At 43.0% G+C, this 72,089-nt stretch overlaps 1 protein-coding gene across 1 annotated transcript; it reads left to right on the top strand.

Annotated features, from left to right (window-relative positions):
• The first annotated feature begins 16,488 nt into the window (after positions 1 to 16,488).
• Positions 16,489 to 51,823, top strand: PANX2 (pannexin 2). Its single transcript, XM_030549211.1, has 4 exons — positions 16,489 to 16,833; positions 17,335 to 17,656; positions 46,585 to 48,036; positions 50,004 to 51,823. The coding sequence occupies exons 2-4, from the start codon at positions 17,431 to 17,433 to the stop codon at positions 50,366 to 50,368; spliced, it is 2,043 nt and encodes a 680-aa protein (XP_030405071.1). The 5' UTR covers positions 16,489 to 16,833; positions 17,335 to 17,430; the 3' UTR covers positions 50,369 to 51,823.
• Positions 51,824 to 72,089: the final 20,266 nt, after the last annotated feature.

Below are 72,089 nucleotides of genomic sequence, written 5' to 3'. Positions count from 1 at the left end.
ACAGTCAACCTGTGGAACTCATTGGCTGGGGATGTTGTGAAGACCATAACCGTAACTGAGTTCAAAAAAGAATTAGATAAGATCATGGAAGATAGGTCCATCAACAGCTATTAGCCAAGATAGTGAGGGTTGCAACCCCATGCTCTGGGTATCCATCAAATTCTGACTGCCAGAAGCTGGGACTAGATCAGTGGTTCTCAAACTCGGGCCACTGCTTGTTCAGGGAAAGCCCCTGGCAGGCCGGGCCAGTTTGTTTACCTGCTGCGTCGGCAGGTTCAGCCGATCGTAGCTCCCACTGGCCGCGGTTCACCGCTCCAGGCCAATGGGGGCTGCAGGAAGGGCAGCCAGCATGTCCCTCAGCCAGTGTCACTTCTTGTAGCCCCCATTGGCCTTGAGCAGCAAACCACGGACAGTGGGAGCCGCGATGAGCCGAACCTGCAGATGTAACAGGTAAACAAACTGGCCTGGCCCGTCAGGGGCTTTCCCTGAACAAGCAGCGGCCCTAGTTTGAGAACCACTGGACTGTATGACAAGGGATGGATCACTCGAAATTGCCCATTTCTTCCCATTCCCTCTGAAGCATCTTGCACCAACCACTGTCAGAAGACAGGATATTGGGTTAGATGGACCACTGATCTGACCCCGTATGGCCGTTCTTATGTTCTTGTGTTATATTCCAAACTTAGAATTAAAGTTACTAAAATGTATGAAGCCTGTTGGCAACCGAAGAATATCAGCTGGTGCTAAGGCCTGAGTTTTGCCATTAACTTAGACAGAAACAAGAACAAGAGAGTCTGATCCTGTAGTAGGGGGAATAAACCTCAATCTTGGTGCAAAAATGGTTATTAATAAATTATAATTTTAACTTGCCTTTGTCTTTACTGAATTTTAGGAGATATTTACAATTGCTTTCATGCATGTGATGCTTAGAGAATAATAGTTCACTTGCTTATGCTTTAGTTGCTTATTTTCTTAAATATTATATTCAGGTTAATTAAAGAAACTGCTAGGAAAGCTCTGCTTTGTCCCAATAAGTGACTGGCACAAATGCTTCAAGAACACTTCCTCCTTGGCCGTAGATCTGTCTTTATCCCCTCCTAGTCTGATTGTGCAAACTCTGGAATGCAACTTTATTACTTCTGTTTTAATATTCTTTATTGTTTTGTTTTATATTATGGTTGAAAGATATAGCTAAATGTTAGTTCAGGGGTCAGCAGCCTTTCAGAAGTGGTGTGCCGAGACTTTGTTTATTTACTTTAATTTAAGGTTTTGCGTGCCAGTAAAACATTTCAACATTTTTAGAAGGTCTCCTTCTATAAGTCTATAATATATAACTAAACCATTGTTGTATGTAAAGTAAATAAGATTTTAAAAATGTCTAAGAAGCTTAATTTAAAATTAAATTAAAATGTAGAGCCCCCCAGACCGGTGGCCAGGATCTGGGCAGCGTGAGTGCCACTGAAAATCAGCTCATGTGCCGCCTTCGGCACATGTGCCATAAGTTGCCTACCCCGTCTTAGTTATTGTAATTGTTTTTCTCTCTGCTTAGAGAATTTGGTAGGAATCTTTAATTGTGTATTGTGGGTGAAGCTACTACACACTGTAATCTTGGGAACTGCTTGGTTGACAGGATTGTCTTCTCAAAGAGCAGGACATCTCCTCCTGGTTAAGGGTTATGAAAATATTCTTCTAGGATCTCAAAGAGGAGTGATGTGTAGCACTTGTCAAGGCCACAAAAGGTAAGCCCAGAGCATCTTGTCACTCCTTCTCCCCTTCCTCTCTTCATGAAGAAAAACCTCAGTTTTAAACTCTCACAATGAACTCTAGAAACATTCTCAGAAAATCATTCTGAAAATGATTTATTTTATAAATGTTCAAGTCTTAATTAATTTAACTCTAAGGAAAATATGTGTAGTTGGTTCCTTAAATGCTTTGCTAGAAGCATCTTTCGTGATGTTCATTTGTAAATGTCTTGTATCTAAATGGAGAATCTAAGGTAACAAACTTACTGATACCACTGCTTGGTGAATAGTAAGATGTTTTATTTATGAACATGGAATCAAGTTACCTTGCTATAACTAGTTCCTAATATAAAGAAACCATGAGTATAAAATACTAATTAGCAAATTAGTTATCTTGCAATACCAGAAAGTAGCTTCCTCACCAAACTCAGGAAGACAAGATCCTCTCTCAAGATTTTTAAGAAGGAAAGACAATAATTTATTTGATGACCTGACAGAGTTTAAAGTCTCTCTCTGAGAACCATTTAATTTTAACATGACTATTTTAAAAGATGAAAGAGAAAGAGGTGAGATGATTTTTGCAAAAGTATTGCCAAGCAATTTGACTTAAACTGTATTAATTTTAATGGGATAATGAAATGCTGTTGTAATTTAAGATATTAACAACTTCTCTTGTCCAGCACTGGATTGTTTGGACAGTGTACTCCAGAAGGGAGACATAAGATAAGTTTGATGAACAGAGACAAAGTGGGATTTAATTTGTGTTTAAGATTCTTAGTACTCACTAATTTCCAGTCTAAAGATCACTTCTTAAAGTGAGTTGATGGGTTTATAAGAAACGTTCTATTTGATCATTTATCTCTGCCTATTTACAAACTATTTATGTTAGACATGATGAACCAAACAGGAGTCATCAATCCTTAAATGAAATTCCCTTGCCCATCTACAAACTTTTTGTTATCCATGCTATGTTAGAAAAGGACTCACTACTGAGTTGCTTATTTGGGTTTTCATTTATGTAAAGGATGAAAGCACTCCGCAAAGAGTTATACAGAAGTGATTGCAACAGAGGTAGCCATTGGTTACTACATACTTGGGGGTTTTCCTCTTTTTTTCTTTATTATTAAAATAGTCATAATTAATAACTGTGAATATGTTACTTCTCTTTAACCCTGGTGTCCCATAAGGCACTTAAAAACATCATGTGACTGAAACAGTGGGGTGAGGGTGGAGAAGCTATTATATCCTTGGATTGGCACAAAGAGAGACAATTCTTAAGATGTGGCCTCTACTGTTTCTTGTTTCTTTAGACTATAAATTTTTGGATAAAATTACTTGCTACTGACACTTTAAAACACCCCTTTTTACACCACTCTGTGAAATTATGAATGCTGTCTGGGAGGTGCTGAATGCGTTGATACTACAGGTGGTCAGAACCTGGCAGGATGGGGCCTTTATTTTGTAAACTGCAGTCTGGAGCTTGGAAGCATATCACTGGCTGAAGCCCTATTCAGCAAAGCAGTTCAGTACATACTTTAATTCCCTTAGTCAGAATTTGGAATCTTCTAACAGGAGAATGGAATAAGTAGACATTATCTCTCTGGCAACAATTAGAGACACTGTCAACTCAAACATGAAATTACTTTCTCAAATTTATTTACTGTTGTTTTCAAGTAACATTATATATTGCCAAAACTGAAAGAAATACAAAAAAAATTTCTTTATTTGTTCGGTGTTACTTTCTGCACTTGACAGTGCTCTGTATAAAGTTTGATTCAATTCTGCGTTGATAGTTTCACTTCCGAATCTTGTGTTAGCATGCACAATCTTTCCTACACACTCTAATTCTGTAAACATTTACTACCATGAGTAATCTATCTGGCTAAGTAGACCAGGTTGGTGAAGTAATATCTTTTATTGGACCAACTTCTGCTGGTGAGAGAGACAATGCTTTCAAGTTACTCAGGATATGTCTACACTGCAATTTAAAATCTGCAGGTGGCCCGTACCAGGGGACTCAGGTTTATGGGACTCAGGCTAATGGGCTGTTTAATTGTGATCAGGGATTTCCCCACATTCCCCCTGAATTTCCCTATCACCACCAGTGGTCCACTAGGCAGTGTTGCCAATTAAGTCATTGGTTGGAAATTTGAATTGAAATTGAAACATTAATAGACACTGTGATAAATGAAGAGGGGGGTAGGTCCCTTTTATGGACCCAGTTAGCTATAAAATCCCTGTTAGTAGCTGTTCTCTACTTGCTTTACCTATAAAGAGTTAAAAAGTCTCACTGCAGGTATAGGTAAAAGGAAGTGAGTGGGTACTTGGCCAAAAGAACCAATGGGAAGGATTGAACTTTTAAAAATTGAAATAAGACTCCCTTCTCATCTGTCTGTGTTGCTCTCCCGGAGAGAAGGGTCAGAGCAACTATGTTGTAAGAAGCTTTGGGCTAGGTATGAAAAATCATCTGAATCATATCTAGCAACTACTCATTTGAAACCCCCAGATACATAAGTAGATCAGGAAATGTCTAGGAAGATGTGATTAGGTTTATCTCTTATTTCTTTTTGGCTTGTCGATTCCTCTGTGCTAACCCCCAAATGCTTTTGTTTTGCTTGTAACCTTTAAGCTGGACCTCAAGAATGTATTCTTTATGCTTTAATCCTCGTAAGTGGTTGGTTGCTTTGTTTGTTTTTTTTTAATCTAGCAATAGCCTGAGTTTACATATGTATTTTTTCTTTTTGTTTTTAATAAAATTTACCCTTTTTAAGAACAGGATTGGATTTTTGTGTTCTAAGAAGTTTGTGCAAATGTTGTTTTAATTAGCTGGTGGCAACAGCTGGTTTTCTTTCTCTGCTCTTCCTCGGAGGGGGGTGAAAGGGCTTGGGGGTACCCCACAGGAAGGAATTCCCAAGTGCGCCTTCCTGGGTTCTAAAAGGGGTTTTGTACTTGGGTGGTGGCAGCATCTACTCATCCAAGGTTACAGCTTTTCTCTGACCTTGGGAATTTAATATCAGCCTGGAGTGGCCAGTATTAATTTTTAGAATCCTTGCGGGTCTCCACCTTCTGCACTCAGAGTGCCAGAGTAGGGAATCAGCCTTGACACACACTTTAAAAGCATATACAGTATACAATAAAATACTTGTACCAAGCATAATAGGCTTGAAAAGGATGAACAAAGACAAACTTCCTCACACAGCTGTTGCTTTTATGACAATATTGGCACATTTGTTTCAGTGATGTTGGCCAACCTAATAATTTCAAATTATGATTTGTAAGCAAGGTCTGAAAGAGCTCTCTGCTGACAGCTAGTGATGAGAGGGAAGGTGGTCGGGAAAAAGCTTCAGGACCAGATTGTATTTACATGAACACATCTACTCTGCCTAGGTATCCAGCAGATAGAGCTATGTTGCCCAAGTGATCAATTTTGGCTGGTGTTTTGTTACAAATCACATTCATATTGAATATGGGGGTAATGAAATGTTATCCTTATTTTATAAATAAAGGGAAGCAGAACTGTACTTAGCCTGCCCTGATTGAGGGGTTCATCCTCAGTGCTTAAATTTGTGCCAGGCCTTGCCAGGACTGAACCCCGGCACCTCTAGGCTTGGCAGTTCATAGCCCCGGGACCTCTGGGCTTGCCACATCAGTTATGAAAGTAAAAACTTGCTTAAGCCCTAGTACTTAATTGCTTGAGCCCTGGAACTTCTTTCATTACAAATTAAGCACTGGTCACCCTCAACTGAACTGCATTCACTAAGCAGGAGGTTTGGATGCCAGATCCCAGTGAAGAGAGAGAGAAAGTGGGGGACAGGTGTTTTGCTTGGTGGTGTGGGCTCTGCTTCAGAGGCACTATTTGACCTGCCCCAGTCCTCTGTATAAAGACAGAACTCATTGGGCTCCATAGAGAGTCTCTTGGGTTTTTTAAGTGACCCCTAGAGCTGAAATCACTGATAATCAGGTCTAAGTGCTTAGAGCTGCTGTGGGACAGTGTTTCTGTGGAAAAGACTGCCCAGCCTGCACTAGCAGTGAAGTTCCCTGACTGAGAGTTGAAATCACAGAGCTGGGTAGAACCTCAAGAGACCAACGTGCAGAGGTGGCAGCAGAAGGTAATGGCACAGCAATGGAGCAGTGGAGTGAATGGTGGCACAACGAACAGCAGCAGCCAGAGCAAGCAATAAGCAGCTGGAGGAATGAGCAAGTTGCCTTCTCCCTCCCATCCCCCAGGGTGGGAGGTGAACTCAAGTGAAAGCACCTATAAACTCTGGGTCTCCATTGACCAAGGACAACAGCTATGAGTGGGCTGCGGTGGAGGGAGAAGGGAGGGGAACGGTAAACGAACATTTGTTTGTTGGACTACGTTTCAGTGACTTTGCTCCAGAATGCTAGATTTGTGACTGGGAAACTTATATAAATATGCATTTCCTAGTACACCAGGATTTTTAAAATGCATTATTTGTCAAGGTTGTTATTTCACATTGTCGCTATCTCAAGAGGTCGTTATCTTGGAGAGTTTCTGTACTAAACATTTTTATTATAATTAAATTTTTACAGAACATAAGAATGGCCATACTGGGTCAGACCAATGGTCCACCTACCCCCGTATTCTGTCTTCTGAAAGTGGCAATGCTAGGTGCTTCAATGGGAAGTAACAGCACAGGCCCTCGTTGGGTGATCCATCCCCTTTCATCCACTCCCAGCTTCTGGCAAACAGAGGCTAGGGCCACTCAGGGCATGGTGTAGCATCCCTGCCACTCCAGCTAATAGCCATTGATGGACCTATCCTCCATGAACTTATCTAGTTTTTGTTTTTTTTTAACTCTTAGTCTTGGTCTTCACAACACCCCTTGGCAAAGAGTTCCACAGGTTGACTGTGTGTTGTGGGAAGAAGTATTTCCTTTTGTTTGATTTTAAACGTGTTGCCTATTAATTTCATTGGGTGACCCCTAGTTCTTGGGTTATGAGAAGGAGTAAATAACATTTCCTTATTCACTTTCTCCATGCCAGTCGACATTGTATAGACCTCTGTCATATCACCTAAGTCGTCTCTTTTCCAAGCTGAAAAGTCCCAGTCTTTTAAATCTCTCCTCCTATGGAGCATATTCTGTGGTATTTGAGTGCCAGGCTTACAGATTTCTTGGTGTGTGTTGGGAGGTTACTGGATCTATGAAGATAGATGTGGTGGTCTGTGGGTTTCTTGTAATAGTTGTCTGTGGAGTTCCATTCTTGAAGCTGATCGTACAGGAAGTTGATGCTAGTGTAGGAGTGTTTAGAGAGAATTTAATGAATGCGTGGTGGAAAGTTGTTGAAGTTGTGGTGGAAATCTATCTATCTGGAGAAAAGATGAGAACGTCATTGGTTTCATGGTGCATTTGTCCAGAATTTTTTCTTCAAGGTGGCCCATAAAGAGGTTGACACATCTGTCTAGGTAGTTGTGACTCCCATCATTGAAGCATGTGGGTGCTCAGTCCCACTGACTCCAATTTACAGAATTGGGACCTAACAATCCATCCATACTTGAGCTTTATTTTAGCTAGCTCCAAGCAGTAGTGACAGGATGTGATATTCACTAACCCTGTAGTGACACAGCATTAAAAATGCCACATGCTAGCAGTTGCAAATTCTGTCCCCACCATGCGGAAGGCAGAACAGAGTGTACAGAAATGGCTGGAAGGGTGTCGCTCCATTCCACGACTTCTGTAGGGAGCCAAGATTGTGGTCAAGGAAGGTCTCCCTTTTACCTCAATGCCTTTCACAGAACAAAGAGGAAGGCAAATGGAAAGACTGCTGGTAGATAGAGTAGAAGGAACTTGAAGTTGATCCTTTAACCCCTCTGCAATGCTGAAAGGCCAACATAGGCTGGGGGTGGGCGGCGAGACTGGGTGCAGCAGGGGAGGAACTAAGGCCACATAACTTCTTCACATGGAGAAGCAGAGAATGAGAGGCTGGGGTCAGGTGCTTCCACATGGGGACTCCTCTGTAGGGTGAAGCAGAAAAGTACCAGGAGGGGGAGACTGTCCCCAGCTACATGCATACATGGCCCTCATTTGTTTTTGTGGTTTGCAAAAAACCCTTTAAAACCAGGAAATCAAACAGTGAAGAAAAAACATTAATAGGGGACTCAGGCAGGTGCACTCTCTCTAAATGCTCACCAACAGCTGCATTATCTATTTTAAATCTACTCCATCAAAAGATTTCAGAGTAGCAGCCGTGTTAGTCTGTATCCACAAAAAGAACATGCATAGTTGTGGCACCCTAGAGGGTAACAAATGTATTTGAGCAGAAAAGTTTTTGCTCAAATTTGTTAGTCTAAGGTGCCACAAGTTCTCCTGTTGTTGTTTTTCCCTCAAAAGATTATATCTTGCAGAATTTGTTTTTAAATCTTTCATCTCCGCTTGGCAACTAACTAACATAGCTTAGTGAAGAGTCACAAAGAAAGAATAAGTGAATGAGGGTCTTAAGAGGGTGAGGGAAGGAAACACCTAGGTACCTACTAGATTCCAGAGGTCTGAGCTATAAAACTTCAAAGAGAAGAGTGTGCTGCTGCAAACTAGTCACCTGCATTCATAGACTCATAGACTGTAGGACTGGAAGGGACCTCAAGAGGTCATCGAGTCCAGTCCCCTGACCTCATGGCAGGACCAAATACTGTCTAGACCATCCCTAATAGACATTTATCTAACCTACTCTTAAATATCTCCAGAGATGGAGATTCCACAACTTCCCTAGGCAATCTATTCCAGTGTTTAACTACCCTGACAGTTAGGAACTTTTTCCTAATGTCCAACCTAAATCTCCCTTGCTGCAGTTTAAGCCCACTGCTTCTTGTTCTATCATTGGAGGCTAAGGTGAACAAGTTTTCTCCCTCCTCCTGATGACATCCTTTTAATACCTGAAAACTGCTATCATGTCCCCTCTCAGTCTTCTCTTTTCCAAACTAAATAAACCCAATTGTTTCAGCCTTCCTTCATAGGTCATGTTCTCTAGACCTTTAATCATTCTTGTTGCTCTTCTCTGGACCCTCTCCAATTTCTCCACATCTTTCTTGAAATGCGGTGCCCAGAACTGGACACAATACTCCAGTTGAGGCCTAACCAGCGCAGAGTAAAGCGGAAGAATGACTTCTCATGTCTTGTTTACAGTTTGTAGATGCCATGTAGCCACATCTCATCAGTAGTCACATCTCATTTTCAATAGCCATTTCTTGCTGCCACTAGGCTCAGAGCCTTAGCTTACTGCCAAACACCTTGTCTCAGCCACAGCCATAGTAACAGCTCATGGCCAGTGGGCACTTCTCATTGCCGATAGCTACAAAGTCTCATCTCACTGTCAATAGCCTCATTTCACCTTCCCCTCCGGCCAACCACAGCCCTTTGTGTCAAACACTTACCTGTGGGACAGGATGAGGTGCTCAGTAGAGCAACCTTAAAGCAAGCAGACAGGAAGGCAGGGATGATCTTGATGTTGGAAAGTGTGTGTATCAGCAACAGCAGCAGGCAGATGCCACTGTGAAGACAGCTGACCTAGGTCAGCAGGCAGGGCCTTCCTTAGGCATAGGCAACATAGGCAGCTGCGTAGGGCACCTGAAAATTTGGGGCACCATTGGGTCTTAGTGTTCACCCTCTTGTTTTCCTATCCCTGTTCTGACCGTTCCTGCAGGCTCCCACAGATGGCTGCTCTAGCCTGGTGAGTCTTCCTTGGGAGGGAATCTAGTAGTTAAAAGTGAAAAAACCTCCAGCCTGCCAGACCTATTAGCACAACATTGAAACTGTTAAAGAGACATTCAAGGGGTAATGAAGCCATTTAACAGGCATTTGCCAACCCCAAGGTATATACTGACAGGTTTCAGAGTGGTAGTCCTGTTAGTCTGTATCAGCAAAAACAAGGACGAGTCCTTGTGTCACTTCAAAGACTAACAAATTATTTGGGCATAAGCTTTTGTGGACTTGAACCCATTTCATCAGATGTCCACAAAAGCTTATGCCCAAATAAATTTGTATACTGTCAGTTTCTGACTTTACTGACAAAAACAGTTGTGCATTAATGTAATATTTACACAGAACATGTCAATCTACAGGACCTTAGTTTAAAATTTGCTTTAAAAATATTTCATTAGTGAGCTGGTGAAGATTATAAAATCACATTTCTAAAAAATGCTTGCATAGAGTTTTAGATGCACAATCATCTTTAGCCTTAAATGTGTGGATCTTCAGACATACAGTTTTTTAAATAAATCCTTCAAAAGACCTCCCTTATCTAAAATACACATTTTAATTACTATAGTTAAAAAAAAAAAGTGTTTCCAAATCTTCCTGTGTCCTTTCTGTCCATCCCTTCACCACCTCTCCCCCCGCTCCCCACTGAAGAGAGCCCTTAAAGGGACAACAGTCCTTCCCTTCCAGATAGCTGGACAAAGAGTTTCCCTTTCTTTACTTCTGACTATCCGATGAACTAGTTTTAAAAGAACCCTCCAGCAAAATCAGTACCTTAGTAAGACAAAATCCTTGTTATACCTAAAATCTTTGGAAACATATTTTTTTAAAGTTGGTGAAATTTCATAACCATGTCTCTTGTTATGGAGATCACACAAAGTAAATTACTGTTCCCTTTTTCTAAAAGCAATGAACATTGTTATGAACACACTAAACCTCTCTGATTAATTTAAAAGAATGTCTTTGTTTCAGTGAGTTAAATATGTAGTAATCTGGAAAGCTGGCTTAAGATTTGAGTACATTTAAAATATAAATTCAGCTTAGAAATACTGATGAAGAAAATGTAAAACAGAGAAGAGCTGCATCATGTATTCCATTATATGTAATGTTGTATTCAGCAGGACAGCTGACTCACCCTTACTATGAAGTTTTTGCAAATAAATCTCTGACAAACTTCAGGGCATATCAAAAAACCTGTGACTGACATTTTTTATTCCCAAATTTTAGTGCTTTTAATTAGGTACTTTCTTCATATCCATTCTGCATGAGGGAGAGGACATGGAAGTCTCTGCAGGGAATTGTGACTCTCCGCCACCATGAGGCCGGCCGGGCATCTCATTATCCTTTGCTGTCAAGTCCCTCTTCCCCCTCCCCCACCAGGCTGTGAGCTTGGGCTGCCATCCGGCATAGAGGCACCAGTTTAATAATACTGTGTAGGGCCTCATAAATCCTAAGGACGGCCCTGTCAGCAGGTAGTGTTCAAAATTGCTTCTCAGAAAGTGAAGCCCCTTCTTCATAGGCACAGGGGTAGCAAAGTCTGGAGAGCTCCCAGTCTGAATTTGCTACCTTGACCTTCCCCTGATCCCACCCCACCCCCACCCTACCACTTGCTTTTTAATTTCAGAAATTTAAATTTAGATTTTACAATATGCAAACAATGACTAATTTTAATAGTTCTTATCAAAACATAAGGTGTAAATACAAAAATGTCAATATCCAAAACATACATATAAACATCTATTTTAAACACAAATTTTAAAGGGTGCTTTTTCTTTATTCCCATGTACATTACTTCAATTGTATAATTTAAAAATGACAATTTCTTAGCAAATAATGATTAGACAATTATTCATTCATATGTGCATTACAATATAAATATCACAATTCCATGAACTTTATGCAGATGTACTTTCTCCTTATTGTTTAAGATCTCCTGTTTCCCTCCAGAAAGCAGGACACAGCCATCCACCTCCCACAGGAGTCACACATTACTATTGAGAAGTTATACATTTTAAATTGATGACACAGAATGGATTATTCAAAATGTTTGAATTAGCTTGTACATGATTATAAAATATTCCCTTTTTTGAAGTTTTGCTGGAGTTAGTTCATATGATCTTCACTTTCTACATATAGGAGATCTATAATCAAACTATGATTCTATCAGCACCATGTGAAATTTTTATTAGTGTGGCATTATTACCACAAGCATGATCATTATCTAGGTTATTCCACAGTGTCTGTGTCTATATGCTAGTGTCTGGGTACTAGATGATGACATCTGTTCTTGTGCTAGGGACAGCCATTTTGTGTTTCCTTATTTACCCTACCATATGCTGTACATATACCCCAATTTTTTTGTTTCTCATCAACATCCCATCTTCATTGTCCTTTTGGCAATCAATGTAGTTGCAATATATGCAGTATTTCTCCAAGCTAATTGCAGAATCAATATGATTTAATCAAATAATGGTTCTGGAGTGTGGAAGACTATGAAAAGAGAAATCTGACATCTTCTTCAAGTAATGTCCCATAGGTGTTCCACTTCAGGTCTGGATGTGCCCTATGCACCTTTGATCAGAGATTTTAGTGAATGTCTATTTGCCCCATGCATGCTCCCTACACACCCTCACACCCTGTGCTGAAGCTATATAGAGCTGAATAGATGAACTGCTCTCAGTTCTTTCTCAACCGCCTTGGCCTGAGATGCAGCTATAGTGTACCCACTTCCAGTATGCCTTGTCTTATTATCTTTTCTTTTTATCTTAATAGTAGCTTAGAGTTTAATTATTAATTGTAGTAAGAGGAGTGCCTGTTTTCCTCTCTTCTCCCATCAGGGAGACTTGCCTTCTCGGAAGGGTGTGCTCGGCTACCCAGGCTTCAAATGTCCCAGTTAACGACAACCATTCCAAGTGCATCCACTGCCTTGGAGAATCACACATCTCACAGAAGAGCAACTTCTGTTTAACCCTGAAATCTAGGGCTAGGAAGAACCAGGAGATCAAACTGAGACTTCTGATAATGGAATGCTCCCTTCACCCCATGTCAGAGCCACATCAGGAGAACCCCCTGTATATTGGTCTCTGAGCAGATCTAGTGTCCCTGAGATCTCTATCCATCACTTCCCCAAGAAGGGAAGGACCTCAGAGACCTCCAAAGACCCCAGGAAAACAGGCTGTGACTTGCCACAGAATGTCTGCTCCAAAGAGATCTCTGTCTTCTACTAAGTCAGTAGTCTCAGAATTGTTGATTTCTAGATCCAGTACCATGGAGGCTGCAGGTTCTTCTGATACTGCCAGGGCCCAAAACCCAAGCACCAAGAGCAAACACCACTCCAAGCGAGCCTCAGTACCAACTGGGCATAACAGGGATGACAAGGAGAAATATTCCTCAGACAAAATACATCTCTTCCACTGGTACCACCATTGATGGGCCCATTGGTACCATACAAATCTAAGCATCTAACTCTGGCACCTCCATCTGAGCTCTCTAAACCCTCGGTACTTGAGTTTCCATAGAGACCATCGGTGGCGGCTATCCCTTGATAGGAAGATAATATCTGCCAGGAGAAAGTCACTGATGAGACTTTAGATGACTGAGGAGTCCAATTCGTGCTTTACAGGTAGAGCAACCTTGGAGGGGTGCAGTGAATGAGGGATCAATAGAAAAGGGGGGTTCACAAGTGCTGGGGGACATGGGAACACAAGGTGGGAGGGGAGGGAAGCCAATTTAGAATGGGCCTAGGTGGGGGGGGAAGGGGAAGAGAGACAGGAAAGGTAAACAAGCCAAAAAAAATAAACACTAAAGGGCTAGGATGGGGCAGGAGAGACAAATAAATGAGCAGCAATGGGGAAGATGGGGTGGGCAGTAAGGAGGGGCAGGTTGCTTCAGGGTACGTTGGGCAAATGGGGGGGGGCACCAGTTAAGCACAGCTGAGGGGGAAAGGACAAGTCCAGGGAAGGGGGCATGGGCACCTATGTGTTCTTATGGACGAGAAGTCTCTACTTGCTGCTGCAGATGAAGTCCCAGTTAGAAACAAGAGACAAAGCAAGCACCTAGGCTGGGGAGTAGAAGCAGCCCCAGATAATATATGAGAACAGTGAAAGGGGCAGTGCTGGTGGGGTGGATAGACATGGGGGAGGGCTCTGCACTGCTCATCTCTAACCCACCACCACCACCGCAGGCCCAGAAGATAACAAAAATGCTACAGTCACTCACTCCAATAGCAGTATCCACTCCATAAAGTCCTGCTGCAACAACTCTTTTTCCTCCAGAAGAGTGGCAGCAACAGCAGCAGCACCTGAGATGGGGTGGCTGCAAGAGATGAGTCAGCATTCTGATCACCTGGAGGCTAATTAGTACATCAGGAGAAGCTGATTGAGGGTAATGAACTCAGTTGGCCCATCAGTCCAGGGCTGATAAAAGGCACAGGAAGGAAGTGTAAAGGGAAGAAAGCTTTTTTTTTTTTTTTTTGTGGTATGACACTGCTGGTCTTGCTGAGAAGGCTTAAACCTTGGCAAACACTGTAAATAGATGGGAGCATAGGGGACTGTGGTTATATTGGTAAAGGGGACTGGAAATAAAGCTTTCCTGAGAGCATACTTGGAGGATTCTGGGTAGTTTCTGCTAGTAAGAAGATGGGGTAGAGCAGGGCCCTTGCGACAATTCTCTATTATCAAATTCTACTGTGAGTTCCTTTATTTAAAACACATATATGCTTTTCAAGCTTATAGCTGAAGAAGCCTGCACATAAATTTATGTGGAGTTGGGGAATTAGTTAAAGATAAGATTTGTTTTTAATAAAACAAAATTACATATTTCTGGAAGACCAAACCACTACTGCATGTAATAGGTATGACCTAATATTTCAGATATGTAGAGGTAACTGTGACTCAGTGGTTGCAGTACCACTATGCAAACTAAAGCCTCTATCCAGAAAAAAATTAAAGCACTGATTAATTTTGTGATACAGATATTCCCATTGATACCAATGTCATGTGAGTCTAGGTAGCCAAAACACATATCTCTGTTTAGTAAAAACTTTAGGAGAAATTTTGGTTTGCAGAGATATTTCAGATAAGGTAGTATTGGGCCCTTCATGAATTTCAGCAGTAAGTTCAACACACAAGTGGTGACCTGGTGATGGAGAGAGGTGAAATAAGTGTGAGAAAGGTGGTAGTTCTTGTATGTAGATCAAAGAGAATGAGGAAAAAAAAGTCTTATGACAACCCAGAAAATCAGATAGCATTGTAGTAATACAGTAGAACCACAGAGTTATGAACACCAGAATTATGAATTGACTAGTCACCTACACACCTCATTTGGAACTGGAAGTATACAATCAGGCAGCAGCAGAGACAAAAAGAAAGCAGGTACAGTACTGTGTTAAACAAACTACTAAAAAATAAATGGAATGCAGCATTTTTCTTCTGCATAGTAAAGTTTCAAAGCTATATGAAACCAATGTTCAGTTGTAAACTTTTGAAAGAACAGACATAATGTTTTGTTGAGAGTTACAAACATTTCAGTTATGAACAACCTCCATTCTCGAGGTGATTGTAACTGTGAGGTTCTGCTGTTTAATAAACTTGTGCTATACAAAGAATAGACTTGTGCTATACAAAAGAAAATAAATATAAAATTATAAATTAAAATCACAATAAGAACATGGGAAATTTTATAACAAAATACTTTGAGAGGTGACTACTTAACTACTAGCATTATTATTTTCTGTGATTATTTGCTATTAAATCTATAAATTTAAGTAACACACCATCCATCTGTACAATGTTAACCAAGATATATGATAGTGTGCTAAGGAAGAAGTACAAATACTGTTTTTTAAATAAATGCATTTTAGGAGTGAAACTGTTTTGAGCAGAGTGAGAAGGAGCAATCAGATCAGCAAACATGACACTTGTGAACAGATATGAGGCTACCTGCAGACATAACTTAGATAATATTTTTACTTCAAGGTCCAACCTATGTAAACTAACAGAATTCTTTTAAACACCAAAAATATGTATGATATATATATAAATACGTGTGTATTGTGTGTAAAATGTTCAGTATTGCTAACTCCACAACTCTTTTAAAAAATAGTCTGGCTTCCAAAACTCATGAGATTTGTTTTTAAATGATTTTTTAAAAATGTTTGGGGTCTTTTAAATCCACCTTCTGGCTGTTGGCTTTCAAGGTGCACTTGCTTCACCATTCAAGCTTTTCTCTAAAAGCAGGAGGGCTAGAAACTTAATATTTTTAAATGAAAGCTTTGCTCTCCTGTAATATCATAATTCCTCTAGCTGGGGTTGTAAAAAATTGCAAGCGCTGGAGAGCCTGAATACTGTATTAAGCCAAGTCTCTCTCGGCAGGTCATTGGATCATTTCAAATAACGAGCTGCTTTATGTAGGCCCTGATCTACCCTCTGCCTTTTAACAGCACAGCCTGGAAAGGGGATGCTGAGATCAGCCAACCAGGAACTCAACCTCTGTGCTGCCCTTGCCCTATTCTGGCCATCAGTGTGAACTGCTCAGCCCACTGTTGTTAACTTTTCTCCCCTCGATCCCTCCTTATCTCCCAGCTTCTGCCACCACTCCTGCAGTCAGTCCATCGCCTCTTTTCTCAGCCTCATCTCCTGCATCGTCCCTGAGTCTGCCCATCTGGCTCCCTCCTCTGGGCATGTTGTGTCCCCCAGCACAAACGCTGCCTATGCCTCCCCTTGATTCCCCCCTCCCCTTCCACCACCAGCTGAGGAAGGCGGTTCTGAGGGCAAAGATGCCCAGGTAGCGCAGCCCCCCTTCAGGCGAGGCTACTGAGGATGCTTGGCAATAGCCCGGTACCAAATCCGGCTGCTTGCAACCCAGAGCCGTGCTGCGGCGCTGCAGCCCCAGCGCGTGGCAGCGCTACCTCTGCAGCCCGTTCGTGTTTCTGTGCCTGCTTGGTAACAGCCACGCCGCTCCCAGCTACCCCTCCCCCTGCTAGTCCCCCCTCCCCCCAGCTGCTGCTTCCAGCTAGGCAGGCTCCAGATGTTTGGTTTAACAACTGAAAGAACCTCTTGCGTTCAGCCGATTCGTTCCCGGGCTGCAGCCTCCTTCCCACCGCTGCAAACCCCTTCTTGAATTCCTCTGCACGTTGCTGCTGCTGGGGCAGATGGAAATTTCTGTGCAAGCGCCTTTCAGCAGAGGCAATAACAAGCACCGATAAATTATCCCCCCCCCCATCCACTCCAGTTTGGGGGTGACTGTATTACTGGAGGAGGTGCGGTTACTCCGCCTGGCAGGGGGAGAGGGGGGAAGTTGTTTTCGCCTCTGCAGTTATTTACAACGTCACCGTTTGGCGCACACCGTCCGCTTGGAGCTGAAGAGACCAAAGTTACAAGGTAAATGCCCTCCCTCCTCCCTGTGTCTGCAACACTTTAGCTGGGGCAGCCTGGCTTTGGCCGGCTATTATTATATGGCTGGTTATTGCAGAGCTCCTTGCATTGTTCTTATCACTGAATGCCCACCTCTCACGGCCTTTTCTTGCAGGGCTCTTCCCTGAATGTTATTGCACAGCTCGCCATGCCTTGCCCGTGTTGCTTTTTGATTTCTCACCGTGTGGTTCTGGTTGCATCATTGCCCCGATCATATTATAGCTCTGTTGCCTCGCCCTCTTTGCCTGGGTTTCCCTGGGTGCCGGTGCGTGCTCTCCAGCGCAGAGCTGCGGAGCATGCCCGGGATAACTTCCGGGCGGCAGACCCGCAGTCTCCATAGGAGCAGCATCTCCTGCCAGCTAAAGATGGTGCCACTGCTGCAAGCCCGCCCGCCGCCCCACCTTCCCTGGTCCCTGGCTGCGGCTCCCATCTGCATGGGCTGTTCTCATTGTCGGTGTCACCCGGTAGGCTGGGAGCGCCCGCGCCTCCGGAGAGTCACGCACAGGCGAAGCTCGGCCACCCCCCGGGGAGCCTGGTGTGGCGTGAACCCGCCTGCAGCTGCTTATGCAACACATCATCGATAACCACCCGGACATGGCTACCGCTCTGCTGGCGGGCGAGAAGCTGAAGGAGCTGATCCTGCCCGGGCAGCAGGACGACAAGGCCGGTTCGCTGGCGGCGCTGCTGTTGCAGCTCAAGCTAGAGCTGCCCTTCGACCGCGTGGTCACCATCGGCACCGTCCTCATCCCCATTCTGCTCGTCACCCTGGTCTTCACCAAGAACTTCGCGGGTAAGGGCAGTAGGGCGCCCCCACCCCCAGCACGCCGCCGCTCGGCACTTCACCCCTCCCGGGAGGAGGGTAGCTAGAGCGCAGGTGGGCGAACCCGGGAGGGAAGGGGAAGCAGGTGGAGCGATCATTGTGCGGCTTTCTCTGTGGGTAGCGGGCCTGCAGATTGGTAGTTCTCTGCGGACAGCTAAAGCTCTACAGGGGGGGAGCAAGCAGCGTTGGTAACCCTGCAGGATTATCCTGAAGGCTCCAGGAATTAAAGCTTAATCTGTAATTAAAGATTATGTGAGATGGTGAAACCTCCAGGAATACTTCCAACCAAATTTGGCATCCCCAAAGGAGAAAGATGGAGGGCCCAGTTCCACTCTCCTTATTCCTGCAGCCTCCTTTAAACCAATAGGACTGCAAGCCAACCCTGTGTTTGCAAGGCAGTGATTTTCTCTGATCAATTACTCCTCTGATCCCTGGGGAATTTGCTGGGGCTGAAGGGTGTTTTCCTGGCCATTGCTATGATGCTGCAGGCGGACATACTTGTGAAGGTGAGCTGAGGCAGCCACTTTAGTATTTGAGTTTATTTGTTAAACAGAAGCTATGATGATCTACCAAAAATGATTTTTAAACATATCTCTGTTATATAAATTTACTAGTGGATTGTGTGCATGTTTAACTGCACTGTTAGATGAACAATAGTAATTTTATACCTATATACTACATCCATATTGTGGTAGGCCCAATTGCGATTATGAAAATAACTATTTGCCTACTAGGTTGCTACCTGTCTATTGTGAAAATCTGTATTCAGACACTTGTAAACATTTTATTTGCAACTAGATTGACCACAGCATCCCTTTCAGAGCCTTTATGGTCTATGAAATCAGTCCTTCATATTGAACTTGGAAAACTAGGGACCCATACATTGTTTTGGGTCTTTTGAAGTAAGTAGTCTCTCAAGTAAACAAATCTTAGGCTGTGAAATATGGACTTGATGAACGGAGTTCTTAAGCCTTTATTGTATTAATCTGACCACTGCACAGGTGATCTAAGGCTGCATACTAAAAATCAATATGAAATTTGTGTTTAAAAATGTGGTCTGCAGCTAATAGCATTAGTAGGTAATGTTGACTTCAGTAGTTTTGTCAAGTAAGCATGACAGAATCAAGCCCGTATTGTGTATGCATTGGGGCTGACTTTTACAACTCTGTATCCTGTTTGGTTCCATTATTAAATATTCATAAACCATATGAAGGATTAACTGTTTGACAAATTATTTTGTTTAAATGGAAGACATTTTAATGTTACAAATTAAAGCAATTTTAAACCAGTTACTTTTTAAAAAAAATTATAGCTCAAGGTTTTTATACACCTCTACCCCGATGTAACGCAACCAGATATAACACGGATTCGCATATAGAGCACTAACCCTGGGGCTCTGGCAGCAGGGCTCAGGCGGCACTTTAAAGGGCTCAGGGCTCCGCCTGCTGCTTTGCACCCTGCTGGAGCCCTGCCGCCGCTACCCCAGAGCTGCTGCAGCGGGGCTCAGCCGGTGATTTAAAGGGCCCGGAGTTCTGGCTGTTGTGGGGAGCTCCAGGCCCTTTAAATTACTGTCAGAGCCCTGCCGCTGCTACCCCGGGGCTCCGGCAGCGGGGCTCAGGTGGCAATTTAAAGGGCCTGGGGCTCCCCGTGGCCGGAGCCCCAGGCTCTTTAAATCACCACTGGAGCCCTGCCACCGCTACCCTGATATAATGGGGTTTCACCCATAACGCGGTAGGGATTTTTGGCTCCCGAGGACTGCGTTATATCGGGGTAGAGGTGTACATGAATAGTGATATTTAATACCTCAGTTTTTTGATGCCCAACCTGAGACACCTTGAAGGGGCCTCATTTTCAGAAAGTGTTGAGTGCTAATGTGGTGAAAGTATCAGAGGGGTAGCCATGTTAGTCTGGATCTGTAAAAGCAGCAAGGAATCCTGTGGCACCTTATAGACTAACAGACGTTTTGGAGCATGAGCTTTCGTGGATGAATACCCACTTCATCAGATGCATGCAGTGGAAATTTCCAGGGGCAGGTATATATATGCAAGCAAGAAGCAAGCTAGAGATAACAAGGTTAGTTCAATCAGGGAGGATGAGGCCCTGTTCTCACAGTTGAGGTGTGAAAACCAAGGGAGGAGAAACTGGTTTTGTAGTTGGCAAGCCATTCACAGTCTTTGTTTAATCCTGAGCTGATGGTGTCAAATTTGTAGATGAACTGAAGCTCAGCAGTTTCTCTTTGAAGTCTGGTCCTGAAGTGTTGTTGCTGCAGGATGGCCACCTTAAGATCTGCTATAGTGTGGCCAGGGAGGTTGAAGTGTTCTCCTGCAGGTTTTTGTATATTGCCATTCCTAATATCTGATTTGTGTCCATTTATCCTTTTCCGTAGAGACTGTCCAGTTTGGCCGATGTTCATAGCAGAGGGGCATTGCTGGCATATGATGGCGTATATTACATTGGTGGACGTGCAGGTGAATGAACCGGTGATGATGTGGCTGATCTGGTTAGGGCCTGTGATGGTGTCGCTGGTGTAGATATGTGGGCAGAGTTGGAATCAAGGTTTGTTGCATGGATTGGTTCCTGAGTTAGAGATACTATGGTGTGGTGTGCAGGTATTGTAGTTTTGAGAATGCTTGGTGGAGATTTTGTAGGTGTTGGTCTCTATCTGAGGAGTTAGAGCAGATGCGTTTGTTCCTCAGTGCTTGGCTGTAGACAATGGATCGTGTGGTGTGCCCGAGATGGAAGCTGGAGGCATGAAGGTAGGCATAGCGGTCGGTAGGTTTTCGGTATAGGGTGGTGTTAATGTGACCATGAATTATTTGCACCGTGATGTCTAGGAAGTGGACCTCCCGTGTAAATTGGTCTAGGCCGAGGTTGATGGTGTGGTGGAAGCTGTTGAAATCGTGGTGGAATTTTTCCAGAGTCTTCTTCCCATGGGTCCAGATGATGAAGATGTCATCAATGTAGCGTAGGCAGAGAAGAAGTGTGAGTGGACGAGAGCTGAGAAAGCGTTGTTCCAGGTCGGCGATAAAAAAATATTGGCATATTGTGGGGCCATGCGGGTGCCCATAGCGGTGCCACCGATCTGGAGATATATATTGTCATCAAATTTGAAATAGTTGTGCGTGAGGATAAAGGCACAGAGCTCAGCAACCAATTATGCTGTGGCATCATCAGGGATACTGTTCCTGACAGCTTGTATTCCATCTGTGTGTGGGATGTTTGTGTAGAAAGCCTTCACATCCATGGTGGCTAGAATGGTGTTTTCTGGAAGGTCACCAATGCATTGTAGTTTCCTCAGGAAATCAGTGGTGTCACGGAGATAGCTTGGAGTGCTGGTGGCATAGGGTCTGAGTAGAGAGTCCACATATCCAGACAGTCCTTCAGTGAGAGTGCCAATGCCCGAGATGATGAGATGTCCAGGATTTCCGGGTTTGTGGATCTTGGATAGTAGATAGAATAACCCTGATCGGGGCTCTAAGGGTATGTTGATTTGTTCCAGTGTAGGGAGTGTCCTGAGTAGATGGTGCAGTTTCATAGTGTATTCCTCAGTGGGGTCTGAGGGAAGTGGCCTGTAGAATTTGGTATTGGAGAGTTGTCTGGCAGCCTCCTTTTGGTAGTCAGACCTGTTCATGACGACAACAGCACCTCCTTTATCAGCCTCTTTGATTATAATGTCAGGGTGGTTTCTGAGGCTGTGGATGGCATTGTGTTCTGCACGACTTAGGTTATGAGGCAAGCGATGTTGTTTTTCCCCAATTTCTGCCTGTGCACGTCGACAGAAGCATTCAATGTATAGGTCCAGACTGTCATTTCGACCCTCAGGAGGAGTCCATGTGGAGTTCTTCTTCTTGTGCTGTTGATGGGAGGGGACCTGTGTATCAGTGCGCTGTTCAGTGTTGTCCTGAAAGTATTCTTCGAGTCGGAGACGGCGAAAGTAGGCTTCCAGATCGCTGCAAAAATGTATCATGTTGGTGGGGGTGGCAGGGCAGAAAGAGAGTCCCCGAGATAGGATAGACTTTTCTTCTGGGCTGAGTGGGTGGTTGGAAAGATTGACGATATTGCTGGCTGGGTTAGGGGTACCACGGTTGTGGCCCCATGTGGCAGGTAGGAGTTTAGACAGCATACAGTCCTTTTTCCTTTGTAGAGAGGTGAAGTGAGTAATGTAGATCTCCTGTCTTATTTTAGTGAAGTCTGTTTGTATGGAAGATTGGTTATTAATGAGAGTCTCCAGGTTGGAGAGCTCTCTTTTGATGTTTTCCTGTTTGCTGTATAGGATGCTGATCAGGTGGTTCCTCAGTTTCTTTGACAGAGTATGGCATAATCTCTCACTGTGGTCTGTGTAGTATGTAGATAGCAGTGGATTTTTTACCTTTAGTCCATTTGGTATGATGTCCATCCATTTGCATTTGGAAAGGAAGATATCATCTGTCTGTATTTGTGCAAGTTTTTTCATGACATTGATGGATTTCCACTCCATATGGCTAAATGTGGTGAAAATTAGCCCCCTTTAAGGTCACTCATATTGAGAATGCAAAATCACTAGTGATTTTTGAAAATCATCACCACAGAATTTAAGGGCTTTAGACTCTCTCTTCCTCTGCTTGGTGTGGAGGGACGCAAAATAGGGCAGAACCTCAACCAGCCCTGTAGAAGGGGGAACCCTACCTGTAGCATGTTCCTCCTGTACTGCAAGTGCCCTTCTGTGTGACATCTGCAGGCTTTGTGGGTCTTAGAGGTAACCTTCTGAGGAAGAGGGAGGAGTTTGATAACTTCCCTCTGGATAATGTGGATTTCCCGGTAGAAATCTATCCACGACTTAACTGGTGAAAAGAGCAGTAACTTACCTCCATGTTTACAGTCCTTTCAGAGAAAGAGTTACAAAGGGAACCATGTGATTAATGGAGGGGAGGCGGAGATATTCTCAGACTGGATGTCACTCTGCAAGGATAAGCAAACAAGTGCATGTGAATCTAGTGGAGCAGCTGATTTTACTGACATAAATCCTTCATCTTCCCTTTTGGCTTAAACTGCACTCCCTGCAGGGGGAAAATCTGCCTTTATCTCTGCAGCTTGTGAAACATATTTTACCCTTGGGAAGACTTATATGTGGAAGGGGCAGTCTGTATCCTTAAAAGAATCAAACAACTTTTTCAGATAGACCAGAACCAAAATCATTTGAGTCTAGTGACAGACTGTATATGCTAAGTTCACCTTGGGATCACGAAACTGTAGCTTATGCTAAAAGCAGTTTTTGCAGTGTTGTTGTAGCTGTGTTCAGGATATGAGTGAGGTAATCTTTTATTGCACGGACTTCTGTTGGTGGGTGGTATGGCTTTCAAGCTGTGCAGGGCTCTATGTAGCTTGAAAGCCTGTACCTTCCACTAGCAGAAGTTGGTCCAAAGAAAGATAAAAGAATAGACAGGACAAACCTTGCCTCTCAGCACAAAGGATACCATTATATTATACTGGGAAAATGGGCCACATTCTGCTCTCCATTGATGTCACTGGATTGCTCAGATGCTCCAAAACACAGCAAAACAAAACAGAAAAGCTGGGGGGTGGGGCGGAGAATAAAAGACACTCTGGATGGAAAAAAGATAATTGAGTGGGTAATAAGAACATAACATAAGAACGGCCGTACCGGGTCAGACCAAAGGTCCGTCTAGCCCAGTATCTGTTTACCGACAGTGGCCAATGCCAGGTGCCCCAGAGGGAGTGAACCTAACAGGCAATGATCAAGTAATCTCTCTCCTGCCATCCATCTCCATCCTCTGACAAACAGAGGCTAGGGACACCATTCCTTACCCATCCTAGCTAATAGCCATTTATGGACTTAACCACCATGAATTTATCCAGTTCTCTTTTAAATGCTGTTATAGTCATAGCCTTCACAACTTCCTCAGGTAAGGAGTTCCACAAGTTGACAGTGCGCTGCGTGAAGAAGAACTTCCTTTTATTTGTTTTAAACCTGCTGCCTATTAATTTCATTTGATGACCCCTAGTTCTTGTATTGTGGGAATAAGTAAATAACTTTTCCTTATCCACTTTCTCCACATCACTCATGATTTTATATACCTTTATTGTATCCCCCCTTAGTCTCCTCTTATCCAAGCTGAAGAGTCCTAGCCTCTTTAATCTTTCCTCATATGAGACCCTCTCCAAACCCCTAATCATTTTAGTTGCCCTTTTCTGAACCTTTTCTAGTGCCAGTATATCTTTTTTGAGGTGAGGAGACCACATCTGAACACAGTATTTGAGATGTGGGCGTACCATGCATTTATATAAGGGCAATAATATATTCTCAGTTTTATTCTCTATCCCCTTTTTAATAATTCCTAACATCCTGTTTGCTTTTTTGACCGCCTCTGCACACTGTGTGGACATCTTCAGAGAACACGATGACTCCAAGATCTTTTTCCTGACTCGTTGTAGCTAAATTAGCCCCCATCACATTGTATGTATCGTTGGGGTTATTTTTTCCAATGTGCGTTTGTCATAAACAGATAGCTAAGGGTTAATGTCTCTTTCACCTGAAACACCTGACCAGAGAACCAATCAGGAAACTGGATTTTTTCAACTTTGGGTGGAGGGAAGTGTGTCTCTGAGTCTTTTGTCTGCCTGCCTGCTTCTCTGAGCTTTGGAGAAGTACTTTCTATTTTCTAGTCTTCTGTTTCTAAGTGTAAGGACAAAGAGATCAGATAGTAAGTTCTATGGTTTCTTTTCTTTGGTATTTGCATGAATATAAGTGCTGAAGTGCTTTGATTTGTATTCTTTTTGAATAAGGCTGTTTATTCAATATTCTTTTAAGCAATTGACCCTGTGTTGTATCATCTTAATACAGAGAGAACATTTGTATTTTTTCTTTCTTTTTATATAAAGCTTTCTTTTAAGACCTGTTGGAGTTTTTCTTTACTTCAGGGAAATTGAGTCTGTACTCACCAGGGAATTGGTGGGAGGAAGAAAGCAGGGGAGAGCTGTGTGTTGGATTGCTAGCCTGATTTGGCATTTCCTCTGGGTGAAGAGGAAAGTGCTTTTGTTCCAGGATTGGGAACGGAGAGGGGGAATCACTCTGTGTAGTTTCACAGAGCTTGTGTCTGTGTATCTCTCCAGGAGCACCTGGAGGGGGGAAGGGAAACAGGATTATTTCCCTTTGTTGTGAGACTCAAGGGATTTGAGTCTTGGGGTCCCCAGGGAAGGTTTTTCAGGGGGACCAGAGTGCCCCAAAACACTCTAATTTTTTGGGTGGTGGCAGCAAGTACCAGGTCCAAGCCGGTAACTAAGCTTGGAGGCTTCCATGCTAACCCCCATATTTTGGACGCTAAGGTCCAAATCTGGGAATAAGGTCATGTCATGAGTGGCAGCGGCGGGATATAGACAGAATCCAGAAGCCAGTAGGAATATTATATTTTTCTTTTCTCTGCTAAGGGCTTTTTAGCAGAGAGAAACAGTTTGGTTTTAAAAGGGAACCAGAGAGAATTTTTTTTTCTGCTCTCTCTAGCAGTTTGTGGTTTGCATGTTAAGCGAGAAGACTGTTGAGGGTCTTTTGTCATGCAATAGCCCTCCCATTAGCAGGCAAGTACCAGCACTTATATGCATGCAAATAAAGTGGTTTTTTCTGGTTTCCCTTCATTGAACATTAGCTAGAGAGAGAAAGGGAAAAAAGCACTGTTGCTAGGCAGACTTCAGGAGGCAACAGAGCCTGCAGTTCAAAAGAGAAACACCGGAGGGCACCCCAACACAAGAAAACAGGAACCATGTCTACCAGGACAAAAATGGAGGCCGAAGACCAATTAAAAGAAGCTGAACACAGGCGAGAGATGGAAAAACACAAACAGGAACTAGAAATAAAACAAAAAGAGATGGAGATAAAAGAAAAGGAAGAAAGCCTCAAACTGGCAGCCTTCCAAAGAGAACAGGCAGCCCAAGAGGCAGCACACAAAAGAAAACTAGAAGAAGAAGAGGTGGCCCACCGCCGAGAAATGGAAAAACAACAAAAAGAGAATGAAGAGAAGGAAAAACAGAGAAAACATGAACTGGACTTGGCAAAAGCTGGGCTGCATGTGCCAGCCAACCCTAACAACCCGGCGCCAATTATTGCTCCACAGCACAGGAAATTTCCCACCTACAAGGCAGGTGATGACACCGAGGCCTTCTTGGAAAATTTTGAAAGAGCCTGTCTTGGGTACAGCATCCCCGAAGACCAGTACATGGTAGAATTAAGGCCACACCTCAGTGGACCTTTAGCAGAGGTGGCAGCTGAAATGCCCAAGCCGCAAATGAATGACTATAAACTTTTTCAAACCAAGGCCAGATACCGGATGGGGATAACCCCAGATCATGCCCGTCGGCGCTTCAGAACCCAAAAGTGGAAACCAGAGGTGTCATTTCCCAAACACGCCTACTACATTGCAAAAAACTATGAGGCCTGGTTAACAGGAAACAACATTCAAACCTTGGAAGAAGTGAACCTCCTCATACAAATGGAGCAGTTCTTGGATGGTGTTCCTGAAGACATCACACGGTACATACAAGACAGAAATCCCAAAACTATCGCTGAGGCGGGGGAGATTGGAGCCAAATGGATGGAACTGGCAGAAAGCAAAAAAGCTACTGTCAAGGGGAACGATTACCCCAGGGGGCACACAGACCATAAACCCTACAACCGAGGACAGCCAAAGACCCTCCATACCACCCAAGTAAAGCCACAAATACCCTACTCTTCAACCTCACCAGTCTCCAGTAACTCACCTCGGCCCAGTGACCCATCAGATGGAAGATGCTTTAAGTGTAATGAACCGGGACATATCAAGGCCAACTGTCCCAAGAACACCATGCGAGTGCAATTCATTACACCACCATCACCCCAAAGATCCCCAGGCCCAGATGCCTCTCAAATACCCTTGGAGCGAAGGGAAAATTTGAGAGTGGGCGGAAGGAAGGTTACTGCGTGGAGAGACACGGGGGCACAAGTGTCAGCTATCCACCAATCCTTCGTTGACCCCAAATTCATCAACCCAAAGGCCAAAGTTACAATTTACCCCTTCATGTCACAAGCTGTAGACTTGCCTACAGCTCAACTGCCTGTCCAGTACAAAGGCTGGTCAGGAATGTGGACTTTTGCAGTCTATGACAATTATCCTATCCCCATGCTACTGGGGGAAGACTTGGCCAACCAGGTGAGGCGGGCCAAGAGAGTGGGAATGGTTACCCGTAGCCAAACCAGGCAAGCTTCCAGACCCATTCCTGTTCCTGAGCCGTCCACAGAGGCCCCGTCTGTGTTACCAGAGACCCAGACAGAGGTAGTGGACCCGGATTCCATGCCTACCACTGAAACAGCCACAGCATCTCCAGTCCCAGGCCCGGAACTGGAACAGCAACCAGCACCAGCAAGTGCAACCACATCTTCAAACTCAACGCCAGAGGGCGCCAGCAAGCCAGAACTGGCAGAAGCAAAAGACAGCCATACCCAAAAGGCTCAGCCAGAGCCTGAAATACCCTCAGGTGCACCAGCGGAGAGCGGTTCACCAGCAACGGAAACAACCCCATCACCTACATCGCTTCCAGAGGGACCAAGCCCAAGTCCACAGTCTGAGGAAGAACTGGTGACCCCAGCCTCAAGGGAACAGTTCCAGGCTGAGCGGGAAGCAGATGACAGCCTTCAGAAAGCGTGGGCGGCGGCACGGAGCACCCCACCGCCTCTCAGCTCTTCTAATCGATCCCGGTTTGTTATAGACCAAGGACTTTTATACAAGGAAATTCTTTCTGGTGGACACCGGGAAGAATGGCAGCCGCAAAAACAGTTGGTGGTTCCAACTAAGTACCGGGAGAAGCTCTTAAGCTTAGCCCATGATCATCCCAGTGGCCATGCTGGGGTGAACCGAACCAAGGACCGGTTGGGGAAGTCCTTCCACTGGGAGGGGATGGGCAAGGACGTTGCCAAGTATGTCCGGTCTTGTGAGGTATGCCAAAGAGTGGGAAAGCCTCAAGACCAGGTCAAGGCCCCTCTCCAGCCACTCCCCATAATTGAGGTCCCATTTCAGCGAGTAGCTGTGGATATTCTGGGCCCTTTCCCAAAAAAGACGCCCAGAGGAAAGCAGTACGTACTGACTTTAGTGGACTTTGCTACCCGATGGCCAGAAGCAGTAGCTCGAGGCAACACCAGGGCTAACACTGTGTGCCTGGCCCTAACAGACATCTTTGCCAGGGTAGGTTGGCCCTCTGACATCCTTACAGATTCAGGGTCTAATTTCCTGGCAGGGACCATGGAAAAACTGTGGGAAACTCATGGGGTGAATCACTTGGTTGCCACCCCGTACCACCATCAAACCAATGGCCTGGTGGAAAGGTTCAATGGAACTTTGGGGGCCATGATAAGAAAATTCATCAACGAATTCTCCAATAATTGGGACCTAGTGTTGCAGCAGTTGCTGTTTGCCTACAGGGCTGTACCACATCCCAGTTTAGGGTTTTAACCATTTGAACTTGTGTATGGTCACGAGGTTAAGGGGCCATTACAGTTGGTGAAGCAGCAATGGGAGGGGTTTACGCCTTCTCCAGGAACTAACATTCTGGACTTTGTAAGCAACCTACAAAGCACCCTCCGACACTCTTTAGCCCTTGCTAGAGAGAACCTAAAGGATGCTCAAGAAGAGCAAAAGGCCTGGTATGACAGACATGCCAGAGAACGTTCCTTCAAGGTAGGAGACCAGGTTATGGTCTTGAAGGCGCAACAGGCCCATAAGATGGAAGCATCATGGGAAGGGCCATTCACGGTCCAAGAGCGCCTGGGAGCTGTAAACTACCTCATAGCATTTCCCAATTCCTCACTAAAGCCTAAAGTGTACCATGTTAATTCTCTCAAGCCTTTCTATTCCAGAGACTTACAGGTTTGTCAGTTTACAGTCCAGGGAGATGATGCTGAGTGGCCTGACGGTGTCTACTACGACGGAAAAAAAGACAGTGGCGTGGAAGAGGTGAACCTCTCAACCACCCTGGAACGTCTGCAGCGGCAACAAATCAAGGAGCTGTGCACTAGCTTCGCCCCATTGTTCTCAGCCACCCCAGGACGGACTGAACGGGCATACCACTCCATTGATACAGGTAATGCTCACCCAATCAGAACCCCACCCTACCGGATGTCTCCTCATGCCCAAGCTGCTATAGAACGGGAGATCCAGAACATGCTACAGATGGGTATAATCCGCCCATCTACCAGTGCATGGGCATCTCCAGTGGTTCTGGTACCCAAACCAGATGGGGAAATACGCTTCTGCGTGGACTACCGTAAGCTAAATGCTGTAACTCGTCCGGACAACTATCCAATGCCACGTACTGATGAGCTATTGGAAAAGTTGGGACGTGCCCAGTTCATCTCTACAATAGACTTAACCAAGGGGTACTGGCAAGTACCGCTAGATGAACCTGCCAAGGAGAGGTCAGCATTCGTCACCCATGCGGGGGTGTATGAATTCAATGTCCTTCCTTTCGGCCTTCGAAATGCACCCGCCACCTTCCAGAGGCTGGTAGACGGTCTACTAGCTGGACTGGGAGAATTTGCAGTTGCCTACCTCGATGATGTGGCCATTTTTTCAGACTCCTGGCCCGAACACCTACTACACCTGGAAAAGGTCTTTGAGCGCATCAGGCAGGCAGGACTAACTGTTAAGGCCAAAAAGTGTCAAATAGGCCAAAACAGAGTGACTTACCTGGGGCACCAGGTGGGTCGAGGAACCATAAACCCCCTACAGGCCAAGGTGGATGCTATCCAAAAGTGGCCTGTCCCAAGGTCAAAGAAACAGGTCCAATCCTTCTTAGGCTTGGCCGGATACTACAGGCGATTTGTACCACACTACAGCCAAATCGCTGCCCCATTGACCGACCTGACCAAAAAGACCCAGCCAAATGCCGTTAAGTGGACTGATGAGTGTCAAAAAGCCTTTACCCAGCTTAAGGCAACGCTCATGTCGGACCCTGTGCTCAGGGCCCCGGACTTTGACAAGCCATTCCTAGTAACCACGGATGCATCTGAGCGTGGTATAGGAGCAGTACTCATGCAGGAAGCAACAGATCACAACTTCCATCCTGTCGTGTTTCTCAGCAAGAAACTGTCTGAGAGGGAAAGTCACTGGTCAGTCAGTGAAAAGGAATGCTATGCCATTGTGTACGCCCTGGAAAAGCTACGCCCATATGTTTGGGGACGGCGGTTCCAACTACAAACTGACCATGCTGCACTAAAGTGGCTTCATACTGCCAAGGGGAACAACAAGAAACTTCTTCGTTGGAGTTTAGCTCTCCAAGATTTTGATTTTGAAATTCAACACATCACAGGAGCTTCTAACAAAGTTGCTGATGCACTCTCCCGTGAGAGTTTCCCAGAGTCCAGTAGTTAAAAAGTGTTCTTAAAATGTAAAAGTCTGTTAGTTATATACTTAGTAGTATATGTAAAGGTGCATGTGTTGTATTAATCTGTTTATTTTCAAGTTCTAGAAGGAAATTGCCGCCAGTGAGCTTCCCCACTGTCTGCAATTTGGGGGGCGTGTCATAAACAGATAGCTAAGGGTTAATGTCTCTTTCACCTGAAACACCTGACCAGAGAACCAATCAGGAAACTGGATTTTTTCAACTTTGGGTGGAGGGAAGTGTGTCTCTGAGTCTTTTGTCTGCCTGCCTGCTTCTCTGAGCTTTGGAGAAGTACTTTCTATTTTCTAGTCTTCTGTTTCTAAGTGTAAGGACAAAGAGATCAGATAGTAAGTTCTATGGTTTCTTTTCTTTGGTATTTGCATGAATATAAGTGCTGAAGTGCTTTGATTTGTATTCTTTTTGAATAAGGCTGTTTATTCAATATTCTTTTAAGCAATTGACCCTGTGTTGTATCATCTTAATACAGAGAGAACATTTGTATTTTTTCTTTCTTTTTATATAAAGCTTTCTTTTAAGACCTGTTGGAGTTTTTCTTTACTTCAGGGAAATTGAGTCTGTACTCACCAGGGAATTGGTGGGAGGAAGAAAGCAGGGGAGAGCTGTGTGTTGGATTGCTAGCCTGATTTGGCATTTCCTCTGGGTGAAGAGGAAAGTGCTTTTGTTCCAGGATTGGGAACGGAGAGGGGGAATCACTCTGTGTAGTTTCACAGAGCTTGTGTCTGTGTATCTCTCCAGGAGCACCTGGAGGGGGGAAGGGAAACAGGATTATTTCCCTTTGTTGTGAGACTCAAGGGATTTGAGTCTTGGGGTCCCCAGGGAAGGTTTTTCAGGGGGACCAGAGTGCCCCAAAACACTCTAATTTTTTGGGTGGTGGCAGCAAGTACCAGGTCCAAGCCGGTAACTAAGCTTGGAGGCTTCCATGCTAACCCCCATATTTTGGACGCTAAGGTCCAAATCTGGGAATAAGGTCATGTCAGCGTTACTTTACATTTATCCACATTGAATTTCATTTGTCATTTTGTTGCCCAATCACTTAGTTTTGTGAGATCTTTTTGAAGTTCTTTACAGTCTGCTTTGGTCTTAACTATCTTGAGCAGTTTAGTATCATCTGCAAACTTTGCCACCTCACTGTCTACCTCTTTCTCCAGATCATTTATGAATAAATTGAATAGGATTGGTCCTAGGACTGACCCTTGGGGAACACCACTAGTTATCCCTCTCCATTCTGAGAATTTACCATTAATTCCTATCCTTTATTCCCTGTCTTTTAACCAGTTCTCAATCTATGAAAGGACCTTCCCTTTTATCCCGTGGCAGCTTAATTTACGTAACAGCTTTTGGTGAGGGACCTTGTCAAGGGCTTTCTGGAAATCTTAAGTATACTGTGTCCACCGGATCCCCCTTGTCCACATGTTTGTTGACCCCTTCAAAGAACTCTAATAGATTAGAAAGACACGATTTCCCTTTACAGAAACCATGTTAACTGTTGCTCAACAGTTTATGTTTTTCTTTGTGTCTGACAACTTTATTCTTAACTATTGTTTCAACTAATTTGCTCAGTGCTGACATTAGACTTACCAGTCTGTAATTGCCGGGATCACCCTAGAGCCCTTTTTAAATATTGGCGTTACATTAGCTAACTTCCAGTCATTGGGTACCGAAGCCGATTTAAAGGACAGGTTACAAATCTTAGTTAATAGTTCCGCAACTTCACATTTGAGTTCTTTGAGAACTCTTGGGTGAATGCCATCTGGTCCCGGTGACTTGTTAATGTTGAGTTTATGATTTAATTCCAAAACCTCCTCTAGTGACACTTTAATCTGTGACAGTTCCTCAGATTTGTCCCTACAAAAGCCAGCTCAGGTTTGGGAATCTCCCTAACATCCTCAGCCGTGAAGACTGAAGCAAAGAATCCATTCAGTTTCTCTGCAATGACTTTATCATCTTTAAGCGCTCCTTCTGTATCTCGATCATCAAGGGGCCCCACTGGTTGTTTAGCCCCACATCCTGTTTAGCATAAAACTATAATGTAAGCTCATCCTGGACTTGGTGTAATAAAATTGTCTTATCTTTGGGAGTTAACAACTTAGGATCAGAGCTTCTAATTACTAAGGACTCAGTCCTGCTCCCATTGAAATTGGTAGCAAAACTCCCATTAATTTTAATAGGAGCAGGATTAGACCCTAGCTCTTTTATTACCATGGCTCTGTTTACTCAGACTTCTTAGTGAAATTACACTTGTTCAGAGAGATTGTACATTGTGTTTACTAATGATGTTAGTCCTGCTACACTGTGTTTACTAATTATGTTAGTCCTCCTGAATACATGCCTTATTACTAAGTGTATTTATTAGGACATATCCTGCTTCCTGATGCTTGTATTATGCTTTACCCATGCACTGTCACTATAGTTTCCAAAGTCTAGCTATGCTCTTTGCTTTGAATGCTTCTCCATACCTTCTGGCTGGGCCGGTGCAACCACGAGGCAAACTAGGCGGCGCTTAGGGTGCCAAGATTTGAGGGCGCCAAAAAGCGGTGCCCAAAATGTCTGGGATGTTCACCCAGTGCCAGCTAAACGTGTAACCCTCTTCCCTCCGCTGTGCGAGGGGATGCTGCAGCTGTGATCAGCTCCGGCCAGCTGGGAAGTGATGTCATTGCTCCTCTAGCCGCCAGGGGCGCTGCGCTGCTCCGACTCTTCCCCAGGGCCCCCACCCCTGCTCAGCCCTGCGCCACCCCCACTCCCGTGAGCTCTGCAGCAGGGTCGGACCTGCACTCACCGGTGGGGAGAAGTGCAGAGACCCAATCCCAGCCGCGCCGCCGATAAGTGCTGGGGGGTGGTTCCCCCCTGCCCTCCAAGCCAGTCCCACCCCCACTGCCCTGCCTCCAGCCAGCCCCATACCCCCTGCCCGCATCCGGCCCCTGCAACAACTCCCTGCCCAAAGCAAGCCAGCCAGCCCCACACTCCCCTGTCTCCATCCAACCCTTGCTGCACCCTCGTGCCGAAAGCCAGCCAGCCCCACATCCTGTCAGGTTATTCATTTATTTTCATTAAATATGTAGACTAAATAATGACATTAATAAATTTTCAAGCCGAATGTGTATTAATTGTAATGAACAATGCCACATTATGCAGTATTCATTTTTGAAAGTTTATAATAAACGATGCTCCGGGGGTGGGGGGTGCAAGGTGGAAGTTTCGCCTAGGGTGCAAAATATCCTTGCACCGGCCCTTCCTTCTGGCAAATTAGATAGTAGATATAGAAAAAGAAAACTCTGCTGGCAAAAATGGGGTGATTTTTGTTATTGTATCTTTGTCGCAAATACCATGGCAGCTTCCCAAGTGCTGCTTTGTGCCTTGAATTCAGAAGTTATTGTGTCAGAATAAACAATAAGAACTGATACTTCTTATGAATCTTAATTCCTGTAAATAGTAATATCCATGGAAAGCCACTTAAAGCCAATGTAATCTTCCTAAATAAAAACAAACTTATAGGCAGATCTATCCAGGCTGATGCAACCAGTACTTGTAAAAGACTTGAGTGCAGTGAATGTAATTAAGGGTGTTATACAAGTATGGTGAGGTGAGCTCAGAGCAATGGTTTCTTGCAACATATCTTTCTTAGTGTAGGAAAGGTCTGTATAACTAGTATGTGGTGTGCAGCTGAACCCCTCATATCCCATCTCTGCCCCAGTACTTATGCATGCAGGACCAAACAAGGAGTAAATAGAAGTCAACAGTGTCTGTGAAATCCAGTGGAGCATGTGGAGTAACATCCACTTGACTGGACAGCTTGCTTGTGCTATACAAGTGACTTGGAAAAGGGAATACACCAGGAGAAAACTTGAGTTTCCCAGCATCAGCCCATGTCTCGTTGGCCTAGAAAGTGAATATAGACAAGCACAATTATACTTTAGATAACAAGACAAACAAAAAATGTCATGACAGAGAGAATTATTTAAAAGGCAATAATCCATCTCCAGTCTTAAAGATCATTATTTCTGTAGCATGAGTTAACGTGTACTGTACTTCCCTGATGGGTAAAGTAAAGAGAGACTTAGTTTATGATGTTAATACTGTATTTATTTCATAAGCCAAATGCTTGGTTAAGTTAACATAACTTTCTCTTTGTTTATCTAGGCAGTTTATTCCACACTGATTGCCCTGGTACCCGAGTGCTTTTATCTTTACATCACCACTGAGAAATTAAGGATATGATTTACTATTTTAATAATTATATTAACACGTAAAGAAGGATGTTGTAGTTCACCAGGCACTGAACTAAGTCTTATGTTAACTCCATGAATAAGACCACAGTGTAGGTGAGCTTCATATTTTACGTGTTGTTTTAAATATGGAAGAGCCTTTCTTCCATCAGAGGTACCTTTGCTGTCACTCTTTATGAACTTTTATTCCTGATTTTATGTCAAAGATAAACTGAGATGACAGTCTGTTTGCCAGATGTGAGAAACTGTAATGTAAACAAAATCTATTGAGAGAGAAAATAATTTCCTCCTCAAACTTCACTACTAGATGGGAATGTATTTTGGGTGAAATTCTCCCCTGCGCAGAGGGACACTATGAGGCCTCTCTGTACCCTGTAAGCCCAATACGATTTTGAGAGTGAAATCCTGACCACATTGAAGTCAATGGTAGTTTTGCTATTGACTTCATTGGGACCAGGATTTCACTCTGAGGGCATAAGTTAAGGCTTACATGGGGCATACCGTGGTTCTTGTGCTGATCCTCTGCAAAGAGGTGAAATTCACCCTTTACTTATGCTCTTCAGGACATCTTTCAGGAGAGACCTGTGGACACTTGCTCACATATAGTCCATTTTACAGTGTTGTTACTGAACTTGCCAGTTTTTTTTTAATTTTTTTGAAATAAAATAGCATGATTCCTAGAAAGCAAGCTCCCCAGAGGGTGAGTCAACAGCTATACAAAGCATGTTTATAGTTGCCACACGATAACCACAGTGAGGGTACGAAGGCCTCTAAGAAAGATACTCGGCTATTACGCTGGCAAAAAAAATCTGGGAGCTTGAGAGAGAGTCCAAGGGATTGGCATGAGCCTTCTCCCCATCTCTGACCCGTATATCCCAGCCCTAGAAAAATTGCATCTCACATGCTGATTCTGCTCCCATTGGAAATCAGGGGGCATTTTGCCTTTAATGGGAGCAGGATTGGCCTATAAGTCTTTGACTGAATGGGTTCGGATCTGAATTTAAGTTGAACCCAAGATTTGTCTTCTAAAATTTCAGGGCTTAAAGCCTCATTTACAAGGATTCAGACAGGTCTCAAGGAGTCGGCTCCAGTTGTGTGGAAGGTAATACACAGAGGATAACAAGTCCAAATGCACAGAGCTGGTAGGCCCAGAGGAATTTACTTGTTTTTATTCAGTGTTTTCCTTCAGGAATTATTGTCTGAAACTTAAGGACAACAAAAGGATGATTTTTTTTTTTAATTTAAGATGAAAGCTACCGTCTGTGCATATTTGAACTCTTTCCTTTATTGTCAAAGGTATTTGTATTTCTGTCAAAATACCAAAGATGTCCCTAGTCATGTTAATAAGAGAGTTTAATACACCAGTCTCCAGTGCACAGTCAACGTCATATGCATCTCCTTGCATGGTACATGTCTGTTCATGGACCCTTCAAAGGGTCAGAAACCCTTCCGTTTTTCATACTGTAACGTTTCATACACAAAGGCCTGATTCTTTGCTGTCCGGCACCTTGTTATATGTTCATGGCATACACAGAGAGAGAGAGATAAAAACATAAATACTCTTGCTGCAGGGTGGCAGTGTAACACTACTTTTATTTCCTAAAATTCAGAATAACACACAAGAATCCAAAAACAGAGAGAAAGCAGGCTGTCCCCCAAAACAGAGAGGCATAACTCAGCCCTCTTTACACTGGGCTGGCTGCCTGCAAACCAGTTGGTGCTAGGTTCAGAATCACATGCTTCTGTACAGATCCTGCTTGCCTGCAAGCAGGACCAGGAAAACCCCTGAGCATTTCAAGTGATAGCTTACAATTTCAATACAGTGTTCAGTACACCACTCTTGTTTAGAACACTACCACTGGTGTGTGAATGGAGGAAATGTACCTCCACTTTGTACTGGTGAAAATAACTATACAAGGTGCCAGACAGCCTAGAAGCAAGCTGTGAGTCTATAATTTTATGGTGTCACTTGTGCAATTTATACATTATTTATTGGTGGCCTTCCATATTAGAAATGTCAGAGCCTACTGGATTAGTATGTTCAGATTACTAGGGGGTTTTCAATTTTTCTTACTGAACCAGAATTTTATTGCTCCTACCTTTTGCATCCTTCTTGGAAGAATATGTAAAGAAATGATAAGCCACCACAAAATTTCATTTAGTTACACATTAGTACAGTAACCACAGAGCAGACATGCAGTTCTAATCCAGAATCAAACCACATCCACTCTACCCCAAAGTTCAGCAGTTGTTTTGGATTTGATGTTCTGTTTCTCCCGTTCTAGAGACAGGTCAGAGCTGTGAAGTTTTGATCTAGATTTAAAGAGTCCCAAATGTTTGGATGCACTACACGCACATTTCCGTATATAGGTCCTTTTTACAATGTCTTGAATCAAAGTGTTGGAAGCTTGAATTACACATACAACATTAAATCTGACTTTGAAGTGCATCATTTTGTGTCCAGTGCTGTTTTAACTCTCCCTTCAGTTCCTCCTGTCTTTAGCCATGAAACTCACGGACCTGAAGCTCTGACAAATAGGTCATCCGAGGTAGAAATGTACGTGCCCATTTGTTCTGTGGGTAGCTGCAATATGATTGTCAGGACAGTGATTCTGCATTTAGAGTAAGGATACTTATGGTGTTGTTGCCTCATCCTCCCAGACACTAAGTTCTTCAGCCTACTTTAGATTAGGAGGAATTTGGTCCTTGCTCTTAACTGCTTAGTTTGTGTGTATTGTTTTATTTTCCTTATAATAAGGAAAAATTCTTCATTGAACAGGTCAGGTCCGGTGCTGTGCTGCTTACTCAGACAATGCTCTCATTGATGTCTGTGGGAGATTTTCTGAGCAAGGAGCTGAAGCATAGGCTCCAAAGGGAATGAATGCATTGTTGCAAATGTTATGTTCCATTTTAAATATCAAGGTGTTGAAATGTTTGATTTCTGAATGATCAAACAAAGCTTTAGGGTTAATGATGGAGTCCAAGAATTGCCAAATCACATTAATTTTCTTATAATGTACACTACCCAGTGTTTTCCCGTCACAGTGAATGATAATTTTCATATCATAGTCAACTGTCACATGTTAATTTTTGCCCTCAAAAGCTGTTAAATACTTCTAATAAAGCAGAACATTGGCAGCCAGTTGATTTATGTTTTGGTCAAAAAGCCAAGCTCTGCTGTTGGCCTTCTTATTAAATTTATAAATTGATGCTTCAAATACCAAACATTGCTCACAAATACTGTATTTCTATATCTCTTAGCAGTTACCTAGCTCAGCCTTCTACCACCCTTCTGCTAGAAAATTCTCATGAGGAAGTAATGGAAGGAGACAGTAAGTTAAATGACTGATGAGTCAGTTCAAGTTTTATGTTTTAATTCCTTATATGTAATCATTTCTGGATAAATGATGCTTATTTCACTGTGTAGTACAGTTTCTATATGAGTTCAATGTCTCTTGATGCATTTCATTATCTACAGTATGTTTTAAATCATGTTTGTTGAGGATTTATTAAATACACAATGAGATTCTCTTTTTTGGTATCTCTGATCAACTTCTCTTACTAATATTCTTGTTTCAAGATGTGGGCAGTGTATGTTACACATACTCAAGTCATCTGACGTATGTATAAGGTGGCTTTTAATTTATGTGTTTTTTTTTCAAAATTCTCTCTGTTTGCACCTAGAGCAGCATATGGCAGTAAAGTGCAAAAAACTATTTTTTTTATTATTATTGCTAAGAGTACAATGCCAGATTCTGTCTTGGTTACATGAAGGCATAATTAAGGGCAGAAATTTGTCCCACAAGTATTTTGGCCCCACTTAAGTTCTACTTATTACAGACCCTTAGGCCCTGATTCAGCAAATAGGATGAGAGGAGCAGCAGTGGGCTTAAGCACGTGCTTACATGTTTTGTAGTATCCAGGCCTTATACAGGATATAAATGGTACATAGAATCTTTTGTAGACTCACTGCTCTGGTGGGAATTTCACCTAAAGGTTGAAGATAGTTCCCAAATAAATAGGACCCTACCAAATTCATGGTCCATTTTGATCAATTTCATGGCCAGAGGGTTTTAAAATTGGTCAGTTTCACATTTTTAGAGGTTTACATCTGAAATTTCACACTGTTGTAACGGTGGGGTCCCACCAAAAGTGCATCGCGGGGGGTCACAAAGCTGATGTAGGGGTGTTGTGGGATTGCTTCACTTCTGCACTGCCTTCAGAGCTGGGCTCAGAAGGCAGCAGCCACAAAACTTCCCCGCAGCCAGGGAGATTCAAGGAGGTGGAGGTGGGTCTGATCTCCCCCATGCTGCTGGGAGCCTTCAGACCTGGCAGCATCAATGGAGCTTCCTGCAGTCAGGGAAGATACCCAGACGTGGGTCTGAGCTCCCCCTCAGGAGCAGCCCTGCAGGGGAAGAGGAAGCCCTGTCTCTTCCCAGCCCCGTCAGAACTAGCAGGACTAGTGAACAGTAGGAACCTCCAGCTGGGGTGTCCCCAGCCCTGCCCCTCCAACAGCTAGATTTCACAGGGGAGATCTGATTTCACAGTTCGTGACGTGTTTTTCGTGGCCGTGAATTTGGCAGGGCCTTACAAATAAAGGATAGACGCAAGCTGGCCTGTCCTCAGGGGCATGCGCAAAAACTTAAATTTGATGGCTTTTGGAAGGACATTTCTGTGCCAGGGCCAGAGGAGCTCGCTCTCACTGCCAGAGCCCCAGGGCCTCTGCCAATTATTGGGGCAAGGATGTCCATGCCTCTGCATTCTACCCTCTTGTGCACCCCCCTGCCTGTCATGAGCTTAACTCGAGGCAAGGCATAGTTATCCAGTAGAGTTGTTTTCTACAGTCAAAAAACAGTTCAAAGGAATAGTGTAAAGATCACATATAATATTTCTGGAAGTAACGTGCAGTTGTCTGTCCTGGCTTCTAGTTCTCAGAGAATGCATGGAGACATGAGCATCCTGTTCTTCTCATGGGATCTCTGTGTGTCAGGTGTCAGATGCATGCTGTTGAGGACTAAAGTGTGAATGAGGTGAAGTTTAACATGTACTTACAGACACCTGAAGGAATTCACAGTGACCTAAGTTATCTGTTTTGTTAGATGCTGCCTTACTCAGTCTTATTCAAGAGGAAAACGTGGTTAAATAATATTGGGAATATGACTGAAGTTCTGGGAAGTTCATAGACTTGGATTTTAAAGCCACCTGAGGGCTTTGGAAGCCTTATTTACCATTAACATTAAGGAGAACGGCATCCAGATATCCTGGGAAAATCTCAGCCCGTATGTATTGGAGGCTGAAAAAGGCTGCAGAAAGAATCAGCCTCACCATTGAATTGTCAGCATTAAGATCTGTGTGGTGCATGAGTTAAAAGTCAAATATGTATAAATGTTATTGTTGGTGGCATATTATTTAGTAGACTGATATGATTCCCTTGGAGATTTCTTTTGCATCAGACAGGGCCTGATCCAAAGGCCTTGGAGGCAGTTTTTCCATTGGCTGACTGGATTTTGGATCAGGCCCATATTTATGCACTTGTATTTGAATTTGGAAGTACAATGCTCCAATAGCACTATGGTAGCAGCTTTTCTTACACTCCCGGTGGCCATCACACAGACTTTAGGAAGCTGAGAGAGCAGCATTTCGGCCAATCATCTGAGAAGTCCCAGTCAATGTTATGGTCCTGAGGGTTGGAGCCTAACCACTATTCCTAGGGCACTGTCAGTGCAGAGCCATCTAAAGACATGTTTAAGTCATTACTTGTGATTATTTTATTTAATGAAGGAGTGAGATCCATTTAGGGGTTGTGGGGAGCTCACCATTTGCAGGCTCCAGGGGTTTGAAGAGGCCAGTTGGGAGGGAAAGCATGGCCTCTTTCCAATATGTATAGCTGATGGAGTGGGTGGACCAGTTCAGGAGAGCAAGAGGCATCTACAGTGGGATTGTGATGCTATGTGATGACGTTCTTATGGCTCTGCACTGACATTTTGCAAAAACCAGGTTTTTTACATACAGGGCAGCTTGTTTTCTAAAGGGCAATAGTCCAGGGTCTTCCATATCACCTTCCAAAAAAATCCCAACAACCTACTAGAAGAGATTACAAATATTTAACTACCTTAAGGGCTCATTTTTTGACATGTTTGTTTGTTTTTTATACTGAAACTATTTTTGAGTTATACCTGGGCAAAAAAGCTTCTGATAAAAGTCAACTTTTACACTTCTGATCATTATAAATATGAATATAACAAATATGATATTTCCACCATTTATGCTGTTTATTTTTTGCACTTGACCTGCTTAGACTGTGCAGTTTAGACCAGGTTGTATATAACCAGTTTTACTTTATGGTCAGAGTTCATTTCACTTTGGCTTTTCATGCACAAGCACAGGTTACTTATAGGTATTTCTGTGGTGATGATTATTAATGTATCTACATAAGAACGGCCATACTGGGTCAGACCAAAGGTCCATCGAGCCCAGTATCCTGTCTTCCGACAGTGGCCAATTCCAGGTGCCCCAGAGGAAATGAACAGAACAGGTAATCACCAAGTGATCTATCCGTTGTCACCCATTCCCAGCTTCTGGCAAACAGAAGCTAGGGACACCATCCCTGCCCATCCTGGCTAATAGCCATTGATGGACCTATCCTCCATGAACTTATCTAGTTCTTTTTTGAACTCTCTTACAGTCTTGGTCTTCACAACACAGATTTCAATGGGAGCTAAATGCCTAAATAGCTTTTAGGGATCTGGGCCTGAGTGTTTATATGGTTGCTTTGGGCTTTTAATCACTGGAGAGGAACTTTTAAATTGCTAAAAAATATTTTAATTTTTTTTTTTTATTTCATGGAATATTTCTTTATTCACTTTGAGTGAAATTCATCTCCAGGCAGAAGGCCTGTCCACTATTTAATTCCTCAAATTAGGGCTGAATTGAAAAGTAAACAGTGCACAGGTCTCTCTTTGGGGCCCTGTGTATAGGATGAATTTCACTGATTACATTTTGGTCATTCTCCAGGACCTAAACTTGCCTTCTAACTGACCTGATATTGTCCCTTAAAGCTTTACATCATGGAAATCAAGATCACAGTACAGAAACACACGTGATTATGAGGGTAAGCCATGTCACTTTCCTCCAGATGTCTGTTTTTCCTCGCAGAGTTCTGTATAGCACAGGAGGAAATGGTTGAAGTGGGGTGCAGCAGTACATCACTATGGAACATCTCTGTACAATGATATTATCATCTTGCAACATGGTCATCGCGTATTGGATGATAGCTCATTATTGAAAAATGTCTCCCCATAGGAAGCAGTCTAGGGGCTTTCAACTAGGAATTTCTGACACCCCCTACTGCACCAGTTGCTATTTCTGAACTAATTCTGTCACTCTGGGCCTCCGCGTTTCAATGAGGACCCAGATAAAAATATTTCTCTTCCCCTGGGGGAGGCATTACAAGGCACTGTTGAGGCCTTTACGCCTCATTCCCTGGTAAGTGAATTTTAGCATGTGTTGTGTAGTTAATTTTAGAAAAGGTAATGTCTGCTATATGTAGTTAATAATTTGTAGCAAATACTCTCCCAAATAACTTTGTGTGTATGTTAATTATGTAGTGATAATTTAGGACTATGCTGTAGGACTTGAAATGTATATAAATAAAGAATCGACACTTCATGAGAAGATACAATTATAAATATTGGTCCTGTTTCTGCCACCCTTATTTACCTTCATTGTACCTATCTGTGTGGGTAGTCTATTGGCTATTAAACATAAAGACTGCTTATGTACATCATACACAGTTATGGGTAAGGCATGTAGAATCTGGGACATTTATCAGCAATAGGGTAGTCCCTTTTCTTGATTTTATTTTTTCAATTATTTTTCTTTTTAAACAGGCCAACTGGAGCTAGAAAAAAGGAGAATAAATGTCAGTACTTATGCTTTCTCATCATGGGGGAAATTGTGCCTCAGGAAGACAAACTGAATCATCAGGCATGGAACCTACAGTCTGAAGTGAAGGACAGTACTCCTAAATAAAGGTAAAGTTATTGTCTTTTTATTTTATTAATAGTAATAATACTTAGAATTTATAGAACTAGCTTAGGGCCTGATCCTATAAACACTTATGCATGTGCTTAATCTTACCCACTGAGTTAAGTAAGACTACATATGTAATAAGCCTTGTGTGTGTAAGTTGTTGCAGGAATTGGTCCCTATGTGGAGCTTATTTTTTCATAACTGTCCTTTAAATATTGCTGTTGAGCTCATGGCCCCAGTGAAGTCAGTGGAAGTTTTGCCGTTTACTTCAATGGAACCTGGATTTCACCCAGTAATTGTTTAAATAATATCAGAAGTAACAGAGTTATACATAATTTCCCTGTTAAATATTGACAGGGAAAGCAGATCTGGTTAGGTAATATAATTTTTCGTTAGACTGCACTGTTTCACCTGAGTAACATGATTTTTTTTTTCCAGAGAGAAGAGGATCCAGAGTCATTTTCCTTTAAACATTACTTTAAAAAAACACAATTAGTTACTTTCCTTTAAATAAAATACTTTGGTTACATGCTTTATTGCGCATTTATTCCCAAGTTATGTACCTAGTGTGGATGATGCATGCCTGTGGCTGTTTGATTGCATGTATGTTGATACTGTGATATATTGTGGATGCGTTATGTGTGTGGCATGATATTGTACTGCATTATGATAGACCTGTCAATGTATGATAGTATTTTGTACCAGCTGATCTCATGAAGCTTCTCATCTGGCTTATGTAGCAGAAGCCTGTGTTTCAGTGGTACCTAATGCATATGTGTAAATCTGGATTGTGACGAATATCTGTTTAGAGCACTGGATCTTCACAGTGTTCCCTGAAGCCTAAAGGAATTGTATTATGGAATATTTCTGTAGCATTGCCTAAGAAGGGCTTGATTATGCAAGGTGCTAAGCAATCTGTAGAGGTGCTGAATGCCTTCAGCTCTCTCTGACTTCAGCATGTTGCAGATTTAGGCCCCCTGGCCCTGATTCATCAAGGCTTTCATGCATAATGCTAAGCATGTGAGTAGTCCCATGGACTTTCATGAATGTGTGTAACAGTGTTGTTAAATTGTACACTCTTATGTGGCTCTTATGTTTTAGAAACACATTTATAAGAACATTGCAATCAGTAGGTTGTATACATAGCTAATTCCTTGCTAAAAATGTACCAGGGGAGGATGAAATGCTGGCTTCATTGCAGTCAATGGCAAAATTCCCACTGACTTCAGTGGAGCCTGGATTTCACCATGAGTGTGTGTTGTGCCTCATTATTTAAATGCTACATCACTATTCATAGCAAGCCTGTCAAAATAATAAATATGTAAAACAATACAATATCCTAAATAAATATCAATAAACAAAACACCAGTTAAAAATAGTACAGCGTGCTCAATAACTGTAATGAACTACAAAACTCCCACTTCACACCATACAGTGAGAGCAGCTGAAAAACAGGCATTTAACAGTGGAAGAGCTAGCAAACTTCCCCAGCAGAACTTTGACTTTCTTTGCTCAACAGGAGAAACTCATATTTGAAGTCATCTCTAGTAAATGAGACTCTGTTTGGTTCAAACGTTGTAGTGCAACTCTTCAGATTTTTCTCTCTGACCAATGTGAATGAAATGGTTGCAGAGTAAGAACTCCTGTACGTAATCTATAGAGATTTGCTCCTATAGAGTACTTTACACCTGCTCCAGTGCCCACTGAAGTTAATGGAAAGACTCCAGAGAGCCCAATTAGACTGGGTTGAGCCCAGTTAGATATTGACCTGCCATGACTCTTGAAATACATAGAAATGTCATTCTGGTCAGTCTCTCTCTCTTTTTCTCTACATTCTCTCCTATGTGCTATACATAGTTGGACAGTTAGTATATTTAAATAATTATACCAGAGTACACTACTCCTTGTGCCAAGTTTGAAATATGTGCCCAATCCATGGTGCATGCACATCAATAACAATGCTAAGTATATGACCTTTCATTGAGATTGTTTGTTTTTATTGCATAGCAATTCTGTGTTGAAATATTGCAATAGTTATCTTAATTGTGGGGCCTCAGTGGAAAAACAAAAACAAAAAAACAATGTTTATGATTTATTTCATAACACCAGCTGGTGCATGGATCCAGAATAAATGCAATTGCTTTGTGCGAGCAATTGTGTATAGTCTTGACTGCATGTTTCTGGTACAGTACATACTGTGACCTAGGAGAAATGGTCACATACTTTTCCACAGGAGAAGTTTTTCTCTGAAACTTAATTTGGAGCTGACAAGTGTGGCTTAGCGCATGGAAGATCTTTTAATATATTTCTGGATATAAGAAACTGCATTCAGTGTCTGTGCTACTTATTTAACTGAAACTTTTCTTCCATAGGAACCTACTGAATCTCTAGGGAAACCTTAGCAGTAAGGTAGTAACAGTAACCAACCCCCTGATGGCAGGAGTTGGAATTTCTTGGCACACATCTCCCATGATCAGTAATGGGATGCGATATGATTGCCGAAAACCAGGGAGCCAATGAGCATTTTCCTAGTAGAAGCAGGTGGTAGATGCTGCAGCTGGAATTTTTTTCTAATTGCTGGAATTTGGGGCTCATGCAGCCAGAAAAGATATTCGAGTAAAGAGACTCTGGAAATACACCTAAAAATGAGTCTAAATGAGAAGTTGAGTAACATTAACATACTCTTCTTAAACTGCCCTCTCTGAAAGGTTGGAACTGAATCATTTTGAGGTATTGTTTTACTTTCTGTTGTAAAGGTACTTAATTCTAATTCATTAGGCTTATCAAATGAATTGACTTTGTATTGTTTAGTAGCATTTATTGTAACTGTTCCACCCAGATTAGTTGTACTTTAGAAACTAATCCTTATTGCAGTGCATTGCTTCAAAAAAAAAAACCAAAAAAAAAACCCAAAAAAAACCGCCCCTGACAAAACACCTAAAACTAAACCTGAAACTTACACTGATTTGATTACATGAAGACCCAGTATGTGCATGTGCCTTTTGGATACTTCCACAGTACAAGAGAACTGTTCGGTTTCCCTTGCGAGGCTCAGTAAATTTGGCAGGTGGGGGTCTTTTTTTTGCCTACTGCTGCAGCAAAGATTAGAGCTTCTTTGCGCATGTGATTTATGGGGAAGGGTTTAAACACTGTAGAGGAAATTGCTAGTCATTGATACCAAATGAAAAAACTCTCAAGGCGTGTTACAATTTGTAAAGACCCAGCAGCCTTAACTGACCCTTAAAAACCCTTTAATCCTGTTGCTCCCAGAGCCCAGGTTGTGTGTTCATAATAGAAACAAGCTTGGTGTTTTTGGCACATTCTGTGTTCAAGAAGAAAAATATTTACTTAATGTGGGTCTGATTTAGCAACTGCTTCTTGTAATGCCTGTCAAAACACTATAAAAATTTACTCCATATCCAGTTCTCTCTAGAGACATATCGTTGAGCTGACATGGATATAGTACATGCCTTCTCCTCTAAGAGCATGTCTAGGTCAAGGTCATTATTGTGTCATTGTGAGTAACTAACAATAGTGCAACTTTCACTAGACTTTATAGAATATTTTATTGCTAGTCTTGAAAAATCTTTTAACAGTAAATATCTGAAGGTAAAACTAAATATTTACCATGCTAAATAGACTGTTACATCAACAGAGAATGTCCAATTATTACCACTGAAATCGAAGAGACACTTGAGATGAAGTTGACCCAGTATCTAGATGATATTAAGTTTAAATTTTCTCTGTCATGTTCAGTACAATAGTCCTTGTTACTGTGAGTTTTCACAGGATTAGATTCATTGACTTCAACTACAAATAATTTGGCTTTATTAATGAAAAAATATTTCACTAAGGTGAGTCATATATTATGCTTATTTCTATAGGGAAACCATGTCCTTTTGATAAACAGTCTCAGTTGCTGTACAGTGGTTAAGGATATCCTGTTCATTAGCTGTCCAGAGTTCAGTGTGGAGTTCTACATTGGAAGTGGTAGCCAATGCAATATATTTAACATTTCTAGTCGAGATTTATTAAAGCTCTTCAAGCAGATAGTTTTGCCCGGGGTGTGGGCAGTACGGGTTGTAACTAATATTAAATCTTTGTGGACTTGATGGCCATGTAAAGAAACAGTAAAAGAACATTGATATCATTTGAAATATTTATTTTACAGAGCTCCTTTTGTAGGTTAAATGCACAGCAGTGACTTTTCTCTCTGTTATACAGAGGAGCCAATATACTGTTACACACCCCACAACTTCACCCGTGACCAAGCCTTGTATGCCAGAGGATATTGTTGGACAGAACTAATAGATGCCTTGCCAGGAGTTGATGCCAGCCATTGGCCCTCCTTGTTTGAGCATAAGTTCCTTCCTTATGCACTGCTGGCTTTTGCTGGCATAATGTACATTCCAGCTCTTGGCTGGGAGTTTCTGGCCTCCACCAGACTGACTTCTGAGCTTAATTTTTTGCTTCAGGAGATTGATAACTGCTACCACCGTGCAGCAGAAGGGCGTGCACCGAAAATAGAGAAACAAATACAATCCAAAGGCCCTGGGATCACAGAGCGGGAAAAAAGAGAAATAATTGAGAATGCCGAAAAGGAAAAAAGCCCTGAGCAGAATTTGTTTGAAAAATACCTGGAAAGAAGAGGGCGAAGTAACTTTTTAGCTAAACTTTATCTTGCAAGACATTTATTTATCATATTTTTAAGCATTATACCAATTACATATTTATCCACCTACTATGCTACGCAGAAGCAAAATGAGTTTACGTGTGCACTAGGAGAGCCTCCTGACAAAACGAGCAGCTCCAAATTACACATCAGAGTGAACTGCAAGCTGCCAGCTGTCCAGCTGCAACGGATAATTGCTGGAGTAGACATTGTCCTCCTCTGCTTTATGAACTTGATCATTCTCATCAACTTAGTTCACCTTTTCATATTCCGCAAGTCTAATTTCATATTTGATAAACTGAACAAGGTTGGAATAAAGACCAAGAAACAGTGGCAAAAGTCTCAGTTTTGTGACATCAATATTTTAGCTATGTTTTGCAATGAAAATCGGGACCATATAAAATCCCTGAACCGCCTGGATTTTATAACAAATGAAAGTGATCTGATGTATGATAATGTGGTGCGCCAGTTGCTGGCAGCGCTGGCGCAGTCTAATCATGATGTCACACCAACGATGCGCGATTCAGGGATTCAGACTATAGACCCCAGTGTCGATCCAGCAGACATTGATGCCAGTGAACAGCTCGTCATTAAGAGACCTAGGAAGAAGATGAAATGGATCCCAAGTAGCAATCCACTTCCGCAGCCATTCAAAGAGCAGTTAGCTATTATGAAGGTTGAAAACCACAAACCTGAAAAGCCGAAGCCAGTGCGCAGGAAAACAGCAACTGATAGCCTTATTGCTCCTTTGATAGAGTCCACTTCAAAAACCTCACAGCAATCATCATCTCATAAAACTGAGTCAAACACCATCTCCAGCACAGGCAATGAGAAAAAACATACACGGCACTTTTCACTGGATGTTCACCCATATATACTTAGCAGTAAAAAACCCAAGCCAGAGATTCAAGCCATTGCTTCAATGCCTACATCCAAAAGCCAAGAGGATGGATTTTTAAACCAAGAGGAAAATGTCGTAGTTCATGTCACCTCTTCTCTCAAAGGTACAGTATGTCATTGCAGTACCATTTCAACAGCGATAAACTGAACAGGCCAGAATTTGGAGTAGCTGTCTGCTGTAGGTTGAACTCAAAGATGACCTGATCTGTTTGGTCTATCTTGTTAAATTTCTAAGCAGCTGATAATATAAGGGCAAGTAGTCTTCTTAAATGGGTTAGGTAGAATTTCTCGATATAGGTCTGTGATAAGGAGTAGTAGAGCTGTGGCAAGGCAGAGCTATGCAACATGTCCTTCTGCTTTGCAGATTTTTTTTGTAGTAGTAATAGATTTTTACACGTAATTTTGAATTTGGCCTTATGCAAAATGTCACCACTTTTGCCAGGAAAAGAGGTAATAGTTGGCTCCCAGGATACCCCATCCTTTCCTAGCTCTCTGTTCCACTTCATTGTTAGTAATGTCACTCATTTTCCAGTAACACAGGAACTGCCATGCTAGATCAAACCAGTGTTCCATCTAATCCAGTGTCCCGTGTATGATGAGCCAGTGCCAGCTGCTGAGGAAGGTGCACGAAACTGTGCAGAAGGCAGTTACGGAATAATCTTCCTACTCCCCTTTTGTTAGAGGCTGATTTATGCCCTGAATCTTGAGGATTCGAAAACTCAGGTTATTGTTGAGTTGTAATCCTTAATATAAATTTAAATTTTCCTTTGTCTTACTTGGCTTTAAGGAAGGCTGGTCTGTATGAAAGGCACCTCTTGGAACTCAGGTTCATTTCTCAGCTTGGCCACAGACTTCTGTGTGTTCTTGGACAAGTCACAGTTCCCCACCTGTATGATGCGGATAATAATACTTCCCTAGCTCAGAAGCATAGGGGCCGACTCTGTGACTGCTCACCACCCACCAGCCACAGCTAATCACTGTGCTACCGATCAGCTGTTTGGGGGATGGGGAAGGCATTGTGGGGAGGGTGGAGAGCAGCAGGTGGGAGGGAGCAGAGCAGGGACGGGGTCTTGGGGGAAGGGGTGGATTGTGGGTGGGGCCTTAGGGCAGAGCAGGGGTGGAGCACCCTTAGGGAAAAATAAAAGTCAGTGCCTAAGCTCAGAGGGGTGTTGTGAAGACAAATATTTCAAGTGATCGTGAGGAGCTGAGATGCTATGGTGATGGGCGCCATATCTAGCTATTTTGTTTTACTGTAAGTGACCGATACAAAAGATGAAATATGCAGTTGGAGTTATAGAAAACTTTGTGTTAAAGATATGGCTCTAAGTTCCTTATAAGCGAAGAAGACCCCCCCTCCCCCCTTCTGGACCTCAGCAGACAGACAGCTACTGTGTCCTCCCTGCCCAGCAGAAAAGTGATTTGAGATCTAAAAATTTCTGTCATTTCTAAATTCTTATGCTCCTTTTTGGAGTCCTCAAACTCCCCAATATATGTGTGCAGGACTTCCTACAGCATTCTTAATCCAGTAGCCTGTTCTGACTCCGACTCCCTGAAGCTACAGGGGGTTTCTGGTCTCAATTATCTTTATTTAAACAAGTGTTTGGATATTTTAAGTTGTGAGCACAAAATAATTACAACAGCTGCTTTTTTGCCCACCTTAAACCCCACCCAAGAATGCTTTTGAGTGAGCAAGTTCTGGAAAGAAACATTTATTGATTATACATTGTTGAGCTATTTCATTTAGAATAGCAGCTTATGGTGTGTGTAATGAGGATGATTTCACATAGGGGATGCTTAGAAATGTAGCTTTAAGTAATATTTACAAAACTTGTTAGTCACACTGTAATGTGCATCTAGGACTAGAATTTTCAAAAGTCAAAGCTCTCATGAAGAAGTAGTCTTAGATTTCTCAGTCCAATTAAAACCTGTGTATTCGGCCCAATTCTTCTCCTACTGAAATTACTGGCAAAACTCCCATTGACTTCTGTGGGATCAGGATACAGCTATGTGGCGGATTAGTGGGGGAAAATAGACTAGCCAGTGATTTACTCTGTATTCTATTTTCTTTCAGTCATCCCACATCATGAGAAAGAGATTCCATACTCATCTGAGACATGCAGAACTGTCCCTGCTGCTGGGACTTACCTCTCCTGCAATCACAATCACATAGCAACAACTACTGCTGCTGCAACAAATACACCCCTGAGCCACGTCAAACTAGAACCAACAGCTGCACTGAATCGTAATCCTACTCACCCTCTGCTGAACGTCAATACACTGTATGAAGATCACGAGGAAGAGGTTTCCAACCTTACAGACAACAGTATTCATTCACCAACCGATGCAGGGGAAATACTCTCCATACCTACCCCAAAGCACTTAATGATGGCAACATTTGAAGAACCAAGGGCGATAGTGAGTTCTGTGGAGTACTAAAGATATAGTGCTGCATGGATATAACCTAATGGTTAGGTCCAGTACCACTGTAATGGAACCCTCAACAATGCAATTCACTGCATGAGCATGGAGAGTTTTAATACAGACCATAGGCTTTGGTAATACCACAAATTGATTTTTCAGGATAGCATCATCACCACTGTCACTAGTTTGCAAAATAGAATAATAAAAAAAAATCGGATGACAGTACACCTTTACCTCCAAGAGCACCCAAGCACAAAAAGTTAGCTGTAGCTTCATCAATTAAATATGGATCAATACAACTTTTGAAACACTGAAAGAGTTTGATGGCATGTCACAGTGATTTTTACAGAGCACTTATATCCTTTGTATTTACAATGGCTAATTAAAGCTAAATAGATATTGGTGAGGTGTATCTTTTATTTTAATGGCAGGAGTTAAATAAGAGTTTAATAATAAGGAAAATATATTTTTTCTCCATAGACTTTATGAAAAAGACATATGCAAGAAACATTTATTTTTTTTGTTTCTTTGGCTCACTTGTGCTGGGCTTGATGGAGGTTTAGGATAAGGGCTTACTAACACCAGCTTATAGTGCAAAAAGGATTGAAATGCTTCAGTCTGCATTTGTGAGTGAGAGGTATGCCCTGCCCTTTAATCTTATGTGTGAATGGAAGATGATGAAATGAAGAGTTTATTTTCTTAAATATATTTTTCCATTGAAAAATTACTTTAATAGCTTTTCAAATCAGGTTTTGCTTTTATCAAAATAGAGAGAAGAGGGTCATTCTAGCAGCTTATTTTTGCATAGTCTATTTATGAACCAAGTTAGAAACTTTCAAAGGTGCTTCACTGATATGAAAAAATCCTGCAATGGTGATGCAGTGTAAAACCAGCAATGTTTTCAAACAGTGCAGAGTTAAAGAGGATTGTTAGTTTATGTTTGCAGTCTCTCCTAGACTCTGATCCAGCAAAGCACTTAAGCACATGCTTAACTAAGCATGTGAGTAATCCCACTGAAGTCACTTGAGAATAGACACATGCTTAAAGTTGAGCCCATGCTTACGTGGCTTTTCTGGATCTGGGCCATAATGTATACGGACAATAATCCTGCAGCATGTGCTGTCATTCCGGTTCAAAGTTTGTCTTCCTTGGCCCAAAGTACATCCTAATGCCCATTCATCCTATAACTTGGATATGTGAGATTTTATGAGAAAATTCTAATAGAAGGAAAAAATCTACTAAAAATGTATCATGCAATAACCATTCTCCTCAAAAGTCTAGTCTGACAAGAAAAGACTATATTAAAACGATATTCACAGTGTATTCAAAATTATGAACTACTGTTTGCTTCAAAATTCTGTATGGTGATAGAAAAAATATAGAGAGCACAAGTATGGGACTGAAATCTTAAAGATATTTTTTAATTTATATTACCTCAAACATGGATATATGATACCAGTATTTAATGAACTATAGCACTGAAGATAAATAAACATTATTCTGAATATCTTTCGTGTGTAATATTTTATAGCTAAATGACCCATCTCTACCACAACATGAGAAAAAAACTAAACAAGATACAGTTGGATAGAGGATGTAAATTAGTCATCCCCTATGTTTTAGTAAATCTATTAAATATGATTTTGATGTGGATGTCCCCATTCCACCTTGCACATTTGACTTTATTGACTTGATGGCTAAGAAGGTGGTTTGCAGTTTTTAAGTAATAAAAGTCCAGTTGCATATTTAGAACCTTATTCTGAACCCCTTATCTAGGTAAAACTTGATGCAATAGGAAGTTTTACCTGTACAGAAACTGCAGAATGGGGACTTAATTGGGGTCTACACTACTTCAGAGCTGGTTCTTCACTCTATCTGCTGAGTTGCTGCATTGTGTTCACATTCAGCTGAAATCAGTGGCTCATCAGGACCTCTCTGGTAAGTACAAATGCACTGCTTTGCTATATTCATCAGCATTGCAGGCACATTCTGCTGGATGTATTCAATACAGTGGGTAGCAGTTAAAAGGAATATTTTTTTCAGCCAAACTAAAATCTTTCTAGTTTCACTGGGTCTTGCTTAGAATCATGGAATATCAGGGTTGGAAGGAACCTCAGGAGATCATCTAGTCCAACCCCCTGCTCAAAGCAGGACCAATTCCCAACTAAATCATCCCAGCCAGGGCTTTGTCAAGCCTGACCTTAAAAACCTCTAAGGAAGGAGATTCCACCACCTCCCTAGGTAGCCCATTCCAGTGCTTCACCACTCTCCTAGTGAAAAAGTTTTTCCTAATATCCAACTTAAACGTCTCCCACTGCAACTTGAGACCATTACTCTTTGTTCTGTCATCTAGTACCACGGAGAACAGTCTAGATTCATCCTCTTTGGAACCCCTTTCAGGTAGTTGAAAGCAACTATCAAATCCCCCCTCTTCTTCTCTTCTGCAGACTAAACAATCCCAGTTCCCTCAGCCTCTCCTCATAAGTCGTGCTGCAGCCCCCTAATAATTTTTGTTGCCCTCCGCTAGACTCTTTCCTATTTTTCCACATCTTGTATTGTGGAGCTTAAAACTGGACACAATACTCCAGATGAAGCCTCACCAATGTCAAATAGAGGGGAATGATCACATCCCTCGATCTGCTGGCAATGTCCTTACTTATACAGGCCAAAATGCTGTTAGCCTTCTTGGCAACAAGGGCACACTGGTGACTCATATCCAGCTTCTTGTCCACTGTAACCCCTAGAACCTTTTCTGCAGAACTGCTTCCTAGCCATTTGGTCCCTAATCTGTAACAGTGAATGGGATTCTTCCATCTTAAGTGCAGGACTCTGCACTTGTCCTTGTTAAACTTCATCAGGTTTCTTTTGGCCCAATCCTCTAATTTGTCTAGGTCCCTCTGTATCCTATCCCTACCCTCCAGCATATCTACCACTCCTCCCAGTTTAGTGTCATCTGCAAACTTGCTGAGAGTGCAGTCCACGCCATCCAGATCTTTCATGAAGATATTGAACAAAACCGGCCCCAGGACCAACCCTTAGGGAACTCTGCTTGAAACCGGCTGCCAGCTAGACATGGAGCCATTGATCACTACCTGTTGAGCCCAATGATCTCGCCAGCTTTCTATCCACCTTATAGTCCATTCATCCAGCCCATACTTCTTTAACTTGCCGGCAAGAATACTGTGGGAGACCATATCAAAAGCTTTGCTAAAGTCAAGGAATAACACATCTACTGCCTTCCCCTCATCCACAGACACAGTGATCTCATCATAGAAGGCAGTTAAGTTAGTCAGGCATGACTTGCCCTTGGTGAATCCATGCTGACTGTTCCTGATCACTTTCCTCTCTCTAAGTGCTTCAGAATTGATTCCTTGAGGACCCGCTCCATGATTTTTTCCAGGGACTGAGGTGAGGCTGACTAGCCTGTAGTTCCCCGGATCCTCCTCCTTCCCTTTTTTAAAGATGGAAACTACATTAGCCTTTTTCCAGTTGTCTGGGACCTCCCTCGATCACCATGAGTTTTCAAAGATAATGGCCAATGGCTCTGCAATCACATCCACCAACTCCCTTAGTACCCTCGGATGCAGTGCATCCGGCCCCATGGACTTGTGCTCGTCCAGTTTTTCTAAATAGTCCCAAACCACTTCTTTCTCCACAGAGGGTTGGTCACCTCCACCCCATACTGTGCTGCCCAGTGCAGCAGTCTGGGAGCTGACCTTTGTTCGTGAAGACAGAGGCAAGAAAAGCATTTGCGTATATTAGCTTTTTGCACATCCTCTGTCACTAGGTTGCCTCCCTCATTCAGTAAGGAACCCACACTTTCCTTGACTTTTTTCTTGTTGCTAACATACCTGAAGAAATCCTTCTTCTTACTCTTAACATCTCTTCCTAGCTGAAACTCTTAAGTGTGGTTTGGCCTTCCTGATTTCACTCCTGCATGGCTGAGCAATATTTTTTTATACTCCTGCCTGGTCATTTGTCCAATCTTCCACTTCTTGTAAGCTTTTTTGTGTGTGTGTGTGGTTTTTTTTTAGATCAGCAAGGATTTCACTGTTAAGCCAAGCTAGTCTCTTGCTATGTTTACTATTCTTTCTACACATCGGGATGTTTTTTTCCTGCAACTTCAATAAGGATTCTTTAAAATACAGCCAGCTCTCCTGGACTCCTTTCCCCCTCATGTTATTCTCCCAGGGGATCCTGCCCATCAGTTTGCTGACGGAGTCAAAGTCTGCTTTTCTGAAGTCCAGGGTCCAGGAGCTGCTCTTCTTTCTTGCCAGTGAAGAATTTGAGAAATTATGGAACATTGTCTCAGAAGATCCGGAATTCGTTAATGAACACAGAATCAAAGAATGCATCATGAGCCAAATTCACAACCAGTTTAAGGAGATCATTGCAGTCACTCGAGTTGCAACTACTTTACCAGCAAAATGAATGTCTTCCCATCTGTTCACGGGTTAGATGGACAGTATTATGCACACACACAAAATTCTTATGATGTGTTGGATTAGTTTGATACCTAATATTGAATGGAATGTCAAACCTGTCAGCCTCTGGTCAAAAGGTGTTCATGTACCATGTCTAAACAAAAATTAAGTGCCTGACCCAACATTCCAGGCACACCTGAAAGGACCAGCAAGTTCACTGGGGATTTTCAGAAGGCAAGGAATGCAGGGTTGGGACTTCAGTGATATGTAGCTACATATTTCATAAAGAGTTTGTTTTTTTTTTAAGTACCAGTAATTAATTTCCCCCTTTGGGAATGGCCGTGATCAGTCCATATTGATAGATGTTCCAATTTTCAGAGAAATTGACAAGTGTTTCCTTTATATCAACTTAGTTTTTGTATTCTTTTGTTGCCTAAGAAAATCTGAAAATAAAAAGTTTCATCCATGCTCTTGCATAAGAGAAAGTGTTAACTTTCCTACATAATTTGCACGTGTTTCTATTATACAGCTTTCAGAAAAGGAGAAGTGGGATTACAATGCTTCATTGGGAAGAAGGATGACTGTTGTTGATAGAGGTTCTCTCTTTTTCTTTTCTTTCTTTTTTTTTTTGTGCTTGCTGGCTTCTCAGTTCTCACACTTAGATTGTCATATTTTAACTAAGTTGCAGGACAAGTGTACCTAGTCCAGTTTGACCCTGATCATTTAAAAAACCCCAAACCACTGAAGTGCTCACATTGTAACAATGGAATATTGCAAATTCCCTGTATTCAGCCACTGTATCCCTTCAGTCTGCATTCGTGCACACCCAAAACTCTCAGTGATGTCACTGGCTATGAAAACATCTTTTACTAACATAGGATCTTTTTCTACTCCCATTGACATTAATATAAAAATCCCTATAAATGTCAATGAGCTAAACAGGTATCCAGCAATCTGCCTGAGAAAGAAGAGGCAGCGATTAGCTATGCTGCCCTGGGAGCAAAACAATTCAGGTCACATTTCCCCATTGCGGGAAGTAAGCTGCAGCAGCCTTCTTCCTGGTATGGAAGCTGCTGAATGTATAGGCTAGCTCACAATTGATCCCATTGAGAGCGGGATCCTTTTATGGGTCAGATTGTGGCTCAGGCTGCGTGCCACACCTCCCACTCTCCTCAGCCTGTGGGCGGAGCTCACTTGTTACTTACAGCTGACAGTTTCAAGACAGAGCAGGTAGCAGCTTGGGCCAACAGTAAATTACCACCTCCCTGGAGCAAAGGGAAAACAATCAATAGGCTGTCCCATAAGAGGGCTTGCAGTAACACCAGTCTCACACTACATGATTTGAAACATGAAAAACATCCACATTTTAAAATGTCCCTCTAATTATGAATCACATTAGCCTCTGTATCTGCCCACTAACTGGTGGAGTATCTTCAATTTGCCACACCAGTCTACTGGCATTCTTTAAGGACCTGATTCTGCCTCATTCAAGTCAATGGTGGGTTTGCTATTTAATGCACTGGGAGCAAGATCAGACCCGGCCTAATGGTATGTCTACACTGCAATAAAACACCCGTGGCTGGCCTTGGTCAGCTGATTTAGGCTTGTGAGGCTATAAAATTGCAGTGTGAATGTTTGGGCTAGGACTGGAGCCCAGGCTCTGGGTACTCTGGATGGGGGAAGGTCCCAGAGCCTAGGCCGCAGCTGGAATGTCTGCAATTTTATAGCCCTGCAGCCTGAGCACAAATCTGCTAACCTGGGCCAGATGAGGGTGTTTTATTGCAATGTAGACATACCCTAAAAAAACACAGAAACCTTTTTTTCCCCCCTCACTTGTACAGAATGGAAATGAGAATTTGGAACAGAAAAGACAACTGTAGCAGAAGCATCTCTTGTGCTATTTTTAGATCCTGTCCCTCCCCTGTTCCCAGCTGGAGGCCAGCACTCTGCATCTGGCAGCCAATTACGGAGAGGCTTCCATGGTATTTTGTGTGTGTGTATGTGTGCGCACTAATGTTTTGAATATTGATGCTGCCAACATTTGGCCATGCTGATTTTTTTTCATAGTGTTAGTGCATCTCCTATGTTCAGTTTCATAACAGAATGAGATCTGTTTATTTCACACTCAGAGACATTGGGCCCAATCGTACAGTTTATTGTGCATCTCTTTAGCTTTATTGGAATTTTCAGGTGCTCAGCGCCTCATGGAAGCCCCTCAGCTCCTTGCAGAATCAGATCCATTGCTTGTTAGCTTTTCAAATTGTGAAGTGAGGGCCACTCCTGGAAACACTATTGAGCACAGTGCACTTGTAATTAACATTTGCGAGATTTCAGGACCTAAAAGCAAAATTCATTCCTACACTGGTAATGTTTGGTGCAGGGACCAGTGACTTTATATCACCTTTATGCTGCGCCTAAACTGTGTTCCCTCTAACCTGTGCAGTTGGGCAGCCTCCCAGGAGAGATTCAAGGGCCACACACTTGATTAGCAGAGCCACGTACATCCGCAGTGTGTGTTCAGCTGCCCCCTCCCCCTGCTGCTTTGCTGCCACATTGCTCCTGCAGCTGCTCCTGAGACCCTCCTGCTAGCTGTGCAGAGCAAGGGGCTGATGTCAGGGTGTCCCCCTTCCCCAAGCCACTGTACCCCATCTCCATAGAGCAGGGGAGAGCGGACAGGGCTCAGGACTCAGAGCAGCTCTAAGGTCTGAACAAGCCTGGTGAGTGCCTTAATGAGAGCGCACACGGTTTCTGAGATTTCCCCAGTGCCTAGCACACATAATCTCTCTCTCTCTCTCTCCCCCTCCCCTGCCCATGTACCCCATCTCCACAGAGCGGGGGAGGAGGGACATGATTCAGGAGGAGGAGAGCTTTCAGTTAGGGCCTTAACGAGACAGCGGATGGCCAGGGGTGGCTCTATGTATTTTGCCACCCTGAGTATGGCAGTCAGGTAGCTTTCAGCAGCATGCCTGTGGGAGGTCTGCCAGTCCCGCACTTTCAGAGTACCCACTGCCGAATTTCTGCCAAAGTCGCGGGATCAGTGGACCTCTCGCAGGCATTCTGCCAAAGGCAGCCTGACTGCCACCCTCACAGCAACCTTGGTGCGCTGGTGCCTGGAGCCGCCCCTGCGGATGGCATCTTTCAAGAACTTCTCCAGCAGCCAGTGCACACACAGTCTCTGTGTCACACATACGCTCATATTGTCTGTGTCTCTCTCTCACACTCAGTCTCTATGTCACACACACATTGTGTCACACATCTCCCAAGTCCCAACACATACTCGTAGTGGTGGTACTTCTTTGTACTTCCTGCAATGCCCATATATTCTCACTCATGTTATGCTTTCCAAGTGTGTTATTTTAGTGTTTTGACTTGTCTATGAATTTCATAATTTTTTATTTCTCCTTACACTTAAATTTAATTCTTTGAGTAGTGAGTTCTAAAATGCCTAACCAATCCTAGCTGGAATAATAATCCCTATGGTAACTTTTAAAAAATATATATTATATCTAGGTTTTTTGTTTCTACTGGTGGCGCACATCCACACATTACCTTGGTGTACATAACAAAATTTGTTCCACACTTGGATGGAAAAAATTAGAGGGAACATTGCCAAAGGCTGCCAAAGCTCAGGTTGTCTCTTGGTGCAGGTTAGAGCAGCCTGAAGTTTACCTTAACTGGTGCCCAGATAATAACAGTCCTTTTGGACCATTCTGGCAGCCAGGAATAGCTTAGGGATACCCAAACCATCACACCTCTAGCCAGGGCTCATGCAGAGTTGTATGAGGGCCCTACACCTATTAGAGACTCCCTCTGCACTGATTATATTCCTACTGTAACCTTTAGGACATCTTAACAGAACCTTTACACAAGCATAAAGGAGCCATAACGCACCCCTTAATTGAGTTCTTAATCTTTAAGGGGCAGATCCTGCATCGTTGAAGTCTATGGGAATTGTGCCATTGACATCAGTAGCAGCTGGATTGGGCCCTAACTGCTCTTCATTTAGCATTTGATGCAGGAAAAATAAGATTTGTCCTCTGGAATAGAAACAAACTGAGGAGAGATCATTAATAATGCTGCACACTTACTCCAGCCAGCACATTTCACCCACAGAGCTCAATAAGCTGTCTAAAGGCACATAACCACTATTGCCCCTATTTTACAGATGGAGAAATTGAGGCACAGTGAAGTGAAGCAACTTGTCCAAGGTCACATAGTCAGTAAGAGAGCTATAAATAGACCCCAGGGTCTCTTGACCACTCTGACCTTATACACTATCCATTGCACTGTCCTGGTTTCTATTATAAGGTGGTGCATACATTATCAGATTATCTAGATCAGTAGGCGTGATGCTCTGATCAATAAATTGCTTTTCTTCTAGAAAACATTAGGTCAGTGAAATATTTGTGGAAAATTGGTCACTGACTGAATTTACTGACAGAAACAAGGGTTTGGCATTCAAAACATACAAATAACATACAATATGCAAAATACTTCAGAGATTTTTAAAGGGACATTTATTTTTGTGACCAGCCATCCGCTGTCCAATCTTTTTCTTGGCATCTTCAGAAGGACACTGCAGTCTGCCTGTAAGCATAATTTAATTACAGGAAAGCCATTTTATTTCTGTTTTTTACCAGCCATTTGGCAGCAAATTTACAGTGACTGCTGCCCTCTGAATTTCTTCAGAAGCATTTCCAAGTCATTTTGCAAAAGTATGCAAATAGAAAAGATGATAAATTAGTCTGATGCACTAAAAGAAATCTCTGCATTCTGCAGACCTGATTCTAAGAGATATTGTTCCTCTCCTAGTGTCTTCAGTGGTGACTGAGCATGCTCAGCACCTTGCAGCAGGTGTTCAGCATCTAGAAAGTAGAACCCTACTGGTTTATTAATTCTTATACGAAATTAGTATGGCCAGAGCCGTAGACAGCTTAATCTGAAAGAAGGACTCAATGGAGATGGAACTCCTGCTGGTTTTCAAGGAGAGGAAGTTTTATCTAATGCAGAGATCGGCAAACTAAAGCCCATGGCCACATCTGGCCCTCAGGACCCTCCTACCTAGCCTCTGAGCTCCTGGCCTGGGAGTAGGGTGACCAGATGTCCTGATTTAATCGAGACTGTCCCAATATTTGCTTGCTTGTCCCGCGTCCCGACCAATGTTCAGTTGGGACACTGGACAAACAAGCAATTTTGCCCTCCACTCCAGCACAGGTGGAGCCCGGAGGGGCTCTTGCCCCCCCCCACTTCCCCCATTGGATCCCTCCTCAAATCCCCATCCTGGCCCCGCCTCTTCCCCAAGCATGCGGCATTCCTCCTCCCTCCCAGGCTTGTGCCACCATACAGCTGACCAGCGCAAGCCTGGGAGGGAGGGGGTGGCCCCCAGCTCTCACCTTGTGAACTGCTCCAGTCCAGCTTCTGGCGGCGGGGGGACGCTCCAGTGGCTTTTTATTTATTTATTTATTTTGCTCCGCCGCAGGCTTTTTTTTTCCCTCTGCCAGCAGCCCTTCCCCTCCTCCCGCCCAATATTTCATCTTTGTCATCTGGTCACCCTACCCGGGAGGTTAGCCCCCGACCCCTCCCCTGCTATTGCCCTCCCCCGTAGCCTCAGCTCACTGCTCTTCCAGCCCAAGAGGGCTGTGAACTCTTTCCGGGCAGCACAGCTGCAGATCCCCGGCCCAACCCAGTGCTCTGTGCTGCACGGTGGCGTAGCTGGCTCCAGCTGGGTAGCACAGCTGTAGTGCCACAGGCAGCGTGGTAAGGGGGCAGGCAGCAGGATAGAGTTGGGTTGGACAGAGGGCAGGGGAGGTCGGGGTGTGGTCAGGGGACGGGTGTGGGAAGGGGTCGGTGTGGTCAGAGGGCAAAGAACGGGGGGTTGAATGGGTGCAGGGGTCCCAGGGGGACAGTCAGGAAGGAGGGGGAGGTTGGATGGGGCAGCGGGGGGCAGTCAGGGGCAGGGGTTCTGGAGGTGGTCAGAGGACAGGGAGGAGTGGATGGGGCAGGGGTCCCAGGAGGGCTCTCAGGGTAAAGGGAACGGGTGGGGGTGGATGGGGCAGGAGTCCCGGGGGGAGCTGTCAGGAGGCAAGAAGCAGGGAGGGTTGGATGGGGGTAGGGGGCTGGGCCATGGCTGGCTGTTCAGGGAGGCACAGCCTCCCCTAAGCGGCCCTCCATACAATTTTGGAAACCCTATGTGGCCCTCAGACCAAAAAGTTTGCCTGCCCCCGATCTTGCTGGCTCGAGAAAGCACTTTTCTTTAAATCTAAGGGCCGACAGAACTCTCTGTTCTTCTATCCAACTGACAACTGTGAGGGAGTACGTAAACCCCACACTAGCACGGAAATGGTAAAGGAGCTGATTTGGGCTGGGGTGGCCCTGCTCTGCCACACCTGCAAATCATGCCAGGGCTGGAGGAGGAGTTAAAAGGAGGGAACTCCACGCAGCTGAAGGCAGCCCTAGGAAGGGAACAGATTGCTGAAGTTCTTGAGTTTGAAGGGAGGCCTCACAACCTGCAGAGTGCTGCCCATGCAGAACCCCTGAGTTGAAGGGAAAAGACCTGAGGCTGGTACCAGAACCAGTGAACTCTGAGGTGGACACTAATACTGAAGTGAGAGAGGCCCATATCCTGGAAGGAGCTGCCTACAGGGGTTTTTTCTGCCTTTCTTTTGTTTAATCCCTTTTGCTGATTATGGGTTGTTTGGTGGCATCAGTGAGGGGATGATACTGTTGAGAGCCCATGGCTAGAAGGTGAGCACTGCCCTGCTAGGAAGATGCCCTGTGGCACCTGCTGGATGGAGGTGGTGTAACTGGACTCGTGCATGCACTCCTCACATAGCTTAAAGGGAGTGCCCTACCAGGAAGAGATTCATAACCACAACATACATGTGGTCTTACTGGATGTCACAGTTTATGGCAACTGCACCTTATTTTCCCTTAGTGGTCCAGCAATAGCACCCATTCTCAAGCTTCTGGCCCCCAACTGTTATATCTATAGAGAGAGAGCTCTTCCTCTCTCCTTTCCTGCCACCTGGGGTATTTCCAGGTTGAACTACTCCCTCTCTTCACTGTGTTGTGCCCAGGAAAAGGCAGCTTGCATAAGCAGCCTGCTTCATGTCTCCCCTCAGACATAGATGGATTATGGGTTTATGGGGCCTGGGCCAAAGCAAGTGGGGAAGGGGCCCTCCCCACCCCTTCTGCTTGCAGGTCCCCACTACCCATCCCCCTCCAGTGTTCCTGCTGGGGAAAAGTGGTTGGGGCATGGGAGCTTGCTCTACTCTGCTTGCCTGGGATTCCTGGTGGCATCAGCCATGAGGACTTCCCCTGCTCCCCCAGCAGGAGTGCTGAGCAGGTTGGGGGATGGGGGCACCCATTTTTCCAGGCACCTCCAGTTGGCTAGGGCCTCTGGGCACAGGCTCCATTGGCCTAGTGGCTAATCTGCTACTGCTCAGAGAGAGAATAGGGCGTAATTGCCAACTGTTATAAGTTACCATCCAGCACTTCCTGTGCAAGCCTCTTTTATTCTTAAGCTAAAAGCATTACAGAGAAAACATTAAAAAAAAAAAAAAAGAATCTACAGGTATGCTATTAAGCTTACTGTCTCCAATAAAGGGTTTAGCAGTTGAGCCCTTCAGACTCCTCGAAAGGGGTCTCTTTTTTGTGGCCACAGGTTCATAACAACCTTAGCTCAGAACTGGCACGCTCATGAAAAGTTTAGTTCCTCCTTAATTATAGGGTGGGATCTTTGGAGTTCTCAGAAGCAGGTAATCAGTAATCAATTGACTTCTCTCCACAGAGCAGAGCTTCAAAAGATGGATTTGAAGTAGATCACTTGCATTCCCCTCATCCCCAGGTATTTCCTAGGAAATCCATGTCATGCATATTGTCCCAGAAAGTCCTTGATATCTCACAGAGATTGCATTAATCCTTCTTCCACCTAAAGAATCCCTCCTAATACAATCCCACAATAAGACACAAGTGTTTGCATTTTTGATACTATAGGTCTCAAAGGTATTAAATGTCATTCAATAAGGTATAATTTAATTCCATAAAGTTTGCCCAGGACATTGCAGGATACTGTCATGTCTATCACACTGGGCACACACAAGTCCTAGGGAGGAAAACATGTGCTAAGGACCAGGCTGACCTATTTAAGACAAATACAGTGTGTTGCACAAGGAAAGATAATAAACAACCCATCTCCCCACGTGGTGGGCAAGAGCAGAGCGTGTATAAGTGATTTTGCTGACTCCTGACAACTCCATAGGATGAGACTATTCAGACCAGATGAATGACCACATCCCTAAATCTGGATTAATAACCTTGTGCACCCATTCAGCCAGGGATTACCTGGTAGTGGATGGGGTGAGAAGCAGACAATGAAGGGCATGGAGGCTGTGAAGTTTGCTGCTGGGGGGAGGAGTTTCCCAGTCAGGTTTGATGTAGAGGTTTAGGGAGCTCCTCTTCAAAGCTGTTGGGTGGTTCCCCTGCCCAATCCACCCATTAATAGTTGGTTTTGATGGCAAGTTGGTGTAGAAATATGGGGGCTGTGTTTTGCCTCCTCTCAGAGTGACTATTTGGGGCTCTGTGGCCTCTAACCTGTCTTCTCTCGCTGCCTACATAGCAATAATAAATATGTATTTCTGTAATACAAATACGGTGAAACAGCCTCTAGTGTAACCTAGAACAGTCTACAGTAGCCTATGGCCTGTGTCCTGCAAACTACTTAAGCTCATGCTTAAATTTTAAACACATGAATAATCCCATTGACTTTGATGGGATGATCTGTGATCTTAAAGTTAAGCATGTTAGCGCTTTGCTGGGGAGGCCTAAGGGATATCAAAGAGAGAGTGAAGGTGTGAATGACACAAGCCAGAAAGCATTAGAGGACATGATGCAAACAAACAAAACTGCAAATCAATGCAGAGGTTAGAGCTAGAGGGAAACGGGCAGCCTAGGAGAGTAAAGGAAGAGCTGCCAGCTTCAAACAACCAGAGGATCTGAGAGAGAATCCAAGGGTATGTCTACACTGCAATTGGACAGCCATGGCTGGCCCTTGCCAGCTGTCTTGGGCTTGGGCTAAAGGGGCTGTTTAACTGTGGTGTAGACATTTAGGCTCTGGTTACAGCTGGAGTTCTGGGACCCTCCCACCTTGCAAGGTCCTAGAGTTTGGGCTCCAGGCTAAGCCTGAATGTCTACACTGTAATTAAACAGCCCCTTAGCCAGAGCCCTGCTAGCCTGAGTCAGCTGGCACAGGCCAGCTGTGGGTTTTTAATTGCAGTGTAGACATTCCCAAACAGGCAGCTGATGGAAGCTTAAAATAGCATGAGAATGATCTCAAGGCAGCTAGAGAGTTTGTAATGACTGGGAAGCCCTGAAAGCAGCTGGAGGAGCCTGAGGAGGACAGATTGAAGATGAGCTGCAGGTCTAGCAAAGAGAGCTTGGCACTGCTTGGGAAGCTGAGCGCAAGCATTGGAAGGGCTGGGGGGACTCAGAGAGAAGAGGGTAGCTAAGGGAGTACAATACAGATTCTGTAACTCTGTCCTACCAGCTAACTTGGAGATTTAAGTAAATCTCCAACCTGCAAGTGTGCAGATGCTGCATTCCTTGTGAACCATACTCTGTGCATGGACTAGGGGGGGTGCAAAGATGGTGTTAAGACACCCTTGTGCTTCCCTCTATTCTCTGCCTGGCCCCCAGCATAAATTGGAGTTGCCTTGGGCTGTCCACAAACTGAGCATAGCAGCATTTTAGTTATGTTCCCTCTTTTGTTGTCACAACCCCTACACCAGCTGCCACGAAAGGGGAGATGTAAAGCTGGCTACACCAACTCTACACAGTGCAGGAACGCCCCTGGCAGCTGGAGTACTTCCTGGTGGGGAAATACATCTGCTTTATGGCTCCTTTTTCATCAGTAGGGTGGTCATATCGCAATACAGGACTGAACTTCATTGGCATGAAGGGTCTGATTCTGCTCCCACTGACTTCAGAGATTAAAAAACTAGAACAACATAAAATTAACATGGCACACCTTAAATGGATTCAAACCTGGCTAAATGACAGCTCTCAAAATGTAATTGCAAATTGGGAATTGTCATCAAGCTGGTGTGTTTCCCACAGAAATTGGTTCTTGGTCCTACGCTAATTAACATTTTTATAAATGGCCTGGAAGAAAAGATAAAATCATCACTGATAAACTTTGCAGATGACCAAAAAATTGGTGGGAGATGGTAAATAGTGATAGGATAGGTCACTGATTCAGAGCCATCTAGATCACTTGGTAAACTGGTGCAAGCCAAAAATGAGTGTTAACATGGCTAAATTGAAATGTATGCATCTAGGAACAAGAATTGTAGTCCTGTTTACTGGATGGGGGACTCTATCCTGGCAATCAGTGACTCTGAAAAGATTTGGGCGGGGGGGGGAGGTGGATGATCAGCTGAACATGGAGCTCCGAGTGTGATGCTGTGGCCAAAGAGTGAATGAGCTCCTGGGGTGCATAAATGGGAATCTCAGTAGGAGTAGAGATGTTTTACATCTGTATTTGACACTGGTGCGACTATTCCTAGAATACTGTGTCCAGTTCTGGTGCCCACAAGTCACGAAGGATGTTGAGAAATTGGAGAGGTTCAGAGAAGAGCCACGAGAATGATTAAGGCATGTTTTCTAATTCTTTATAGTGATAGACTCAAGTAGCTCAATCTATTGTGTGTAACACTAAATGGTGACTTGATTAGTCTATAAGTGTCTACAACAGAACAAATATTTAATAATGGGCTCTTCAATCTAGCAGAGAAACATAGAACATGATCCAAAGGCTGGAAGCTGAAGCTAGACAATTTCAGACTGAAAATACGGTGTACATTTTCAACAATGAGGGTAATTAACAATTGGAACAATTTACCAAGGTTTGTGGTGGATTCTCTATCACTGACGATATTTAAATCAAGATTGAATGTTTTTCTATAAAATACATTCAAGGAATTATTTTAGAGGAGTTCTGTGTTCCACAAGAGGTCAGACTAGATGATCGCAACCGTCCCTTCTGCCTTGGAATCTATGAAAAAATGGGAATGAAACAGGGTGAGTCCCAAATTAGGAAGCTAATAAAAAGTCAGCTACAGCATAAAGCATCAAATATGGAAACTGTGAAATAGAAGAAACTGAAATGAACATCTCATGCATCCAGGTACCCCTTACAATATATACCCTCATCCTTTGATCTCCTTAAAGGTTTTGTCCCTAAATCTGCCCTGGGAAGCCATATGACTAAATAAACCAAGCCAAACCCTAGTGACCCTCTGATGTGTGAATGGTTCTCTTAGACAAATGGTGTATTGTTAATAATATGTACCCCCTCTTTTTCTTGGATATTCTGTAGAAAATAAGTCATCTTTAGTACTGGGTTCAAGGCTATCCAGTAGCTAAAGTTAAAGGTCAATTCCTGCCCTTGAATATGCTAATGTAACTGCTACCAACATATATAAAATAAATATCAGTAACATACAAAACTCACTAAAATTATTTGTCCATATTGACATAACATATATAACCCCTCTGTAAAGTGGTTAACAGCAGCACAAAGAGGCTGGGTGCAATGTGTCTAGGGGTCCCTCTTGACAGATAACTAAATTGGCTCCAGCCCCCACTCAGGAACCTGGAAAATCTAAACATATGCTCCTGAAATACCCTTAACAAGCAGAACTTCCCTACTGACATGCACTAGGAGATTCTCTGCAAAGGAATCTTTAGTAGGGGAGAGGGAACACAGTCATAATCATGGGAAAACAGGAGAAGAATAGATATGCAAGTACAGAATAAAATATCCCCTTCTGCTACCTTTGGCAGTGCTTTGTCTAACTGCTTTCCCAGATGCTGGTGAGAAAGTCCCACAGGTAATACTCCATTGGCTGCACCATTTCACCCATTCACCAAACCCCATCCACAGTTTAGATCAGTGAGTAGCACTAGCCCACGTGTCTCTTTGCAGGTCAGTCTCCAGCCCCAGTGGAGCTGCTTGCCTTGTTCTGTCTGGAGATGTCACCTCCTCAGCCCAGGTCAGTGAATCAGTTTTATTAAGGTGCAGGGTAGGCAGTGGTTCACTAGAGTCCACTCCACGCTGCTGCTGTCCACTGCATCATTTCTCACCTTAAAGTCCTCTGGATCATGTCTTGATGCAAAGTCCTTAGTCTGTGACTGTCCTCATGGCAAAGTCATCTGTCTGCATTGCTTCTCACATGAAATTCCCCACAGAACTGGGGCCAAAATAACTTAGAACCCTTCAGAATAGTCCTGACTGCTTGGAAATGAGCACTTTCCACTCCCTGCACCTGTTTTGGCTTTCACTCTCCCCCTCTTCTCCCCCCTCCCCCAATCAAGTTCACCTATTATGGTGATGACACAAGTGTCACTAGAGGAACTGGAGTACTTGTGGCACCTTAGAGACTAACAAATTTATTTCAGCATGAGCTTTTGGGAGCTACAGCTCACTTCTTCGGATGCATAGAATGGAACACACAGACAGATCTCCTGTCTGTGTGTTCCATTCTATGCATCCGAAGAAGTGAGCTGTAGCTCATGAAAGCTCATGCTGAAATAAATTTGTTAGTCTCTAAGGTGCCACAAGTACTCCTGTTCTTTTTGTGGATACAGACTAACACAGCTGCTACTCTGAAAATAGAGGAACTGTTGGTAGGTAGCCTAGGGAAAAAGCAGCTCTCTATGGCAGCTCTTTTTCCTTTTCACCAATAGAGGGAGTAGAGAACTCTTAACAGGCTGGAGCTTCTGGCCACAGACCATACATATATTCATAATTAAAATCCTGTTGTGCTTGAGTGGTACTGATTTTCTGGGCAAAAATGAATGATTTCATTTTTCAATAATCCATTTCCTCTTTTTTTACCCAAGCTTTGCAACCAAATTTAAAGGAAAACCCATGAAATATCTATTTTTTGCAATTCTTAGACTCAAGAAGTACAGCTTGCATGTGACAAGATGAGAAACAGGAGACTTTCATCATTCTTATAAAGCAAACTGCTTTATTAGTGTTTGTTATTAAAATTCATTTGGCTTGTAGTAGCATGTAGGGACTCCAGTCATGGACCAGAACCCCATTGTGCCATTCCTTGTGTAGAACATTGTGATTATACATTTGCATGGCACCTTCCATCACAAAGAATGACAAATACATAGCACCTCAGGACCATTAGCTGGGGAATAACTCAAAGGGATGAGTGCCGCCTACTGAATCTCCATTGACAATTTTTGTAGTACAGAGGTGTTCCTTGGAGGTGAAGAACTGACCCAGCCCAAACTTGATTAGCTTATGAGAACAAACAGTATCATAGTACTAGAGAAGGTCTCATACTGCATTGCTTCTGTAGGCCTGATTGTACATTCATTAAGAGAGCGGCATAGGAAACTGCTCCCTGTGATATATGTAGACAGCAGCAGGGGATGTCAGTAATTGTGTGGGGGGATGTGTAGGAAGTGAGGGGGGGGTTAACAGGGACCATGAGGAGGGGCATGCTTAGGATATTCAGAGCTGGTTTGATAAGTGACACCAGATGTGTTCAAATAACATGTAATTGCGCTAAGCAGCCTGTCAGGGCTGGGCATAGCAAGTGCCTCCACAAATAGCTCCCTTCAATGATGTTACATCTGTGGATTTATAGCAGGAATACCAGAGCAGAAATGCTTGGCTCTTGAGGCACGTTGATAAGACTTGTTTAGCATGGATGGCTGATACATAAAGGTTTTATGACACAGGAATAGCTATAACTGAATGCAAATAGGGTATTTTATGGCTGTTTTTTCCATAAGTGTAAATGTTAATTACACAGCAAATGTATGAAAAATGTAACATTGATGCTGATAGAAACTTGGCAATCAGCTAAGCTAGTTCATCTGTCCACTAAGTAAAATGTAAATATCGGGCCAAGTGCCCCTTTTCAGCCCCAGGGGAACAGTCCCTAATATTTAGCAAATATTAGCAATATGTTTTTTGCTAAAAACATTCTTTCATTCTGTTCCACAAACAACAACAATACTGTTTACTCTGCTGTTTATCAGTGGGAACTGATACATCTCCTCTAAATGATCCTCTTCAAATATTTCCCCCTCCATACCCATTTTAAGCACCTGCTAATGTTAGTGTCTATTTGTTCACATATGTCGATTAAGTGTATTCCTCATCTTTCCATTAAATAATTCAGAGAGGAACTTCGTAAGTGAAAATTTAAAGTGACAAGTTCAGTTCTCTTGCTTACACTGGTCCAGTCCTAGTGAAATCAAGGGGGTTGGGCTAGTGTAACTCTAGACATATTGGTGCTGTCCTGCCAAATAATGATCCTACTGAACTTTAAGAGCCATATTCTGCTTGTCCCCTATGTGAGTGTTGAGTGGAGACATGGCAGGGGGTAATCAGTCACTAGTAAGTTGCGGGTTCTTGGCCATTAGTCCATCACCCTATGCATTGTCCAGCAGAGCCAGACAACCAAGGCACCACCCCTTGCAAAAGTCTGTAGTAAAATGACATAACTGAGCCCTTAATGATGGAACACAGGAATTCAGATGGGAACCCAGTAAAACACCTTTTCACTCGTGAACCACGAGGATGGTTTTTGTACATCATTAACAATTTTAAACATTACCTAGAGATAAATGGGAGCTCACTCCGTTAATACATTTGGTTTTGGCAGGAGGAAAAAAACACCAAACCAAAAAATTACTAAATGAAGATTCATAGCTGAAATATTTCAATCCAAATAATGTTTCATCTACATCTCTGGTGCAAATGCTGATAGGGGGTGGAAGGACAATACCAGACGCCTGCACAGGAAAAGAAATTTGCAAAACTAGAGGAAAGGCCACATTCATGAAAAAATTCTGTGGATGTCAAACAACAAAGGTAACATTCCGTAACTACAGCACCAAGTCAGCTGGTATATTGTTTATTTAACAATCCATGTTAAGAAACTTACTCACTTGCTCCCTCAGCAAGTAAAACAGATACATGTAGGTGTATGATATTTTCATACTAAATGGTAAAATAAAAGACCAAGCTACTAATACCCCTCCTTCTCTTTCTTGTTCATCCAAGCAGTTGCTGAATTCACTGCACAACTAGCCAATGACCTCATCCTCTTCAGCACTGGGCTGGCAGACAGGCAATGTCACTGGACACTAGATGCTTGGATGCTATTCAGAGACTCAGGTGACCTGGCTTCAGTTCCTTACTCTGCCAAAGACTTCATGTGTGATCACAGGCAAGATGCTTGGCATATCTACACAGCAGTCAGAGATGTGATTGTAGTAGAGATACCTTGGCAATGGGGGTGTTGTATAAGCACCTTAGAGCAGTGGCTCTCAACTTTTCCAGACTAGATGAGTTGATGTACCCCTGGAAGACTTCTGCGTACCCCCAAGGGTATGCATACCCCAGGCTGAGAACCACTGCCTTAGAGTATAACCTGCTACAAGGGGTAGCAGACTGTGCCCTTTTATGTTTTTTCAGAGGGAAGCATTCTGCATGTCTATTCTCCACTGAAGAAATATTTGTACTGTGCTCTTCCACACCCTGTTATTTGGAAAGCGAAAGTCTTGTTTAAGCACACAACTTGTACCCTCATGTAGAAAAGTCATAGCTCATTTAAAGAGAGCGTCATGTTCCCAGGCCTAGCCATTTATTTTTACTCACTTGTTTGGGCATTTAGTAGGTCTTGTGTTCTTAAGTGACAGCTGTTTAAATGCACTTGTTTGTTTTGGTGTAACTTAGGGTACGGCATCTTTTTCTGTTAGAGACCGATGCCTTGAAAGTAGGCTTAGTTGCTTATTTTCAGGGCCATGAATTCTTTGGAACCTGATTTAAGCTAGAAAATAGTCTGAGCATTAATCTAAAACTGCTAGCAACGTGGAAGGCTTTCTAATCATCGTGCCTGACAAATGTAGTGAGGAAAAGAAAAAAACAAGATTCTGATGAACAAAACATAGTTTATTAACCTGGGAGGTAAATATTGTTAACAGAAGCTACATAAGAAATATGTAGAAATGTCTCCATTATGTCAATTAACTTCAGAATTGTAATTGATTGTAAACCAATGTTTTGAAGGGGAAATAAAGTTAAAGGTTAACGTGGGTGGGAGTGACTTACCTCTATTGAACAATTCAGAAAGCAGATACTTCCATGTGTGATTTCAATGGCTACACTATAAATCAGTATGGATATATTCATTTCAATGTGCAATCTAACTGATGAATATTGTTTCAAATTTCATTATTGTTATCCTTTAAGGAGATAAAACATTGACACACATTAACCCATTTGAACAAGGATTGTCTCTTTGTATGTGTTGCAATCTCTGTTAGCTATCGGCTATTGTATCCGGGGACTGATATCAACAACAGCCTTCCTAAATAATTTCTAAGAAAGACTAATTATACATTTATTTTGGCACAATTGCACCAGTTAAAATAATAAACCTCAGTTGAAGAAAGCAGAGTTAACTATCAGTTAAAATATTACTAATAGCTGAAACCTGAAGCTACCTATATGCAATTTACTGCTAAAGGAGAATCATAACATTGAACTTACAAGTAATTTTCAGAACTGATTACTTACTTTATATTTTGGAATACATACCTGTCTATGAAATTATTGCTCATGTTCCCTTTTAGTTATACTCCATAGAAACTACGTATGCCAGGCAACCTGATTTTGACATAATATATAATAAAATGAAAACATTAAGAATTTAAAGCTAAATTTAAAACCTTTCCAACTATAAATGACAGAAGTGGGGAACCTGTTTTCACTGTGTCTTTATAATAAGATCTGAATTACTCTCAGTGAAAGACAGAGCAGAAATTCTGGTTTTACTAGACAAACCTAGTTCTAGTCTTCTGAACAAAGACATTCTTTCAGCAGGTGGTGGTGGTGAGGTTTTGACACCTTTGCTTTCAGAAGTCACTTATAACTCCAGTAAACACATCTAGACCTGTTTTCTGATGCTTCATTTACAGCTTCATTATATAAACCTTAATGATGCAAGGGAAGGACTGGGAATCTATTTCCAGATTTGCCATATATCATACATAGGTTAATTTATTATATGGATTTAAAATACTCTCTTTAGTGCTTCAGTGAAAACAATACAGTAGTAGTAATTTGATTCACAGAGTGGGAAAGAAGGTGGTTCTTGGGAAAATAGGAAATATTTTACTTTTTCTTTCATCAGTGAGGGCTTTCTCTCTCGCACATGCAGTTTTAATTCTCCATCCCTGTCTCTTATTCCTTAGTTGATTAACACTTTTATTTTACA

The sequence above is a fragment of the Gopherus evgoodei genome, chromosome 1 (genome assembly GCF_007399415.2).
Source record: "Gopherus evgoodei ecotype Sinaloan lineage chromosome 1, rGopEvg1_v1.p, whole genome shotgun sequence".
Lineage (NCBI taxonomy): Eukaryota > Metazoa > Chordata > Testudines > Testudinidae > Gopherus > Gopherus evgoodei.
Note: the sequence above shows the minus strand (reverse complement) of the source record. Positions and strands in the feature narration are given on the sequence as shown.

What these genes read in the sequence shown, in the direction of transcription:
- PANX2 (XM_030549211.1), top strand. Translation starts at nt 17,431, where the DNA reads ATGCAACACATCATCGATAACCACCCGGACATGGCTACCGCTCTGCTG. An exon ending in CTTCACCAAGAACTTCGCGG is followed by an intron (nt 17,657 to 46,584) that starts GTAAGGGCAGTA and finishes TCTGTTATACAG; the next exon opens with AGGAGCCAATATACTGTTAC. An exon ending in TGTCACCTCTTCTCTCAAAG is followed by an intron (nt 48,037 to 50,003) that starts GTACAGTATGTC and finishes ATTTTCTTTCAG; the next exon opens with TCATCCCACATCATGAGAAA.